Genomic DNA, 72,089 nt, shown 5'->3' on the forward strand with positions numbered 1-72,089 from the left:
TTTTTTATAATATTAAAATCAAATATATTAAATGAATTATTTATTAATATGAATATATCTTATATATTATATTTATTAATTTATTTTAAATACATATATTAAAGTATTAGAGAAATAAATTTATATTATTTATGTTATAAGACTTATATCTTTTATAATAAGGATAAAAAGAATTTTATGAAAAAAACTTTGATATAAATGATTTTTTTAAAATTAATTTTAGTTTAAAATAATATTAAAATATACAATTATTTTTTTCATTTTGAATTTTAATGACACTTTTAATTTTTTGTTTTCGGTCTCTCTTTATAAGATTTCTGGATCCGCTACTGAATGCATGTATGTGTATATTTTCATAACTAACTAATACGCTATATTTTCATAACTAACTAATACGCTGCTCTTTGTTTATAAGTTTAATTTTGATATATTAACAGTATAAAGTATTTTATATAATAGTGTAATTGTATTCATTTTTTTAGATAATCATTTACGCAGTCAAACGAAAAAGATAGTCGTTTTTACTAATATAGCGTTCTGTGATTAGTACAATGTAAAACTACTTTACACTGACAGTGTATTAAAATTAAATTATTCGTTATATTTATCTTTTTGAAAAGAAGCTATTTTTTGTTCAGATTTTTTTTATATTACTTCAAAAAGCTTAAAGTTATATTTTTAATACGTATATTTGTGAAATTTTATTTTTTTTAGAATAATATTTTTTAAAGAAGAGTGTTAGAGGGTCAGCAATTTTTGTGTTTTGTAACCATCAATTGACCATCAATAGTATTTTTAATGGTGTGAGATTATATTTAATAGTAAAAAATCACTCACTTTTCTCTTAATGGTTAAGTGTTGACTACAAAACACAAAAATTACTATCCCTAAACTTTTTCGAAATAAATAAACATAAACCAATACACACACCCTTTTATCTTATCGTAATAATATATATAGTGGAAATAAGCTTGATGATTTTAAAATTAATTAGGGAAGACAACAATATTAAGTATTAACACAGATTGTAAGCTAAGCATGGAGTATTAAGACATAAAAATAATGTGAAAAGAGAGTAATATTTCAAGACCTTGGTGATACTATCATATACAATTTCAACGTATCTATATATGAATGTTGGCTTAGTTGTCAAGGATATAGACTTTAGATCTCATAGCTGTTCCTTTTCCATGAGATTCTAGATACAATTGGTATCATAGTCATTTTATTTTACTATGTATACAAGCGCTAGTTGACAATAATCTCCTCCCTAAGTTTTCGTAACAAAAGGTAAACATAGCTGACATCCATTCAAATCTCTCTCTCTCTCTCTCTCATAAAATAGTTGTCAAAATTTAACTTATTTTATAACAAAAAATTAATTTATCTTAAAATTTAATATTATTTATAATAATTTATTTATTTATCACAAAATATAAATATTTTTTATAATTAAAAAAATTATTTTAAAATGTTAAAATATTTAAGAGTAAAAAAATTATTTATATAATTTTTTTAGAATAGTTTTATTTTGTTTCAAAAATTAAAATTTTTTAAACATTATTTGTATTCATTAATTTTTAAAAATTATAGATATTATTTTATATTCTTTTAAAAATTTAATATATAATTGACATATTATTAATTTAGTTTAATTGTATATGGATCTATTTATTATATTTTAGTTATGTCATGATTGAAAAATGACAAATATTCTGTTATTTGATTTGATAAATTTAGTTGTGTATTGGTTGAGAAATAAATAATGAATTAGTTATTTTTTTATGAAACTGTAGACGGTGAAAATATCCAAATTTTAGGAGAGGTTCTGCCAAAATATTTCTAAAAATTTGAATAAAAGTGAATGAAAAAAATTGTAATTTTTCTAATTTACAGAAGTACTAAAATGGTAACAACATACTATTTAAAGGACTAAAAAATATTTTCATTCATAAAGATATTAATTTATGTTAGACTTTAACTTTCGGTTGAACTTGTGGAAGAAATATAACTTGTGAAACTAATAAATGTAGATATTAATATTATTTTGTTTTAAACTAATCTTAGTTAAATGATGCATGTTTGAATTATCTATATTATTACATATTATATAAATGTTGACTTACTCAGTAAATTAGTTAATAGATCAGTTAATTAAAAAAATAATTTGATAAATTATATATGTAATTTATATTAAAAAAAATGTTACAAAATGAAGTTATATTTTGTAATAAAATTTTATAATAAAAAAATATTTATTACAAAAAATATTTTAAAGGTTAAAAATTATTATCACTTTTATAATAAATTTTGATTTTTATATTAAAAAAATTGTTATAAAATATTATTTTATATTGTACTATTTTATTTTTTATTAAAAATTTTTTTTATAATAGAATATACTGTAATTATCTTTTTTTTATTACAATTTTTTTTTAAATTTAAATTTTTGAAATAATATATATATATATATATATATATATATATATATATATATATATATATATATATATATATATTTGTAGTGTGTGTTGTGCTAGCTAGAACCTTAGCTAGCCTTTCTTTGTTAGTGTATTATAACCTCAGGAAAGAACAGGGTTTAAAGAAACAAAATATTGAATGTACTTCTTTCTGATTTTGATCTTAAAATTTCTTTAAAAATATATTCTAATATTAAAATTTTTAATATTAGTTTATTTTGTTAAATAATAATAGCGTAACTGTTAAATATTAATTTAGCTTGTTTTGCTAGTTATGTCAACATTTTATCTCATATTAAACTTATCATTTAAACATTTACTTAAACATATTATTATATTACTTTGATTTATTAATGTTTAACACAATAAATTAACAAAAAAATATAAATAAAAGATCTTTTTTATTTTTCTGTGAGATCTCTGAATAACACTTTGATTCTCTCCTCTCTATTTATGAAAAATATATACTTTTCTCTCCTACAAAATTAAAATAACATACATTATACTTTTTTTAATAACTAAAATATTATTCAATAATTATTATAATTATATAACTAAATTAGTAATTATTATTTAATTAATTTAAATAATAATATAAAATACTATAATTTGTTTAAAAATATTTAATTTAAATTTGTTTATATATTTCATAATTAATAATAAAATATTAAAAATAAATAATTTTATTAAATTAATAATAATATATTATTATTTAAGTCAACCAAGTAAATTATCATTAATTTATATATGATTATTATAATAATTATTAAAAAATATTTTAGTCGTCTAATATAAATTAAAATGTATATTATTTAAATCTTAAAAAAAGTATATTTTATTCATAAATGAAAGAAGAATGTCATTTTCTAAAAACTAAAAGAGTTAATTAAAGACAGAGTCAATTTTTTTAAGTCAACATTAATAAAAAAATTTTTAATTTTAACTTTTGAATCTTAAATTTTATATTTTAAATTCTAACCATAAATTCTAAATTCTCTAAAAATAAAAGTTTAAAATATAATTTTATAATAAAATATTAACTATTAAAATTTAATTTTTGAAAATAAAATTATATATAAAAACATGGTGGCTTCTAAAGGATAACAAGCTCCACCACTCCATAAGAGATATAGAAAAAGAAATCTCTCTCTCTCTCTCTCTCTCTCTCTCTCTCTCTCTCTCTCTCTCTCTCTCTCTCTCTCTCTCTCTCTATTATGGCAAGTAATATAAGAAAGGGCAATAGAAGATAGAATAGGTTGGGTGAATCTGATAAAAATAAAAAGAAGGGCAACAGGCAGCAATGATAATGTTGTTACCCTCATCATCATCATCATTACTCCCTCTTCATCACTCTTACTTTTATCATCATTCTCACCGCATCTCTTACCCCCCACCAACCGCACCACCATCTTCCGCCAATGAAAACGGTTAGACAACAGCAACTCTATGCCTCCACTTAAGAAGAACAAACCCTACCCCTCTTATTACATACCTTCCATTATTATTACAAATCAAAGCAGCTATAGCTCTAGCAAGCTAGCTAGGGTGTGCTTTCATATCTTCTTCTTTTCATGCTACTCTATCTCGATCTCTCTTCTCGGGGAATTGAAGCGTTTTGGTCCGATATGTATATTGTTTGCTTCATCAAGCAAGCCAATTATATTATATTATATATCTCTTTCTCATATTGATTTGTTAGCTTTGGTTTGATTTAAGTATGTAGGCGACTTATCTGATGATGAACTATATCTCTAATATTATGAAGCATGGGTTGTGTATGTAGTTATTAATTTTCAAGTTTGGTGTTTTTCTAGAGATATATATGTACTCGTCAAGAACATGGTGAAATTGGTGAGTTCACTCTCCCTCTTATTACTTTGTGCTTGTAAGTTTTTTTTTTTTTTTTTAATTTCTTGTAAATTTAATTTGATTTTGCGGACAGGAATTTATTGCTTCAATTTGTAGCTTTCTGATGATTACAGTTGGACCTGGATTTCTACATCTATGTAACATAATAAATGTTGCACATCAATGAATAACTCTTTGTTTGTTCCAAACCATGTTACTATTTTCTTTGTACTATTATAACTATTTAATGCCTCATGACCCCAACCCATACCATCATCATGTATGTGTCTTTAATTATTCCTGCAATTTTATTCCTTTTTTTCTTCAAATAAATAGGCTCTTATTAATTTGTACACTACTGCAATGCATATCATTAACAAATAATATAACATGCCTTCTTCTTTTCTTCTTTATATTGGAAAAAACACAGTAAAATTAATTAAACATTAGATTATTTCTTATTACATACAAGTAAATCATTTCAGTCGCTGAAGTCCATACAGCTTAAAAATAACTCCATGAAGCCACTTATTGTGATGCTTTCTTTTTTTTTCTTTTGCATTTAAGTTCCAACAACAGATCAAGAATAATTGCTTCCGCCATTTTAGTTTGTTTAGCATGCATCCTAGCAAATCTAAAGTATTAAACTATTCTTTCACCTTAGTCCATAATAACAATAAAAAAGTCTCGTAACTCACAAATTCAACCCAACAGAATACATACATTTAATTACAATCTTAGGTTTTATTATCTTATCTTATCTTATCTTATTTTATCTTTTCTTTATCTTATCTGTAATTATTTTTATCTTATCTTTATTTGCTTTTATATTTCTTAGGCTAATGTTCTATATATATTTAGTTTTACCTTCATAATTTACGATTCAATTCAATTCAATCAATCAACAATCAATAAAATTTCTTCATCTATTCTTTTCCTATTCTTTCACAATTTTATCACAAAAAAATATTATGTTCCTCATTGTATTATTATAGTAATTACAACTAATAATAAATTCTAAATTTCTCATGACATAGATTTAATTAGAGTTTTGAATATAGCTAGGGTGTTTTTCTCCTATTATTGCACATTATTGCTTCATATTATTATTGTCTTCATTTTCATATTTTACAATCCTTTTGACATTTTTAAGATATTGATAAGGGAAGTAGGGAACAAAATTAATACATATAAAAACGAGGCAATATGGAGGGAGTTTAGTGCAAATTAATTTTTTGTTATTGTTCCAATCAGAAATCAAGGGAGGTTGAAACCATATTGGAGTAATAATTACTTTTTTTTTTTTTCAGACGCTAAACTCTGTTGGGTTAATTCAAAATTATTGTTTGCCAGCATATCATTATATGTCCAAGCATGCATGTGTTTCTCACCTTAGACCCTTAGTCTGCTATATATGTTCTTGTCCTATCTTTAATTGATGGCTAGCTTTCAAATGTGTCTTTTGTTCTTTGTAATTCAGCTAGCTAAGATTGGATGCTTGATTATGTCTCTCTAGTTAGTTAGAGTTAATCAGAGATTGATAAGCTATTAGATTGTGTTTGGATAAGATATTTAGACGACAGAATACATTTTTTAATTTAAATTTTTTTATTTAAAATATTTTATTTGAATACTAATAATTTTTTTTATAAATTCCAAGCATTTTTATGAAATATTTTATTTATTTTAAATAAAAAATTTAAAATATTTTCACAAAATTAAACTTTTAAAATTTTAAAATACTTCTGTTCAAACAGGATTTTAATATTTTTTTTAATTATTTTTTAGTCTGTACACCAATAACAGAATTATATAATAAAAAAGAGGATAATGATCTCTTCTAATTTTATTTTTTTATATATAAATTATATATAAATTTTAATTTAATTATTTATAAAATTTTATTTTAAATTTATTTTATTATATAAATATTTTTAATTTCTTCTAATATTTCATCTAATTTCGCTCTTAGGGTACACGTTATCCGCGCGTCCTTTGATTCAACTTCAATAATTAACATTTGAAAAAGTACATTGTGCGAGCAATCTGGATTATGATTTATGAGTGCGCAAACAATAATCTGGTCTGAGACATATAAAATCTCTCTAAAGCTTATGTTAAAAGTCACCTTAATTTGAGACCACCGAAACCCTTTCATCGCACGAGTCTGATTGCGGTTATATATTTCTTTGAACTATAACATAGTTGAATTGTTGATGATAGAATCTAAATAAATACCGATGAGATATAATATCAAATTATACTCTCAATGCAATTAATATTAAATTACCCTATAATATTCCTATTATATTATAACAAACCACCAGCTAACATGTTGGCTACTGTAACGAAATAATTTAACTCAAAAATTTAAATAAATAGTATATAATTATATTTTTAATATATCTTTTTGTATAAAAGTTTTTTTTTATAAGGTTGTGTAAATATTGCCTAAGATTTTTTATCATCTAATCAATTTTATACTGAATTTTTTTTAATTTTTTTAAACTAACAAAAATCAAATTCTAAACTCACAACTAGAAAAATTATTTTTAGCAGTCTTGTTTTATTTTTATCAACAATAAAAATAACTGCTAATATATTTAGCGACAATTAGACAATAATTATCTTGTACTTTATTGTTAAAAAGTTTTTACAGTAATTATACAATTATCAATAAAAAATTTTTTAATAGCAACAAAAAAATATATATTGTCATCATAACATTTAGTAATAACGATAAATATATAATTACTGTAAAAATATAAGTTAAATAAAACACATAAGAGAAAATTTCATTCTCCTTTTTTAAGAGATGCTAAAATGACACTCATCTCTCCTTTATTTGTAAAATATACATTCTCCTCCCTCATAACTCTAAAAAAACTTCTATTTAATCTATTTTAAATTTTTTGTGTTAACTAATGTTAACTTTATCTATTTTTCAAAAAAAAATTTTTTTTACAAAAATATCCTTTAGCAAAAAGTTTATTTTTTTGTCATTAAATTTTACTTACCAAAATACTTTTTAATAAATTATTTTTTTATTGATAAAATATTTTGATAAAAATACAATTTAATCAATAAAAAAATAATTTATTAAAGGATATTTTGGTAAGCAAAATTTAATGACAAAAAATAAAATTTTTACTAAAGGATATTTTTGTAAAAAATATTTTAATTTTTTTGAAATAAGAATAAAGTTAATAATAGCTAACACAAAAAAATTTTAAATGGATTAAAGAAAAAAAATTTAAAAATTATAAGAGAGGAGAATGTATATTTTATAACTAGAGAGGAGAAGAAAATAATATCATTTTAGTTTCCTTTAAGAGAGAATAATAAAATTTTCTCAATATATAATGATCATTCTGTAGTTATTACTAAAAATGTGTCAATACGAGTAATTTTGTATGATGACCCAGAGACAACTGAACGATTATACTCTGGAACACAGTATTATACTCTGGAACACAGTAGCTACTGATGCAATGACAAAGGATGTAGGACCATGTTTGCTGAAATATTATTGCTCTATGAAGGTGGTGACTAAGACTAAACAAATAAGTACTTGTGTGTCCGTAATAAGCATGGATCTTATCATATCATGTACGTATGTATATCACAAAACACACATATTTTCAGTGGGGATATGAATCACCCAACAAATGAACTATCGATTTTGAAATGACGTATATGTTTCTTGAGAGCAATAATGATATATATAATCCATAAATATCATATAGACTGGAAATTACGTCATACATTTATTTTGGCAGCTTTGTGGTAAATTAGGCGAGGGAAAAGCTATTTTGTTTTCTTCTAAGTTCACAATAATCACATTCATGCAGTATGCTTCATTTGGTCTCTGCTCGAGAACAAACCAACACAATATACAACTATCAAACTACCAAGTACTTCCAGAAAAACAGAACTAATAAGGCACAAGCTAAATTACATAATAATACAATCAAAATAAAAAGAGAAAAAAAACATTACTCCTTCACTTGCATCCTTCTCTGCTCTCTTTCCTTGCACAAAGAATTATCTCTTGCTTCATCATCTGGTCAAACTCGAGAATAAAATCCCAAACTGATCATGTTTTCATACATGCAGAAAACAAATAGTAGTGCACCGTCTCAATCTCAGAAGTCAGAACAACACAATACACAATGAGTTTCACCGTTCGGAATAATTATTTCAAACCTCCTAATCCTATTTTTAGTATTTAGTCTTTCCAACAATACGTACCCAACCAAAAGCTCAACTCTAAGGCGGAACCAAGCTTTTCCACAGTAATTTTGTAAAAGAAAAAGCTTAGGTAACAAACTCTTATTCAATTAATTTTTTTTGAGTAATTATCCAAATTAGTCTCCAAAAATTTTAAAAGCAGATATTTTAATTTAAAAAAAAAATAATACACAGATGAATTTCCGGCAGATAAATCAGTTCTCATTTTATTTTTTGACAGAGTAATTACTTAGATCAGTTCCTAAAAATTTTAAAAATGGACATTTTAGTCTCCAAAAAAATTAATGTACAAATCAATCCTCAACGTTTCTCTCCATTAGACATAACAGTCCTCCGTCCAAAAATAAAATAATAATAATAATAATAATAATAATAATAATAATAATAATAATTATTAATTGCATAATAATGTTGTACTATAAATTTTTGTATTTTTTAGACAAAAATAATAATAAATTTATTCATTAGATTCTTATGCGTGTATTTATATATATATTCACTCAATAATAATAATAATAATAATAATAATAATAATAATAATAATAAAATTATTAGAGATTATTTTACAAGAAATTTAAGGTAAAACTATTTGATATTTTTATATTTAATATAATCAAAAGATGTACTATTTTAAAAAACATGTTTGTATTAAAAAAAATATGTATTTAATATAAATTCAAATTAAAATATTTTCTTTTAATACATATTTTTTTTAATACAAACATATTTTTTTAAATAAGACATTTTTTTATTATATTAAATACAAAAATATCAAATAATTTTAATCTTAAATTTTTTTGTAGAATAATCTCTAATAATTTTATTGATTATTATTATTATTATTATTATTATTATTATTATTATTATTATTATTATTATTATTATTATTATTATTATTGAGTGACTATATATATATAAAAGAATCTAATAAATAAATTTATTATTTTTTGTCTAAAAAATACAAAAAATTATAGTATAATATTATTGTGCAATTAATAATAATAATTATTTTATTTTTTTTCTTTTGGACGGAGGACTATTATGTCTAATAGAGAGAAACGTTGGGAATTGATTTGTACATTAATTTTTTTTGAGACTAAAATGTCTGTTTTTAAAATTCTTGGAGATTGATTTGGGTAATTATTCTGCCAAAAAATGAATTGGGGATTGATTTGTTTGCCGGAGTAAAACATTGGAGATTAATTTGTGTATTAATTTTCTTAGAGACTAAAATGTTCACTTTTAAAATTTTTAGAGATTGATTTGAGTAATTACTCATTTTAAAAAAAAACGAGCCAACTTTTTGATATACTAGAAGAAATATCTAAAAATATAGAAAAGAGAATATTTGAAATTATACGATAAAAAACATCCAAAAATACATAGAGAAAAATATTTAGAATCAAAAAATAAGAACATCCAAAAGTAAAGAAAAAGTAAATGTATTGAAGTTTATTTTTGGGTTAAATACGATTTTTAGTTCTTTAGATATAAGTCAAATTTTTTTTTATCCTCAACTTTTCTTTGTATATAAAATTGTCCCTAAGATTTAACTTAGTTTTAAACTTATCTTTCGGACTAAAATATTCTTTTGAGTAAAGTATTGTTTTTGTCTCCAACGTTTGGGGTAAATCTCAAAATTGTCTCTAACGTTTCAATCGTCCTATTTACGTCCCTAACGTTTTAAAATTGACTCAATGTTGTCCTGCCGTTAGGGATCCGTTAATAAAATTAACGGCGGGACAAAATTGAGACGATTTTGAAACGTTAGGGACGTAAATAGGACTAAAACGTTGGGGACAAAAACGATACATAGAAATAAATTTTAATTTTATTCTTCAATAATATCAATTTGTTACTGTACGTAGTATTCAATTATTTTTAATCATATTTACACTTAATCACCTTATTTTCATTCTAAATAAATTTATTTTTTTAATTTTACACTTAAAGTAATGTATTTTTTATAAATAAATAAATTTTACACTTTTATTCTAAATAAATAATGTAATGTGATTAGAATGAAAGTGTAAAACTATAAAAAAATATAAGTAATGTGATTAAGTAATGAAAGTAAAATTACATTATTTATTTAGAATGAAAGTATAAAATTTATTTATTTATAAAAAAATTATATTACTTTAAGCGTAAAATTATTAAAAAAATTAATTTATTTAGAATGAAAATAAGGTGATTAAGTATAAATATGATTAAAAATAATTGAATACTATGTATAATAAAAAATTGATATTATTGAAGAATAAAATTAAAATTTATTTCTATGTATCGTTTTTGTTCCTAATGTTTTAGTCATATTTACGTCCCTAACGTTTCAAAATCGTCTCAATTTTGTTCCACTGTTAATTTTATTAACGGATCCCCAACGGCAGGACAACATTGAGTCAATTTTAAAACGTTAGGGACCTAAATAGGAAGATTGAAATGTTAGGGACAATTTTGAGATTTACCCCAAACGTTGGGGACAAAAACAATACTTTACTCTATTCTTTTCCTTCCTCTTCTTCTTCTTCTTCTTCAGCAACAACAACAATGAAGCAAAAATAATGTAGTAAACATAAAAAATAGAAATAGAAATAGAAGCATAAGCAAAATTAAAAACAAAAATAGAAGTATAATTGAAAACAAAAATAAAAATAAAAACATAAGCAGAATCAGAAGCATAAAAAAAATAGAATAAAAAGTAGAAAAAACAGAAGCAGAAGAACAATAGATTAACAAAATAAGAAACAGAATCAGAATTGAAAATAATATAATTAACAATGGATTAACAAAATTAGAATCAGAATTGGTGGGTTTACAAAATTAGAATAGGTGGATTTAACAATCTTATAAACAATATTAGAAACAGGAGCAGAACTGGAACCCTAGGAGGATAGGTTTTCCAATCTGATTAACCAAGTTCCATTACAGCTTTAGCACGGTCTTTTAGCAATTGGAGTAAGAGAGAGGTCGGTACCTTTGGAATCGTAGATGTTGATGAGGCAGAGCAAGTCTCCATTAGAAGACTCTAGAAGGTTCCAGACCTTGCAGAAATTGTCGGCGACGATGCGACGCTCGATGAGGGGTTGGCCAGTGGCGACGCGGATGACGGAGCAGAAATTGTTGCAGAAGAGCTGAGATCGGCGTAGTCGCAGTGGCTCTCTCTCCCTCTGATTCTGATTCCCGATAGCAACGGCGACTCCAAGCCTCACGCGGTGTTGTCTCTCCTTTCCCCCTCTTCCTTTTTTTCCTTCTCCTTTTCTTCCCCCTTTTTCTTCTTTCCTCCCCCCTCGCGTGATTCCCTTTCTCCTTCACGCGTTCTCTTTCTCTTCTTTTTTTTCTTTTTTTTTTATTTTATAATTTTTTAAATAGAGATAATTTGGTAATATAATTTAAAATTTAAGTGAAAAGGACAATTTTAAAACTAAGTTAAATCTTAGAGACGATTTTATATGCCAAAAAAGTTAGAGACGAAAAAAATTTTTGGCCTATATCTTAGGGACTAAAATCGTACTTAACCCTTATTTTTATTGACTCATCTTTGTAAAAAAAAAAAAAAGCTACCAAAAACAACAAAATACTAAAGTAACAAAGAAAGCATCTACTGTGTTCTTTTGCGTTGTTCTTTAAGGCTGTGTTTGATTCTGAGAACAGAACAAAATAAAACATTAAAAACAAGATACAAAGGATAGAGATACAAAAATTAGTGTTCTTATATTTTGTTTGGTATGTAATAAAATAAACTAGAACAAATTAACAGAGTCTAATTTATTCTTTTTTTCATCCAAAAAAATTTAAAAATATATATAATAATAAAAATATAATTATGAAAAATATGAATTATGAAAGAAAAAATAAAAAAATAAGTTGTATCTTCTTTTTTTGGTTATCCACACGGTATCCCCCAACCTGACAAATTAAGGACTAATCTGTCACGGATCGGAGTTCAATTTAAGGGTCTGTCACTGGCCAATGGGTTGCTGCATGCACAAAGCGGGATTCGAACCCCCAACAATTATTTAAGCGAACGAGTGAGCTTACCACTCGATGACTCGACTTACTCAAGTTGATTAAGTTGTATCTTTTGTTAGTATCTCTGTATTCTTTTGTTAGTTTTAGTTTCTACAACCTATATAGAAACTATTTCTAATAATAAATAATATCTTGAAATTTATGATTATTACATCATAAGAGCATAATTCAAAATATACCCATATCCATGTTAGATTGTTCTTGAGTTATGGTTGTTTTTTGATATCAATGTCTGGTTCTAATTCAGGAATTTATAGGTTATGAACACACTACGATTCTATTGCTCCTAGTGACCTTTGTGTTGTGAGCAGTTGGACATACAACACTCTAATCAACTGAACTATTGGATAACCTCCCAATATTTATAGATGTTTTCCCTTCTCTACCTTCTTTCCTTTTACTTTCTTGTTGATGACACAGAGAAAAATAAAAGAATTTTATTTTTTAGAAAGATTTTTTTTTCTTGTCACATCTCTTTTTTAAAAAATTATAACTTCTATATTTCTATTTTGTAGAAGGAGGGAAGAGATATCCTTTATTTTTATTATTTTAAAATTCTCACTAATTCTATTTCTTTTTTTAGGTAACAACCATCATATTTAACTCACTATAATTAAAATTAGTTTCATTAATTATATGGACCATATTATTATTTTAATAAAATAACTTATAATCTCTTACTTGATCTATGTGATGTCTTGAAAAGCTACATCTTATCGGAAACAATATAAGCAGAGCACTGGTACATTTTGTTTTTGGTTCATTATTCTTGTTAAATATTTTAACGGCTGTACACTCAGATATCCTCTCATGAGTATCCATTTCGAAACTATGAAGAGGAGTTTAATAAACCTTAGAAATTGAACCATTTCGATCACACTGCAAGATTTCTCTAAATCATAGAATCAGAATGGAAGTCCATTAGATGAGGCAATAACATTGTTAATATATTCTTCTTTCTTTAGCATTTTGTTAACCTTTATTAGGGGTGTTCAAAATCGATCCAAACCGAACTAAATCAACTAACAGAACTGAAAAAACCGAAAATTGAATAAACCAAAAACTGGAAAAAAATGTGTTTTGTAGTTTTTTTTGCGGTTCGATTCGGTTTTAGTTTTGACCAAAAAAACCCTAACTAAACCGGTGGAGTAAAAAACCCTAAAAAACCAACCCCACTCCCCCCACCCCCACCCCCAATTCCCTTGAGCACGAGTCCTGAGCAGTGAGCCCTAACCCCACGCCTCCCAACCCCAATCGAAAGCTCTCAGCCTCTCACAGTCGCGCACTCCTCTCACGGTCGTGCTCTCCTCTCACAACGGCAAACCTACATTCCTCCCAATTTCCCACCACCTTGCAGCAAAGCCTTCCTCCCAACGCCGCCGAACCTCTTCACAGACAGAGCACCACGAAGCCCTAGTCACAGCCTGAATGACTGTCGCACACAGCAGTAGCAGTCTAGCAGAGCACGACCCTCATCCCTCGCACCTAGCAGTAGCAGAGCACGACCCTCGTCCTTCGCACCCAGCAGTAGCAGAACATGACCCTCGCAGTCTCGCACCCAACAGTAGCAGAGCACCACCCTCGCCACCCACAACACAGCACCCACCAGTCACCGATTCAAGTCTCCCACCCAATCACCGATTCAACACAGCATCCACCAGTCACTGATTCAACACAGCACCCATGTTCCTCCCAGTCTCCCACCTAGCCATTGATTTAAGTCAGATATGGAGTCCGAGCCACCGAGTCAGGTATCTAATTTGGTTAAATCATTGATTCATTGTTGCTGTTTGTTGTCATTGATGTTGTTTACTAGTGTAAAACCTGATTTTGTTTAACCTTGCTATTGGTATTGTCTGCTATTGGTATTTTTGACCTTATTATTACTGTTAATTTGGTTAAATTATACTCAACATTAGTATTGTTGATAATGTTGTTTGTTGATTCATTGTAGCTGACTTGCTATTTGTTGATTCATTGTTTACTTTATTTGTTCATTGTTTGCTGTTTGTTAGGTAATGTTCTGTTTGTTGAATTATTTTAACCATTGCTGTTTATTAATTTATTGTTAATTTGGTATTATTGCTGGACTGTTGGTTATTGATTTATTGCTGGTTATTAATTCATTTATGCAGTTTGATGTCAATTCAAGTGAAAATATGGGTAACATGCAAGCATATTTTATTGCTCATCTCCTCAAAGGTTTGTCATTTTACATGTAGCGGGACAGTAAGTTTATTATTATTATTATTATTATTATTATTATTATTATAAATCTGATTATTAATCTGATTAAAGCAAGCTAATAATCATGTTCCCATTTGGTGAATAGTTAATTATGACAATCACAATAAAAATCCTGCAATAGCAATTATAGTCATATTTGAGAATGTGAATGTAGATTCTATTATCAAGCTTACTCCCTTGAATTTGCTATGCAATTTATTTAGTATAGAGTTGCACATAAACTCTTGCCTGTTTTAGTATGTTTTTTATGATATATAATTAAATGAGTATAGCGCCAAGATGAATTATTATTTAAAATTAAATATTAGATATGATGATTCAACTTTTAGTTATGAACACATAGTTTTAGAATCCAAAAAAAATAAGTTTTTAATAGTGTTTATTTAAACCTCATTTTAGATTCTATGCAATGTAAATTTGTTGAGTTCTTGGGTACATTATCACAACTCTTTTCTTTAGAGTTGTCGAGATGTGATCAATTAATACCATCATTCTCTCATATTGCCAGGATTTTGAAGAGAATGGGATAGCACAGTACGCTCCAACCCTTCTCATGGAAACTCTCAACAATAATCAAAATGAGACGCAAAGACTTGCACAAAGATCCAAATGAAATATGTCCCATGATTTATATTTGTCAATGATAACCCTCAATGGGGCTTCAATATTATATATATATATATATATATATATATATATATATATATATATATATATATATATATATATATAGACACACACACACTAGTATGTGCACAAGTAGTGTTCGAATATCATGTTTTTTAATTTTACAAAGAAGTGTTTTTTTAGTTAACATTTTGGATTTATCTGAGTTTAATATTGTTTATTTAGTGTTTTTTATATTAATATCTCAAGTTTAATAAACATAATGTAAAGAAAATAGGTTATAGTAAAGAAAAATGGTATAAATTATTGTAATTAATCAATTCTTTTTAAGTTCGTTTATGAAATTGCGGTGGTTCAAAACCGTCGCAATTTTTTTTTAAAAAAATACACATAATTCTATGGCAGTTTTGTAACCGATGTAATTTATTTTTAAAATCCAATCACTGAAATAGCGGCGGTTTTAAACCAACGCTAAATCAAACAACGCTAATCCTTGGTTTTGTAGTGGTTGTACCAACGGTTTCTTAGAACCACCGCAAAATTAAATCTTCACTTCGTAACCCTAGGCATGGCGAAAATTTTCGGTGGAGCGGGTACCCTCGAGGATTTACCCGTCGGGGGACAGGTACGGGGACTGATTTTTACCCGCGGGGATAGGGGGCGGGGCCCCTATAATAAACGGGGCGGGGTGGGGATAGAGGTCCCCTCCTATCTCCTTTCTGAACACCGTCGACCGCCACTTCCCATCCCGTCAGTCCCTCAGCGCCGCCTCCCACCACCTTGGTGGCTCGGTCGCTCACCACACCTCTCGAGCTCACCGTCACGGCCATGTTGTCTTCTTCTCCTTGTCATGTCGTCGCCAGTCGTCGTCTTCTCCTCGTCACGTCGTGCCGGTCATCGTCTTCTCCTTGTCACTGCAGAGCAGCGTCTTCTCCTCGTCACCGGTCGTCGCATCTTTGTCATTCGTCCGCCAAATCACTGGTCTTCGCCTCTTTTTCGTTGGGTAAGTCAACCCTAATGTGATTCTGATTTCTGAATTTCTGAGTTAGGTTGAGCTGATTTTGATTTTTTATTTCTGATTCTGATTTATATTTCTATATTAATTTTGGGTTAATCTGGAGTTAGGTTAATGAGATTCTAATTTCTGAATTTCTGATCCTGATTTCTAGTTTATATTTCTGAGTTAGGTTCATGTGATTCTGATTTTTTATTCTGATTTTTGTTTCTGAGTCAATTTTGGGTTAATCTGGAGTTAGGTTAATGAGATTCTAATTTCTAAATTTCTGATTCTGATTTCTAATTTATATTTCTGAATTAGGTTAGTGTAATTCTGATTTCTGATTCTGATTTATGTTTCTGAGTCAATTTTGGGTTAATATGGAATTAGGTTAATGAGATTCTGATTCTAAATTTTTTATTTTTAATTTATATTTCTGAATTTTGGGTTATATACAATACTATTTTTTTTCATATTATTGACTTATTCTTGATTTATTTTACGATTTTAACTTTTAATTGTATACTTCTTTTTGATGTAGAATTCAAACAAATCGGAATCTACCATCACTACCATTACATCATGAAAAAAGTTTTGAGAATTCTACAATGTGATGAATTATGCTTTGTAGTTTTTGGATATGTTTGATACTTTGGTTGTGTTATGGATATGTTTGATATTGTTTGTTGTTGTTAATGTCTTTGGAGACTATGAACATGTTAATGTCTTTGTTGTTGTCAATGTTATTAATGTCTTTGGAGACAAAGAACATGATTATTCATATGATTTTTTCATTTTTTTTTCAATTTTTCCTAAATTTTTTCATTTTTTTAAATTTTTTAAAAATTTGCGAATATCTGTAGAGTCTCTGATCCCCGACGGATACAGGATCTCCGTTATCCGTGACGAAGACGGGGAGGGATATGATTTGGATATGGTGGCGGGGGACGGGGGCATGTCCCCGCCCCCGTGGGTAGGTGTTGCCATACCTACTTAACCCGCAATGCTTTTGGAACCGCCGATATCTCGTTTTGCGGTAGTTTAAAACTGCCGTAGATCCATAAAAAAATCGCCGCTATTCGGCGTGTGTCTTGTAATGAATTCTCACATTAATTTTTAATTTTAGAATAAAAGAATTGATGGTTTCAATGGCTAAGAAAAAAGGGGGTTGAATCTTAGCCCCCTTTTTGCTTGCTAACACTTGCTGGACTTAGAGGAAACTTTTCTGTTTTTAGCTCGTCCCTAGCCACGAGACATTTTCATTTTGTCTCGTCACTTGACACGAGACATTTTTTATTTTTCATCTGAACAGTAAAAAACAGAATTGAAGTAGGAAGAGAGAGAGAGAAGATTACACCCAGATATATCTTGGTTCAGCGGCTAAGTGCAGTGCAGCCTACATCCAGTCTCCATCCCAACAATAATATAATTTCACTATAATCATCCAGATTACAAATTCTAAAGTGCTAACCCAACTTACAAGGGGATTCCCACAGAATCATGAAACACAACACAGATGTACAAAGGAACTCTAAGGACATCTATGGCTTTTTCTTTTAATTTTGCACTCTCTGCCTTTTTCCGCTCTATGGCTTTTTCATACAAACCTCACTGTTTGCCTTTTTTCTATGAGACTCAAGACATGACAAAATTAAATAGAAAAATTACAAAACAGAAAACATTGAAGGAGAAGAGAAATATGTTAGCTCAGGTAGCTTTGAGAACACTGTGCCTCGCACTCTCACACTTTCTCCTTGCTTCAAACAGTGGTTGTTCACTCTTTTTATAGAAGAGGGAAGCCTCCACACTTGAAGCCAAAACCCAAGCTTAACTTTTTTTCCTTCAAACATAACCGGTTCGGCCATAGAGAGAGAAGAGGTAACTAATGCAAAAATCAACATGCAAATACCTCTAGTCCTTCCTTGGTCATCACTCTTTATCAATTCGAGTGCTCCATCCTTGGCTTCCTCTCCAAGATGGATTTCTGGCCCTTGATGCTTCATGATGATGATGGCTTCATATGCTCCAATCTCTGCCTCTTCCATCACTTCGCCACTCTAGCTACTTCCTGTGGTGGTTGAGCAGAATCAGAGACAAGCCATCCTCCAAAGATCTTCCTTGCTGGCTGAATCTTCATCTTTCTTTTTGAGTATGAAGGATCCGAGATTATCTCACCAAATCTTACCACTTTTTGGTGATAATCTCAGCCACAGCATACTTTTCTTTTTCTTTTTCGTGCCATCAACTCGATGGTCTTTAGGCTTGCTTTCCCTTCCTTTCGGTAGCTCCAAGTAGCTTCCATGGCTTCCTGGTTAATGACCGAAGAAAGAAGAAGAAAGAGATGAGAGAGAATGAGAGAGGATGAAGAAAAGCAATAAAGTGTGTTTGAATAAATTAATTAAAATGGGTTGCTTTTACTTCCCTTTGATTGAGTAGCGTGTAGCATTGATGATCACCATCATGTCAATCACACTTTCTCTCTCATAGTTCCCATGCATTTATTAACTCCACTTCAAAGAGATTTGAATTCCATCACATGGTATGAGTGGAGTCTGTTGGGAGTGTGCAGCATAATTAAAGAAATGGATTTTATTTGTTAAAAGGATAAAGCAATATTGTGTGCCCTATCTCCTTTTGATTTCGGTCCAAGCAAGTTGGTCATTTACCAACAATAAATTTGGGCTTGCACATTTAAATTTGGCCCAATATTATAATGATCAATTCAGCCATACATGATTGAATATTTTTGAATCAATGCTGAATTGATTTAACCAATTGGGCTTAAGTAACAATTTCTAGCCCAAATATGATTTCAGCCAACATTATCACAATGTCTTAATACCAAGGCTGAATATTTTTGATACAATTGAGCTTGATATATTTTTCTTTTCTTTTCGGCCCAGTAACAATCCTGCATCACAAAATTATTAATTAATGTATGTTAAATAAAAATCAAATTAATAATTTTGTAATTAATTATTTCAATAATGTTTGTTCATCATCAAAAATTAAATTAGAGTTTTCCAAACTCATCAATCTCCCCCTTGATGACAAACATTATTAAAATTGAAATGAAAAGAAATTTAAAGATTGAGTAAAGAATACTCCCTTTGAATTTTGAATTTCTCCCCCTTTCTAATTGTCACATGGCTCCCCCTTAATATATGCTATTTTTACCAAGGGAAGCACTAACCTGTAACAATTTTTAATCAAGCTTAAAGTAACAATGTTATTCAACATATTAATTTTGAAATGTTGAATGCTTGATTTATGAGCAGAGTTGGATGATAATCAAAACTCATTTGTTATCAGTAATCTGATTTTCTGCTCAATGCACACACAACATAATCATACTGAAATAGTTTTTGCTGTTCAAAAATATTTTCCAATTAGATCAGAGCAATCACAGTTATGGTAGGAAAAATATTTTTCAAGATATAATCTTTCCAAACACAGCAACTATTTCCATTTAAAACCTAAAAGAACTGCCAAAAATAAATCCAACATTAAGCAATTTATCTAGGTAATTCAACTATATCATAAACACAGTAAGCACATTTTACAAAGATAAATATTAAGTATCGGCAGCAATATAACCAATCAGATGCATCAAAAAACAGATAAAATATGATCAAACAGACCAACAAACAGTTAACATTGGTGATCATGAATTCTCACGGGAGAATTTCACCCCTGTTTTTCAATTTCAATTTTTAGCGTTTTCTCCCCCTTTTGTCATCAAAGGAGCACTGCAAAATAAATGAAAACATCATACCAAACAGCAGAATATTTATTTTTCACCAAAATACAATGGTCCAGAATATCCAAGTACAATACCAAAACAAGACAGCAAAAACTGTGTACAAGCTCCAAAGGATTTCTAAAAGATGAAAATTTTAAGGATTTGGATCCTTTAAGACTGAATCATATTTTCACAAGAAAATATTTTTCAACCACCTTAATAAAATTCCATATCACACATGCATTTGAGCAAATAAATTTATCAATGACAATCAAAGCTCAAGTCAAAATTAATCCATAAAGTGCTCAAGATAGAGCCAGATCAAGGAAAAACAAAACAGGACAACAAATCAATAAAATATAACAAAGCAAAATAACAGAGTATTCAGCAGCAGTAGAAGCAACAGGGAGCATTAAATATGGAGTGGAGAGAGAATTAGAGGGGATTAAATGACCATTAAGGGCGCAGTTATTAACCAAGGAGGTTTCAAAAACTGAAAAAGGAGTTTCCTTGAATTAAGGGACTAGTTGGAAGTAAAGATTTGATTTGACAACATGCTTCTTCCAACAAGATTTGATAAGACAACCAAGAGATTTTGTGATTTTATTTTTCAAAAAAATGAGGAACTAACAAAACTGTCATGATGGGGTCAGGATTTATTAGGTGGAGCCCATAAAAATTTGAATTCTGCATTGCCTCCCCCTTGACCATAGCTCCTTCATCATCCCTGCATTTTTATCTCGTCCAAACCTACGAGACAAAACTGAACAGAATCAAATATTCACAAATTATCAATGAAACACAAATCAAACATTCCCAAACTTTTTCTCAAGGTACAGAATCTATCTTCACAGAGGGGTTTTGTAAAAATATCAGCAATTTGGTCTTCAGATTTTACAAATTGAATATCAATAGTTTCCTTTACACATGTTCTCTAATGAAATAATATTTTATCTCAATGTGCTTAGTTCTTGAGTGCAGAACAGGATTTTTTGAAATGCTTATAGCACTCATATTATCACAAAATAAGGGTATGCTATTGATATTTAATTTGTAATCTTCCAATTGTGTTTTTAACCAAATTAATTGAGAGCAACATGCAGATGCGGATATATATTCAGCTTCAGCAGTGGATAAAACAACTGTGGCTTGTTTCTTGCTTGACCACATGTTGAGTGTGCTTCCAAGGAAGCAACACATGCCGGAGGTGCTTCTTCTATCCACTCTATCTTCCGCATAATCTGCATCACAAAACCCTACTGCACAAAGGTCATCAGATTTAGGATACCATAGTCCATAATTACAAGTTCCCTTAATGTATCTAATGATGCGTTTAACAGCCGTAAGATGGGATTCTTTTGGGTGAGATTGAAACCTTGAACATACACCCATACTTTGGACAATGTCCGGTCTAGAGGAGGTAAGATACATGAGTGAACCTATCATTCCTCTATACCTTGTTTCATCCACATCTTGGCCATCATCATCCTTTTCAAGTTTTGTGTTAGGATGCATTGGTGTACCCATTGATTTGGAATTTTCTAGGCCAAACTTTTTGATAAGTTCTTTTGCATACTTTCCTTGGTGAATAAAAGTACCACTAGGAGTTTGTTTAATTTAGAGGCCAAGAAAGAAAGTAAGCTCTCCCATTAAACTCATCTCAAACTCACTAGTCATGAGTTTTCCAAACTCTTCACACAAGGACTCATTGGCCGAACCAAACACAATGTCATCCACATAAACTTGAACTAGAAGAATATCATCATTAGATGCTTTAATAAATAAAGTTGTGTCTGTGGTACCCCTTTGAAATTGATTTTCTAATAGGAAGGCACTAAGCCTTTCATACCAAGCTCTTGGAGCTTGCCTAAGGCCATAAAGAGCCTTTGAGAGTTTAAAAACATGATTTGAAAAATCTTTATGTTTAAAACCGGGGAGTTGAGCCACATACACTTCTCTATCAATAAAGCCATTAAGGAAAGCACATTTAACATCCATTTGAAACATTTTGAAACCCTTATGGGCAGCATAGGCAAGAAGCAACCTAATTACTTCCATTCTAGCTACCGGAGCAAAAGACTCATCAAAATCTATTCCCTCTTCTTGATCGTAACCTTGGGCCACTAATCTAGCCTTGTTATGAACAACTTGTCCATCCTCACCAAGTTTATTTTTAAATACCCACTTAGTACCCGTTACCTTCTTACCATCCGGATGAGGTACTAATGTCCAAACCTCATTCTTGTCAAATTGAGCAAGCTCCTCTTGCATGGCCTTGACCCATGATGGATCTTCAAGAGCTTGTTTGACATTGTTGGGCTCCATTTGTGACAAGAGAGCAAAGTTGCTAGGTTCGGTTTGCCTTTTGGTGGAGGATCTTGTTGTTATTCCTTGAGAGGGATCACCAATGATGAAGTCATGAGGATAACCCTTCATAGACTTCCATTCTCTAGGCTTTCGGATAGGTGTAGAGCTTTGATGAACTTTTGTGGTCTCACTGTTTCAGTTGCTCGTGCCTGCTCAGGAGGCAAAATGGAAATGTCTCCTCCAATCTGACGAGACAAAACTGGAATGGCAGATTCTTCATTTTGTACAGATTTGAGATTTTCTTTGCTTGTTCCAGCTTCTTCACCATCTGAATCATTATCTATCACAGTACTGGGAATTAAGTTAGAATCACAAAAAGCAACATGTATGGATTCCTCTATGGTTCTATGCTCTTTGAGATAAACTCTATATGCCTTTCTTGTGGTGGAATATCCAACAAACATTCCTTCATAGGATTTTGGATCAAATTTTCCAAGGTTTTCCTTATTGTTAAGTACTAAGCATTTGCATCCAAAAACATGAAAGTACTTAAGATTTGGAGAGGTTCCTTTCCATAGCTTATAAGGGGTTTTCTTTAACCCTTTTCTAATTATTGTTCTATTCAAAATATAACATACTGTATTTACAGCTTCAGCCCATAGAAATTTAGGAACCTCATTCTCACATAACATAGCCCTAGTCATCTCTTGAAGGCTTCTATTCCTTCTTTCAACAACCCCATTTTGTTGAGGTGTTCTAGGGCATGAAAAATTATGAGAAATTCCAAAGTCATCACAAAATTTTTCAAAGTCTTGGTTTTCAAATTCTCTTCCGTGATCACTTCTCAAATGAGCTACTTTTAAATCTTTTTCATTTTGAATTTTCTTGCAAAGGATTGCAAAAGCATGGAAAGCATCATTTTTATGAGCAAGAAAAAGTACCCAACCAAATCTAGAGTAATCGTCTACCACCACAAGACCATAGTGTTTGCCTCCTAAACTTTGAGTTCTAGTAGGACCAAAAAAGATCAATATGTAACATCTCCAATGGCCTTTTGGTTGAGATTCCATCTTTTGATTTAAAAGAGGATTTTACTTGTTTGCCCAATTGGCAAGCATCACAAGTAAGATCTTTATCAAACTTTGATGTTTGGAATTCCTCTAACCAAATTCCTTTTGACTAGCTTAGAAATTTGGTACATGATAGCATGACCCAACTTTCTATGCCAAAGCCATTTTTCAGATTTAAAAGAGGTAAAGCATGTTACATTTTGTTCCTTTAAATCCTCAAGAGTTAATCCATACACATTGTTGCATCTTTTAGCTTCAAATAGAACATTCCAGTTTTCTCACAAACAACTAGACAAACAAACTTCTTAAAAATAACTTCAAAATCCAAATCACATAATTGACTAACACTAAGTAAATTATGTTTCAAGCCATGTACAAGGAGAACATCATTTATACAAGAAGAGAAACTTTTACCAACTTTACCAACAGCCACTATCTTTTCTTTCCCATCATCACCAAAAGTGACAAGTCCTCCATCATACTCATCAAGCTTTATGAAGAAGGTTGTCTTTCCGGTCATGTGCCTAGAGCATCCGCTGTCCATGTACCACATGTTTTCCTTCCTCTTGGATGCTAGGCATACCTACAAAATGAACTCAAGTAACCTTTGGTATCCAAATCTTTTTGGATCCTTTCACATTAAACCATCTCCTATGTCCCAAACCATTGTAATCAAAAACAACTTTGTAAACTTTATCACCAATCATTCTTTCACCAAAAAAACATGGAATGGGAAAATGACCCTTTCGGTTGCATAGCCTACAAAACCTTGGAGTTGCTGTTTTGTTAAAATAGGTGGGATCTTGAAACCTTGTGTCATTAGAAGATGAAGCTTTATTTTCAAAAGAAGGTTTCTCATCTGATTTATAAAACCCCAAACCAGCTTTATCAAAAAGTGGTTTTTAACTAGCCAAAATTTGATTTAGATTTTCAGAACTGAGAGTAAATTTGGCTAAGTCATTTTCAAGATTTTTAATCTTTTCCAGCAACTCTTCATTTTCCTTAAAACAGTTTACATATGCAACTACCGAGTGATCACTTTCACAGCTTCTAAGTTGGGCTTTCAACTGCTTATTTTCTTCCACAAGATCACAAGCAGTTTCGGCCTCTCTTAGCTTTTCTTTGAGAAAACTATTTTCAGCTTTAAGAATGGTAACTTGTTGTTCAAGATCTTGGTTATCAAGCAGAAAATATTTTATTTTTTTCAGAAAGATGATCTATCATAATATGAAGGTCTTCAGTGTCAGGGTTATGAAAGATTACCTGATCTATGTGATCTGCCATGAGACATGGTTGTGACTTGGTTTCGGTCTCTTCATCATCATCATCATCATCTGAGTCATTTTCTAAATCTTCCCATGGTGCCATCAGACCCTTCTTCTTTCCTCTTTTTGGCTTTTCCTCATTCTTTAACTTGGGACAATTAGATTTGAAATGTCTTATTTCCTTGCAATTGTAACAGGTTACTTTACTAAGGTCTTTCTTCATTTTTCTTGAGCTACCGCCTTTGCCTTTGAACTTCACCATTTTCCTGAATTTTTTGGCAAACAAAACAAACTCATTTTCAGAGGAGTTATCACTGGATTCTTTATCCAGAGGGTTAGTCACAGATGAAAAAGCAATTCCTTTTTTTTTTGAATCTTTTTTCAAATAAGTGTTTTCAAAAGTAAGAAGGTTTTCTCTCAAATTATCAAGTGTCATGGAATCAAGATTATTGCTTTCAGAAATAATTAAGGCTTTTGTTTCCCACTCTTTAGTGAGATATCTCAGCACTCTTCTCACAAGCACAGAATCAGAATGTGTAATTCCCAGAGCATCTAAGCCAACAATGATAGTGTTGAACCGCTCGAACAGTTCATCAATGGACTCTCCTTCCTTCATTGCAAACATTTCATATTCTCTGTTCAACATGTCTGTCCGAGTCTTCTTTACAATGGTGGTTCCTTCATGAGTGATTTGTAGCTTGTCCCAGATTTCCTTTGCCGTTGTGCATCGTGATACCCGTCGGTACTCCTCAAAGCTGATAGCACAGTTGAGCAGGTTTACTGCCTTGGCATTTAACTCTACCTTCTTCCCATCTTCCTCGGTCCATCTTGCTTTTGGTTTGAGGGTGACCACTCCTTCAGCATTTGTGGTAGTTGGAAATTGAGGCCCTTCCAGGATAATCTTCCAAAGTCTGTAATCCACTGCTTGTACAAATATCTTCATCCTCTCCTTCCAATAGGTATAACTTTTCCCATTGAAAAGAGGAGGTCTGTTGCTTGATTGTCCTTCGGTCAGATTATAGGACACCACATTTATGCCACTGTTTTTCGCCATGAGGATCTTTACTCCAAGCTGCAAAGCTTGATCTCTTTGAGACCAAGCTCTGATACCAATTGATGGTTTCAGTGGCTAAGAGAAGGGGGTTGAATCTTAGCCCCTTTTTGCTTGCTAACACTTGCTGGACTTAGAGGAAACTTTTCTGTTTTTAACTCGTCCCTAGCCACGAGACATTTTCATTTTGTCTCGTCACTTGGCACGAGACATTTTTTATTTTTCATCTGAACAGTAAAAAACAGAATTGAAGTAGGAAGAGAGAGAGAAGATTACACCCAGATATATCCTGGTTCAACTGCTAAGTGCAGTGCAGCCTACATCCAGTCTCCATCACAACAATGATGGAATTTCACTATAATCATTTAGATTACAAATTGTAAAGTGCTAACCCAACTTATAAGGGGATTCTCATAGAATCATGAAACACAACACAGATGTACAAAGGAACTCTAAAGACATCTATGGCTTTTTCTTTTAATTTTGCACTCTCTGCCTTTTTCCGCTCTATGGCTTTTTCATACAAACCTCACTGTTTGCCTTTTTTCCATGAGACTCAAGACATGACAAAATTAAATAGAAAAATTACAAAACAGAAAACATTGAAGGAGAAGAGAAATATGTTAGCTCAGGTAGCTCTGAGAACACTGTGCCTCGCACTCTCACACTTTCTCCTTGCTTCAAACAGTGGTTGTTCACTCTTTTTATAGAAGAGGGAAGCCTCCACACTTGAAGCCAAAACCCAAGCTTAACTTTTTTTCCTTCAAACATAACCGGTTCAGCCACAGAGAGAGAAGAGGTAACTAATGCAAAAACCAACATGCAAATACCTCTAGTCCTTTCTTGGTCATCACTCTTTATCAATCCGAGCGCTCCATCCTTGGCTTCCTCTCCAAGATGGATTTCTGGCCCTTGATGCTTCATGATGATGATGGCTTCATCTGCTCCAATCTCTGCCTCTTCCATCACTTCGCCACTCTAGCTACTTCCTGTGGTGGTTTAGCAGAATCAGAGACAAGCCATCCTCCAAAGATCTTTCTTGCTGGCCGAATCTTCATCTTTCTTTTTGAGTATGAAGGATCCGAGATTACCTCACCAAATCTTACCACTTTTTGGTGATAATCTCAGCCACAGCATACTTTTCTTTTTCTTTTTCGTGCCATCAACTCGATGGTCTTTAGGCTTGCTTTCCCTTCCTTTCGGTAGCTCCAAGTAGCTTCCATGGCTTCCTGGTTAATGACCGAAGAAAGAAGAAGAAAGAGATGAGAGAGAATGAGAGAGGATGAAGAAAAGCAATAAAGTGTGTTTGAATAAATTAATTAAAATGAGTTGCTTTTACTTCCCTTTGATTGAGTAGCGTGTAGCATTGATGATCACCATCATGTCAATCACATTTTCTCTCTCATAGTTCCCATGCATTTATTAACTCCACTTCAAAGAGATTTGAATTCCATCACATGGTATGAGTGGAGTCTGTTGGGAGTGTGCAGTATAATTAAAAAAATGGATTTTATTTGTTAGAAGGATAAAGCAATATTGTGTGTCCCATCTCCTTTTGATTTCGGTCCAAGCAAGTTGGTCATTTACCAACAATAAATTTGGGCTTGCACATTTAAATTTGGCCCAACATTATAATGATCAATTCAGCCATACATCATTGAATATTTTTGAATCAATGCTGAATTGATTTAACAATTGGGCTTAAGTAACAATTTCTAGCCCAAATATGATTTCAGCCAACATTATCACAATGTCTTAATACCAAGGCTGAATATTTTTGATACAATTGAGCTTGATATATTTTTCTTTTCTTTTCGGCCCAGTAACAATCCTGCATCACAAAATTATTAATTAACGTATGTTAAATAAAAATCTAATCAATAATTTTGTAATTAATTATTTCAATAATGTTTGTTCATCATCAAAAATTAAATTAGAGTTTTCTAAACTCATCAAGAATTAAAAAAAATAGTTAAAATATATGTAATATTACTTTGTTACTCTCAATAAAAAAAGGAAAAAAAAAAAGAAATGAATATATTTAAAAAACTAAATTATATTAGAGTTAATTTTAGATATTTTAACTTCAAATACAAATTTTACTAGGTTGAATTTGTAAATCAGATATATTTTAATCTGATTTACTTTTTGTTTGAAGATGAAAATTAAAATTCTTGCAAAAATTTAAATTCAAGTATTTTTTATATTTCAAAAAAAATTCAATTCTCAAAAGAATTATAATTCTAAGCTTTCCAAACACAGTATAGGTATAACATTTAAAAACATTAAAAACATCAAGATTCCCACCGAAGCTTCAGCGGGTTCTCTTTATTTTTTTTTCTCGCTTTGGAGTTTGTATTTGGTGGTGGCTTGTTTTCTTTTGTACTTAAGTATGGGCTGGACCCCACACCTCTTTCTTTTTTTTTTTTGGTCTGGGCTCTTTCTGGGTTAAAAATATTTTGTGGTCTCCTTAGTGGGCTACTGGGTTCTTAAGGTAATCTGATCTAAACCAAAAAAAAGGTAATCTGATCCAACGGCCCCAGTTCGATCAGGAATGAAGCATAATCCCCTGTGCGCCCCCACTGTCTAGCACCGCAGCACTACCACCACCTCGGAGCTCCACGGTTTCTCCTCCTACGCAAAAGCACCGCGCAATAACCCTCGCAACCCTGTCTTTTCTAATTCTGATTCTAGACTTTCCAAATTTGAGCTAAATTATCTCTGAACTTCTATCTCGAAACGCGTTTCGCTTCTGAACCAACGAAGGTGTTGTTATTGGTTGTTTTTCTGTCTCTGCTTCGGGTCGCGCCAATGGAACTAGGGTTAGGATTAGGGCAACCCTTTGTGCTTCTCCTACTCGCTCAGTTCTTCTGATGCCTGGCTTGCGAGTTGCTGGCGTCTTCATGTTGTGAATTCCGAAATTTTTGCTCCATTGATAGGTTAAAGTTTGGGGTTTCGTCATGTCCGATAGTGGTCGAGTTACCATTACTCTTGGCCGTAGTGGTCAGGTAATTTGATACGTCTTCTAATTCAAAATCACGTTGTTCATTTTATTATTTATAATTTTAATATTTTCTGTTCAAAGGAACTTGTTTGTGTGATTTCTGCTACTTTGATTTATGTTTTTGTTTTGGGATTTCCTTGTTTTTACTTGCTTGTTTCTGTTGTGCTTTCCAATAAATTTTACATGCTGAAAATTTTCGGATTGATTTTCTGCAAGTGCTATTTTGTTAAATTTCTTCTTTGGGGAATGCAGGAATGCGATTTTTGTTGTTTCGCCTCCATTTACTTAAGTTTGACTTTTGAGCACTGAATAGGGTCCTATTCCAATATATGATGAATGATTGTGTTCATTTTTGTATTGTGCCATTTGAGTTTTAGGTTGTCAAGAGGGATTTATCTTCAGCTGACGTATCGTATGCTTCTTCTCTTTCCTTGGCTGGAACTAAGCGGCCTGTAAGAGACAGAATTGGAAATAATGTAGATGGTTATGGACACAGCAACAACAAACGGTGTGTTTGCTGCTGCTTCTGTGGTATATAACTTTTTATTTCAGTAACAGAGGCATATTAGGATGTCTCGTCTGTATAATTCAATTTCAATTGAAATTTGATTTTGTTTGTTACTTTTGTGTTTTTAATATTCCCTGCAGACACAGAGGAGATAATAGCATACAAAATGGGTTTGACGGTATTTAGGCCCTCTCAGCAGTGAACTTACTCTTGCATCTTTACATAGCTTCATTGTTTCTGCATTTCTGATATCTTTTGGCTAAATTTACTTAGATGGGCGTATTGACAAAGATGATCTTCGGTTGAAGCTTATGCGCAAAAGTGCATCTAAGCGAGCTGAGAGCAATGGTGATAGGAGCCAGATAGATCTCCGTGAAAAACTGACCAAGGCAGTTCGTTCTCCAATGACCAGTTTTAATTCAAAGCAGCGTGAACTTGAACCAAGGGAAACAAGCATGATTAGGCGAATTCCCTCAGCTAGAAGTTCTGATGATTTAATGCGTATGGAATCCATGAGAAGCTCATACTCTCCTTGGACATTGGACCATATTAGGCGAAGATCACCAGATGGGTTTCCAAGTAGTTCCAGGAGGATTTCCCCTCAAAGAAATGTGGAAGACCTACAGAGGAGGCCACTAAATAGGACATATGAAAGTGTTACACCGGTACCTTATGTAACTAGGGATGTTGAATCTTCAAGGCCTCCTGGCACTACACCTGCATCTTTTGCAGCTCGCTCAACAATGTCCACTTTGCCTCCTGTAACTGCTAAGCCTGTAACATCTCATCTTGGCCAACTTCCTCCATCAAGCAGTGTTGCACAAAGAGCTTCATATGTGGTGAGTAATACCTACCTTCTGCCCCTTGATATCATTTCCTATAACACTGCTTTTGGTCTTGGAGATTTTTTCCCCATGACCATCTGATAGATGCTATGGTTGATTCCTTTATGCCCTTGCTGGCTACTCCATATGCGAAGGATTGTTTATGAAAACAGGACTTAATGGCACAAGATTTTTAGTGTTATTATAGTCAGAAATGCTTTATGCAGGTGAAATTGGTTGTTGTATATCAAAAGATTCTTTAAACATTCCAATTAATAGTAATCATAACAGAAAAATAATTTTTTAGGATGGCTCAATATAATTGCTTATTCATGATCTTCTGCTTGGGGAACTGATTTAGAGGTATGAGATCTTTTAGTTCAGTACATGTGATTTCTCTGCAATCTGCATATTATATTGTGATAGGGCATCAGTCCTCTTGTTGCAATCCGAATCTGCAGTAGCATTGTGAGGATTTGAATGAACGAATCTATGTTTGTAAAATTGTGTAGTTTTGGTTAACACCTTGAGTTCATAGTTGTAAAATTGGCCCGTATATGATGACCACAAGTTATGGATATGCTGGTTGTTAGCTGTTTCTGATCATAGTTGTCAAATTGTGAATCATGACATGAATTGTTTGACCAATTTTAGAGTTGTATGACACAACCATATTCATAAAAACCATAAATAACAAAGATATATATCCAAAGCATAAAAAAGCACTTAAATATTGCAAAAATCAATACAAATCAAGACACTAGTACCATATTACCGTACCAGCATCCTCTTTACCTGTCTTCTTGGGCTGAGCAGTAGCCACCATAGGAGCCATTAATAGTGGGAAAAACACAGAAGCAACAGAACCGAGCAGCAGAAAACAGCACGAAGAGAACATGGACAGAACATGAAGCAAAGTAGAGGGAATGTGAAGATGAGAGGTTAGGTAGCGTTTGTTTTGAGGTACTGGGACAGAGACTGGGAGACTGAGACACAGTATCATGTTTGTTGGCTTAAAGACTGGTACTAAAATTTCTGTCTCTGTCCCTAAAATTTCAATATTTCAGTACCTCTAAAAAGTAGGGACACAGGGGACTGAAATTTTTAGAGACGGAAATTGAAATTTTAATAACATTTTATACCTAAAATACCCTCATTTTAATTAATTAATTCTAATTTTATCCTTTGTGCAAATTAAATTAGAGTTTTATTCTTGTTTCAATTTTTGTCTCTCACTTTGCACCAAACAGAATACTGAAATTTATTTCGGTCTCTGTCTCTTAGTCTCTGTCTCTCAGTCTCAGTCTTTCAGTCTCTGTCTCTCTACCAAACGCTACCTTAGAGAACAATGATTGCAGAGTAGAGGGAACGTGAAGAGAAGTGGTAGAATGATGAGAAAGTGGGAAGCAGAGAAGCAGTTTTGAGAAGCGGAGGGTGCTTTTTGATCTATTTAAATTAATTTCCTAATTTTTTTTAATGTTGATATCTAATTTGTCCCCAAAAAAATACCAGAAAATACACAACAAAGAACAAACACATCTTGCTTGTGAATTGTTGGAACCGTGCGATTTGAATCATATATCTAATCGGACCTGTTTCAATGATTAATTAACGATTCAAACACTTAGCTGATTCACTGCTATTATTGGTCCATTTTATATCTAATCGGCCCTGTTTCTGGTCAGTAGGTTTCGTATGCTCCTCTAAAAGCTTACATGATGCTTAGATATGATAAGCTGATAACATGGAACCAAAAGAAAAAGAAAAATACGAAATGACAATCAAACAGTTCGTTGTGTGGGCTGCATGATTGTCTTGCCTGACTGTTGGTATATTTATAGATGCCTCTGTAATGTAAGTGAGGGGCTGGATTTGGAGGATAAATGGATTGTGTGTGTATCTTGAGAATGATCTCTCCTGAGATGGTAAATTTACTACTATTTTCTGGCCTTGACATTTGTAATTTAGGAAGAGTTGGAATTTATTGCCCCTACACTCTAACATGACTCTAAAATTAAGTGTTAAACATCTCTATTTCTGTCTGTTGTAAAGCTCATGATCTTTTCAAAGGACTTCCCCTCTCAAACATGTTGAGATATTTAAAAGCTACGCGTCATAAATAGCTTTTTCTTTTGTTTGGTTTTTAGAACTTGTAAGGAGGATCTCTTATCTTCCCATTTTTTGATCTTATCCTTCTTTCAATCATAATGATAGTGTTTTATTTAAAAAAAAAAAAGAAAGAGGGGGGGGGGGGGGGGGCGGTTAAACAAAGGTGTTACAGTTTTGAATGGGAAATTTATTTAATATGCATTACAGTTATTACGATCTCTTTGATCTGATCCCGAAAGCTTTTGGTGTGAAAGTCGCAGAAAAATGTTCACCTTTCCCGTTGAATTATCTGAATAGATTCTCTGTAAATCTGTCCTGATACGTTCTTTGTTGGTTATCATATAGGGTGACGAACAGCAATCTCTCCAAACTGTTGATGGCCTGTTACATGCTCTAGGACTGGGAAAATATGCCATTCTCTTCAAGGCTGAAGAAGTACGTAACTCATTTGTTTATGTATCCTTTTTCAAATGTAATTGTGTGGTTTTTTGTTGTTGTATGTTATTTGTTCAACTTGAATGTTAATAGCATTTGGTAATTGGCTGCTAGAAGAATTCTACTCTAGAAAATTGTTGGTGAATGCTAAATACAAATCTCGAGATCTTTTGAAGTGATCATTTTAAGCAGTATTTTGCAACTTGGCTTAATTCTTTTATTTCTATTCTGCTTCTTCAGTTTATTCTTTATTCTCACTGCATTATTGAATTATAGTGAGCTATCTCTGATTTGTTTTCATTGTAACAACCAGCTTTTTTTCTACTAGGGTTGGGAGACAAGTTTCAAAATATTACTGACATGTATAATGCTTCATGTTTTATTAAATGGTGGATCACCTGAGAATTTGGGTTCTGCAAATTGCTATCTTATTTAGTGTATATGTATTCTGATTTATAGAAAGGTATGTAAATTTGGGGTGCAGCCCCTCCCTGGATCCTAGGTAACCAGGGATGTCCTGCACCCCTTTATGTAAATTGGGAGTGTTAACATAAGGTTTTCTTCTTTCTTTGTTTTCCTTTTTGGTCTGTGTGTGTGTGTATAAAAGAAACATACAGGAAAATTTTAGCCCTTAAAAAGTAATTGATCATGCCCAAATTATATCCACTTTTTAGCCCATATATTACCTTCTCTCTTAGATTGACCTTCAAAGGTTCAAAACCCCAAAAGAATTTGAGAAACTTTTATTCTCGTAAAACGATTCAATAAGATTTTAGCTCCACTCATATCTGACAATTAAGAGAGTTCCATTCACTTATATTAAAATTGATGTAGTCAGACTCCTCATTAATGCAGTTTGGGTTGTGTGCTCAAATGGTTGTATCTTAACATTATAAGTACAGATATTCGAATTAATCATTATTGAAGATCGTCATGATTTTGATGCATTGTCTGTGAATTAGGGCGTTTCTAATTGGCATTACACTGATGTGTCCATGCAGGTAGATATGACTGCATTGAAGCAGATGGGAGAACATGACCTCAAGGAGCTTGGAATTCCTATGGTAATTGTCCTTTTTTAAGTTCCATTTATAGAATATGTTCCGATCACACATTGCTATATTGTGTGTATCTCAGACAACATTGTATGGGCTTTGTTAGGGGAATGGTGCTGCTGGATTTCCCAATGTTTTGGTATTGTTAATTTTTTATTTTAATTATTTATTTATTTGAATGCTTAGTATCATTTTTGGAGGATTCATCTTCTCAGTGCAATCTGCCTTATCCAATATCATCGATTTCCATTTGTTCTCTTGTTCTTTCTCTACCATCTGCAGATCGGATGTCCAAGTATTTCGTTGTTGACCATGTAAAACATAAACAATCTCATATCCAATGTAACCTTCACGAAGATGCTTTTTCCCGTACCCACTATTTCCCGCTTGCACCATATTATCTATAGTTTACAGTTGTGTTCAATGTAAATCTCAGACTTTCACTGACTTGTAACCCAAAAAATCTCTATGCCTTGCTATTTCACAGGAAGCTGTGAACTTCCCTCGTTCACACTTCAGGGAAATATGCTGTTTAGATCTTACACATCTGACAAAAATCTTCCCAAAAAAGCATATGAAAGTTCATTTCAGTCCAGGCTAAATTCATTCCTTACCATTTTGCAATCTGAACCTGATGCAGATATACTAGTTTAAGATTCTGCGTCTTTATTTGTTCTAGTGTAGATGTTCCTATATGTGTGTGCATGCACTCATTCACTAATGCATATTGGTATGTATGCTTGCTGCATCTTGTGAGTAATCGACGGAAATATGGTGGTGTCATGTGTGTCTGATGGAACTTGCTTCTGTTACAGGGTCCAAGAAAGAAAATTCTTCTCGCTCTCTTGCCTCGTGCAAAACGTCAACAGTGATATACTGATATTACTGCATGAAGTAAAATTTAACACATGGTTGGATCACCAGGTTATTGGTTTTTGTTTCGACTTTTTTATCTTTTTTCTCTCTTTTTTTCTTGGGTTGATGGTAAAGTACATATCTCAGTTTGTACAACATGCTCTCTCTCATATGGGGTTTGAGTGCCCCATTTTTGCATTTAAAAACAACTATTTGTTAACATTGTAGTCTGTTGGGGAATATTGATCTGTGACATACTCTGTCCTTTCTCTCCTCTTCGTTTGAAGAAATAGGAAATGGAATCAATTTATACTGAGCTAAGGTTGATCGATATCTAACTGTCTTAAATGTTTTGCATGGAGCATGGGTTTGGAGTGTATTAAAATGTTTCCAATATTTCTTTTATTTATCAAGAAAAATGACACTTCTCATTCTTGTTGGACACTTGAGTGAAACTCCCTACTCTTCTCTACCATTGGATTGTGACACTCCACACACCAAACTAATATGTTGATTGTGTTCTACATGATAAGGATAGTAACTTAGTTTGGTGTCTAAAACTTCAAAAAGTGAGTGAGTATTGCCGGTCTGTATCACACTCCTGCTAGAGTAGCAAGATTTGGAGTGAGGAGTGTCATTACCAAAAAGTGCATGGCATTGATGCTTTGAAGTTTACCACCCTTTTAAACACGGCATTTGGCTCTACAATTTATGGTGCAAAAATATCTGCATGCCTTCTTTTTCCTGATTGGACCGAAAATGAACAGTGATTATTATACTTCGCAAGAATGACGGCAGAACAGTGGATCTCAATATTCCCGGCAACTATGCAATTGCTTGCTTTTCTTAAAATCAAAAGTCAATCATATAGCGTGGAATAATTGGCGCTGCATAGCTAATGAATATTTTGAATGTGTGGTTAGAAAATTTAGGTAGCGGTTGTTTCTAGAGACTGAAATTGGGATTTAGTATTGTGTTTAGTGGTTAGAATTTAATTTTGGGACATAATTTCAGTTTCATTAGTATTTCTAGAAAGTGAAAATATGTGATTGAAATTTTGGAGATAAAAATTGAAATTTTATTAACATTTTTTTAAAATTATTTTTGTTTAATTTTTTAATTTTTATATTTATCTTAAATTAATAATATTGAAACATAATTTAGTCCAGTATATTTTACATAAAATATAATACAAATTTAATTTTTCTTTCTCTGTTTATATTTTTTAATCTCAGTTTCTCAATTTCAGTCTCTCTTTCAAATGCAATTTTAGTGACACGTTATCAAATTGTTAATTGTGCTGCTTTTTTTTTCCATCATTTACATGTTTTGCCACTATATAAAATATATTCAAAGTGATTTTCTTTTAAATCAGGCTAATTGCGGATTTGCGGTAGGAATTCTAGACAGTCTAGTACTTTAATTTGCGTTGATAATTCCAACTGGGGCTTTCGTAAAAAGAAATTTCAAAGGCTGTTGCTGTGGTGTATAATTTGCCCCTCTTGTCCTACAATGACTTATAATTTTTTGGTCTTCATGTGCCTTCTCTCTTTCTTTCTTTTTTTAATTTTTTTTATTAAATTCCTTGTATCAAATTAAACACGACTACACCAAATGGGTTTTGAGGTAGGTGTATGCCTTGAGCAATTGCATTATTATACCCAGAAAAGGAGGTGTTATATGTTAGCATAAACTGAGGACCTATGAGAAATAGCGTAGAGGTATTCATAATTCATCCGTATTTGAAATTAATTTTATATGCACGGAGTGTCTAGTCGTTCAATAAGATTCAATAGTTAAAAGTGAGATTTCATATAGCATTGTGGGTTAGAATTCTAACCTTGTCAAATATAGTCGCATATATAGCATTTTAAAAAACAAAAAAAGCAGCGTAGTAGGTTGATCGTGTGTTAGCTCTATTACCATGTCCTTTAATATAGTATGTAGATACTGCTTCGTATATCTTTTCCATACCTACCAACAATGATGTCTCATTTCAACATCAACTAGGTTCAACAGTTTCTGACAATGGTTCACATTGCTTTGGTACTACTTTTCAGCCTTAACTAGGTTTTTTTTGGCGACTAGTAACTTGTAAGGGTTGACAGGAAATGATAATTAATTATCAACTCTCATGCCCCGCTTTTAAAAACCTTAGTTATTTTATTGACATGGGGCTAAATGATTAGTTAGAGCTATAAGAGTTGTCCAACTTTGGAAATAAAAAAATATTGTTAAAATAATCTAAACCTTATTAATGATTTTTGCAAGTTGAAAAAAAAAAGACAAAGAACGTGTTATAAAACGATTACACTACGTGTACGCTAAAATCAGCCATCAAAGTCAACCATCAAGTATAAAATATATATTGAAATACAAATATATATTAAAAATAAATTAAACAAACATATATTTATACACAAATACATTGGTAGTTGATTTTGTTGTACGAATAACATTTTTTTATAAAAATACACACATCACCCACTAATTGAGATATTTATAAACTAACAAGAAAATTAGTAATGATATTTATTAATAGAAATCTGACTGAAAAAATAAAAAATAAAAAATCTCCAAAGCCTTAAGAACTAATAAGACCCTCATATTCCGTACTGTATCTGATGTCATGCTATGAACAATTCGGCTATAATAAGTAGGTCCAAACACTATGAACCCTGAAGTCCCTGTTCCTAATTTCATATACAGCAGCCACAGTCTTGAGTCTTGACGAGGTAGTTACAATTTACAACTCTACTAGCCAACAAAATAGTGACGGTTGAATTTTCGTATGATTTAATTGATAACATTAATTAACATAACTTGTATTGTCTAAGTGCGTTTGATGCAGCATCACTAATCACTGTTCAGCTTAATAAGTAGTAGAAATCATTCCAAACTAACAATGTGTTGTTTCTCCGAAGTAACATGATTGAATTATCATATATTCCAGTACATTTAATTTCTCCCTAAGTCAGTTTTGGTATCCTATGAGGCCCCCCAGATAAATAAAATATTAGAATTATAAACCACTTTGGATTTGTCCAAAAGTGAAACCAATATATACCCAGTGGTGGGAGAGCAAAGCTTATTTTTATTTTGGGTTTAGCTTGATAGAGTAGGGACCATGGTTTGATTCTCAAACTAACGTGTAATGAAAATGGAATTAGATTGAAAATTGTTAAATCAATCAGCTAACCCACCCACTTAGACTCCACAACCCATATGTTCTCTTTTTATTCCACATGTTAGGATAGTGAAATGCTACATGACAGCATGCCTACTTGGAATTCTCCTCCTAAAGCAATGCAAGAAAAGGAAACCATTAAGAAAATATTTTCTTTCTTTGTTTATTTAACATTAAAATTATTATCATCGCTAATATTCATTTTTATCATTTTTATATTTAGACAAATTCTCATTTTAACGTTCAAATTATTAATTTGTTATATTTGACTGGAGTGCATCGTTGGCTCTCATCTATTTTTTTTTTTGATAATTTCAGGCACTCTTTATTAAATAGCGCTTTAAAACGTTCCACATACAGAACTTATCCTTCCTGAAAATGTTGCTACGACATAACAAATAGTGGCGAGAGCATTCATCACTTATAACTTGAATTCTAATTTAGAGGTATTTTTTTTTATTTGAAAGAAAATAAACAACAACAAAAAAAGAAATAAAAAAAAAGAAACTGCTTAATAAAGACAGTGTCGTTGAATACTATTCGCAAACCCGTTCCTTCTAAGGTAACGGAAGCTCCACTTGAGGAGAAAGGATTCTCATTGCAATCTTTGTCATGAAGTTGCTCCTGTATTTATATCTCTCAAAATTAATTGGAGATCAGCACGTTATTTTTAAGACATGATATCTTGAATTTTTAACACCAAAAGATCAATAAACCAGAGCAATCTTGTAAATTATTGACAATAATAAAGGCTTTTACACAGTCTGTCTCATATATAATGTCTCTTTGCTTTGAGTTCCATACTAAAGGAAAGTCTCTCCAAATAGTAAACAACTTTTCTTGTAAAATACTACAACTCTTAATCGTTTCCAGACAGTTTCGTTGTTACCTTTCCTTTCAATTTCTGCTAACACAAATAAAATCAACTCGAACACATTGTCAGAATATCTAACATCACAAATTCATATTTAATTTTAGAGGTATTCACTGAAAAAAATTCAAGAGCCACTAATAATATAAAACTATAATTAAATAGAATATTTTTATTCTAAAATTTTATCAATATTTCTTTTTAAATGTTTAAATCATGTTAATGAATTGAATAACATGAAGGATAAGAGGGAGAAAGGAGTGGGAATTGATTGGCATGAGAGATTTATTGGTGGAAGAAGTCAACCAATGGAAGATCTAGTTATAGACAATGGAATAAAAACACAATCTAATCTTTTTTCTAAATTGTCCCAAAAGCAACATAGTGTAGGGTCCATGCTAGAACAACTGTCTAACGCAAATGCTAAGTTTATTATTTGAATAACATTATAGTTGATGACTTGCATTCACCTGAAAACATAAGTTGTATAAAATATAGGCTTTGCCTGCTCTAAGAAGATATGCCCAGATCTTATGGAAGACTCTTAATTAGTAGTATATAATATATGCTTACATCATCAACCACTTCTTTTATTCCTTCATTTAGGAGGAAAAAGAAATAATATTCCTTTTTTTATATATACACATTCATAAAACATGGTCAAGAAAAACAGACTAATAATCTTCTTTTTAATGTGGTTGTGGGTGGTGGTGGGGATGGATAATTACAAAAGAAGCTTCATTTAGTGCTGATTAATCACATCTCTACAGTTAATTAGCTTTTTATTAATTACTTAAATTGGATTAACTGTATTTAATGGGACTAGATAGAGTAGCCTAGACATATATAGCTAGGAATCCATATTAACAATAATAATATTTATTTGTGCCATTCTCTAAAATAATATATTAATTTATTATAAGCTTGGTTAGCGGACAATACATGAAGCCATTAAGTCATTGGCTGGTTACTAAAATAATCTTATTAGATATGCATTTTAGTACAGTAGTAGATATGTTATAAAGTTAGTGCACCCTTCCTTTCTTTGACTTTTGCAGCTACAGTTAGTTTAATAACTTTAATCATGTCTTAGGCATGGAATATATCTCTTTTTTATATTAAGGATTTCTCCCCAAGTGGAACTATAATTATTATTAAGTGCTTATGAACCATCTAATTCTATACTAATTTAATCACACTGAATCCTCTCTGATTGAGAAGTTTGAGGTGTATCTAATACAATACGAAAGTATTTTTAATATTGACTGCGATACGTATACATTAAAATTAACTATTAAAATTAATTATTAGTATAAAATATATATTAAAATATAAATATATATTAAAATAAATTAAATTTTATATATTTTTATATACAAATACATTAATAATTAATTTTAGTGATTAATTTTAGTATACAAATAATATTTTTGTTTTAATATATAACAAAACATTGCATGAGAGACGGCTTTTAATTTTTCTTATCTGACTTTTTCTTTTTTTCATTTTTCTAAGTCCTATTTTATTCTATTGATCCGTTGGGTAGTCCCCTTATGCTGCCCATGTATTAAAAAACTAATTATTTTAATGGATATATCAACTTATCTAGATTATTGATCGTAGCATAGATATTTTAATCTATTAATCAGAAGTTTTGAGTTTTAATTTATTTAAAAATAAAAATAAAAAATGAAAAATATTATTCTTTAATAAGACTTATAAATTAAAATTAAATTAATTAAATTATTAATAATAAAAATAGACAAATATTTTGTTTAAAAAATAACTATGTCAAGTGTATATAAAAAATTTATTATTAATAATATATAATATATTTTAAAAATAAATTAAATAATATTTATATTTATACACAAATACATGATAACTCATTTAATAATTGGTTTTTTGTATACGTAGAACATTTTTATTAAAAAAATACTAAATTAAAGTTATTTTAATAGATGCAATGCATGATATAACCTAAGAGGTTTCTAACTTTCTATAAAAGGAACACATGCCAAACAACTAATCATAGTACATTTCTACTTCAAAATATCACCCCAAACCTAATAATTAAGAGAGAGGGAAAAAAATGGAAAGGGATGTGTGTGATCTTTCTCCCACATGGGATTGTGAAAATGGCAATAATTCTGTGGAGAAGAGGCTAAGGCTATTTGGATTTGAGCTGAATCCACCTTCAAACAGTGTGAAAGATCCTAACACTACAGAAGGATCAGATGAAAGTGTGAATTCATCATCTAACTCAGTTTCTTTAGGAGGGGACAAAACCACAGCACAAGATCAAAGAACCACAACCACTAATAATAATAATGAGAAGAAGTTTGAGTGCCAATACTGTTTGAAGGAATTTGCAAATTCACAAGCACTTGGTGGGCACCAAAATGCTCACAAGAAAGAGAGGATGAAGAAGAAAAGGTTGCAGCTTCAAGCAAGGAAAGCCACCATAAACTACTATCTTCAACAGCCTAATTTCCCAAACAACAATCATTATCATGGTTTTTTTTACCATAATCAGAATCATAATAACAGTAACACACCTTGGTTCTATGATCCTTCTTCCTACAACTACTATTCTGACTTCACAGCTTGTGAAGAATCCCAAATTAGCTTTAACCCCAATGATCAAGATTCAAACTTTTTGATCGAAAAAGCATCCAATAGTAATTGGTATTCATCTCTACCATCATCATATCAAACTGCTTCTTCTTCACAGCAAGATTCTTGCATGTTCAATTTCTCTAATACTAGTACAGAAGATAATAATAATAATAGGGCTTACAACATCTTCAAGCCTTGCAACTTTCTTGATTCTTCAAATCATCAAATACAAAGCCATAATAGTAATAACAAAGCTTTAGATCTTCAATTAGGCCTCAATTTGCAGTCAAATACAAGAAGGGCCTAATTTATTAGTATTATTATTATTGTTGATTAGGACATATAGAATATATATAATTTATTTATAGTTTCTATGTTTTTAGTTTCTTGATGAATTGTTCAAATGTATGAATCTCAAACATATATCTGGAAAAACAACAAATTTCACAGTTCATTATAGTGATGATTTTTAGGAAAATATTATAATACAGCTCTTGTGGCAATTTTTTCTTTTTAAGAATATAATTTAACCATTGGAAATTGTATATGATGATTTTCTGTATATAAAAGCTTTATTTTATTTTATTTTTTTCTCCTTTACTATCTCGTTTAATTATTCATATTATTATAAGATATATATATGAAGGAGCATGCACTTAATATCAGAACCCTTAGTTGCATGTAAAGGGTGTTAATTAAAATATTAAATGCAAATAATTAACCTTTTGGAAAGGCCTAGTTAGTTAGTTGCATGCTAATATATAATATGAATGAAAATAAATTAAATTCCAAGCTATAACATGGTATATAATTACAAGGAAAAAATATGGATTACCCATGTAATTTCATGAGTGCTTCGATATATCGTGTGAGAAGATAATAAATTAAAGATAAGGGTTTATACATAAAATTATTTTATATTTCCTATTTATATTTATTATATATTACTAATTCAACAAAAAATCTATTACGTTTTATTTTTTATTATAATTAAAATAAAATTTTTTCTCTAAAATTAAAATTTCACTCTTCTCTATCTCTTTCTTTATATTTTTTTTCTTTAATTCACTCATTCTATCTCTCTTATATATTATTATTAATGACTAATTATAAATTTGACAATCAAAATACGTAACATGATATTTTCTAATTAAAATTAAAATTAAATTAAATTAAATTAAAATTTTAATATTAAAATTAAAATTAAAATATAACTGTATTATAAATTACTAATTTAACAACCAAAATATATCACATAACACTCTTTTATTAAAATTGAGATAAATATTTTTTTTTAAAATTAATAAACTCCCTTCCTCCATCTTCTTATCTATCTTTCTCCCCTTTTCTATTTCTTTCTACCCTTTCCACTCTATATATAACTTATATTTTATATTTTATATTTTATATTACTAATTTGACAAATTAAAATATGTCACGAAATATTCTTTTATTACAATTAAAATTAAATCTTTTCCTTCAAAAATAATAAACTCCCTATTTCTTCTTTCTCTATTTACCTTTTTATTCTACAAAAAATAAAATTAATAAAATAATATAATTTAAATAAATTCATAAAATTATAAAAATTACATTAAATTTATAATTAAATATAATTAAAAAATAATTCTATAATATTATTCACATAAAAAAATATATTATTATATGCATACTTTTTTGTTTTTTTTATTCAGTTTTAAATTTTTGTTACTTATCTTTTTAATCTATATTTTTACTTTTCTTTCTTCAAATATTCATTACTTTTTATTTGGAGAGAATCCTAATATTATGATTAATAATTAGAATCAAGATTTAATTATTTAAAAAAAATAATTTTAAATTAATTTTATAACTATCAATATAAATTCTTTTATACTCATTTCTAATTATTTGTTTATAATGTAAAAAAATATTATATTTAAATAACAAATATTTTTAAAATACTATGATGGTTCTATTGCTTTATTATTTTGTCTGTTATTTAGCAATCTTAAAGTGTCTTTTTTTTTTCAAATAGTTAGAATATATATATTCTTGCATAACATAAATATTGTTTAAATCTTTCTAGTGTAAAAATAAAAAACTAAACAGTTTGTGACACTGAAATAGACTTTCGATAGATCATATGAAATGGTAATTACGAATTTTTTCATACTACTCTTTCAATACAGAATCGAATGATTTTTAAGAAAAAATTAATATCGAACTCAAAGTGCCATATTATTATTATTTAATATTTATTTGGCGAAGGCATAGTCTTCTTCTTTTTCTTTTAAAGGACTCATTGGCACCAAGCGTGAGAAAATGCTAGACGTTTGGTAATTTCTCCTCTTGCCAAAAGAAAAGATTCCATTAAAACAGCTAATCCAATGCATACTGTCCGTATAATGGGTTGTACAAATTGCATAGTATCATAAATTGTTACAATTAATTATTTTTATTTCTCAACAGATTTAATACATAATCAAATATAAAAATATATACATTAAATTTTTTTAAATTTTAGATAATAAATATTAAAAATAATTATTAATAAAAAATTAAACTCTTTCGTATCAAAATAATAACTAAAATATTTATTATTTAATTTTTTATCTACAAATAAAAGTTTAATTTTTTTTGTCAATGAAAATTTTTATCCTTTATAATTTTTTGTAAAAATAATTTAATTTTATAATTTTTTTGTACTTAAAATCTATTAGAATAAATATATATTTTCGTAATGTAATTAGGAACAAAAACACTAATTGTTTAGTAATAATTATATGAGTTGATATTTGAGGTTAGACTCTTGATCAGTCATAATTCTCGAGTTAGACGAGAATGATAGTGAATTTTTGACAAATTAAGTTATCAGTCGTTTGACAGGTATAAAAATTAGAAAATAACATACTCCTTTTTGGACATTCACCTTATATATTTGGATACGAGAGGAATTTGTACCAATAATAAAGTTACGCGATCAAGTATTTTTAAATTAAGTCTAATTAAGTTATCTTACTATACATATGCACTTTTTTAATGTATTTTTATTTAATTTTTTTTCTCCTCACGCTTTTTTTGTTATTATCATCATTGTGGTCGTCATGATCTTCTTCAAGTTTTTCTTTTCATATATATGTTTAGAAAATTAGAATACAAAAATTTTGATGTATATCATTAAAATTTTGATATATAGTACAATAAATTTGATGTCTAATAAAATATTTTTTATAAAATTACATATTTAAATATTAACACCAAATTAACAAAATATACACAATATATAAATTTTGATATATAATACATAAATTTAAATGAATATTATAAGAATGTTGGTGTGCAACACATAAATTTTTAGAAAATCGTATATCTAAAATATAGATTCACTCAACTAATAAAATACATTTAAAACAAAATTTTATGTATTATGTGTAAATATTTATGAGTTATGTTCACAAATTTTTATACTATATTAATAAAATTATGTTATATACAAATTTTTGTATTATATATAAAAACTTTTATATTATATTAATAAATTTTTGTATTCTTTAACAAAAATTAATGTATTATAAAAGTATAAAAAAAGAAAAACAATGGCGTCTACATATATATATATATATATATTTATTAAACTTATAAATTTAATTAGATTTTATTACAAAAATACTTATATTTATAACATTACCGTTTGTACCAAATTCTTGCCAAATTTAAAGGAATACAATTTGGATTGAATATCCTATATATAGCCTCATTATACTTCTAAAAGGAGTGTATTTGGGTCGAGAGGATACTTTACATCCAACCGAAATTTTTGAACCATAATAATATATACTATTTTATAGGTAAAAGTAATTGTATTTTATTATTTAAAAGAATAAATATGATTAATTCCAGCAAAATTTCACACACCCCATTAATTTAAGAGAGACATGTGATTAATAAATATGATCATCACGTAGCTAGCTATGTGCTTTACAATGATGTTATAGGTTTGGAATCTTATTGAAGATATACCTTGTTATGAGGTTCACGTCCTTATATGCTCAACTGATGATCATTGAACCAATACTTTTGCAACATCTATTAACTTGAATTTATGAAATTAAAATACTTATCCTGGTTCGTTTTACTGTTAATTTGACTTCATTATCTGATTGGCGCTTAGATAATCATTTCTTTTTTTTTCATAGTGCTTATCCTCATCTATATAGTGCATTCTCTTTTTAGCCTACGACTACGATATCTTCCCTTTTTTGTGATAATATTTTAATTTAGGATAATACTTGATAATTAATGATTTTTTTAAACAATATGAACAACTACTAATAAAATAAAATTATATTATACTTTTAAATTATTTATCTAAATTTTAATATTAGAATAATTATTCCCATATTTAATAAAATGAACATCTAATATATCTATTATTCACATTATCTACCAATATTATTAATTACCTATACTTTTCCTTTAATTTAATGCTTTATCCTTTTCTCCATTCATTATCACCACCCATCATCAAATAGCTAACCCTCATTATACGTTGTACATTATCAATTTTTAATTTATCCTTTTTTTGCATTATTAAATTGTAGTCTAATTTTGATATTCTAGCTAGGAGAAATAATGCTTTAATTTATTTTGAGACTTTACGGAAAAAAACAAAGTTTGGTCAATCACTAAAAATTTGATGCACTAATAACTACTATTCAAGTAATAAATAATAAAAGCAATAATCAATTAAAATGTCATAATATATATAATTAAATGTATGTATACAATACTTTTAAGATAAACAAATTAAATTCATATAATTATATTTTTTTCTTATCTCTTGTCTTATATTTAAATTTACTCTTTTTTAATATATAATTGTTTATATTCTTTTATTTAATAACTTCAATTTCTAGAATAGTAAAATTGTTTTAAAAGTCTGATTGGTTGCATGCTGGATCAAATCAACATGATGCCATGTTTTGAGGTTCCATGTGCCACTCTAACAAGAAACCACTACATTTCTATATACTTGTATCTAAGCTAAGCTTTTACCATAGAATTTTATTATTTGATTATTTGCCTCAATGAAATTTTGGCAGCATTCATGTTTGTAACAGAACAAACCTAACATTAATTAGAGTATAACATTAATTTAATAAGCCTGCATTACGCTCTCCTAAACTCCTACCTATAATATAAATTGATTTTATTTATTAAATTTACATATCATATCACACTCATCGGTTTGTTTGATTATTTATTGTCAAATATTAAGTAGAAGACAAAATAGAGCTCTACTTTCTTAATTAACCAGCCGCCGGGCACATGCTTTAAATGGGTTTATTATTTATTAATTTTTATTAGTTTTATGAGTGCTGAAACAGTAGAATAATTTTAAAATTAAGATCTTGGAGATTGGGGGGAGAAAACTATATAAAGTCAATAGCTTTTGTTCTTTCTAACAATATTAGAATATAGTGGGTAGTTGAAGATACATCAAAAACAAAAAGGTTACAGGGTGAAAAAACAATTTGTTGGCTGCCCTTGATTTTTTGTTCTCTCTATTTTTTCTTTTTTTTTTCGAATAAATAAAAAACAAAGAAAATAAATAAATAATTCAGCTAGATGGATTAAATGGAATACTCTTCATATATTTCAAAAAATTTAATATAAATATCAGACAATCAAATTCAATCAAGTTAAATTTATGTATGTACATACACTTTTTACGTTCTTCTTTCTCTTTGTCCGATCTTCCTTCTTCTTTTCTTCTTCCACTTTCATTATTATTACCATTTCCTTCTTTTCCTTTTTTTTGTTTGATTTTTTTTAATATTTTTTTCTTCTCCTCTTCCACCACCACCAGCACTACCATCACCTTCTTCTTTTTATTGTTGTTGTTCTTCTTCTTCTTTCACCCTCTTAACAAGAATCTATGTCACAGTTAAAAAAATTTTCAATCAAAATTAAGAAAAAAATTTTCTTTGTCTTTTCCTTCTTGGTTCACCTTCTCATAATTCTTCTTGTTTTACCATCTTAATTAACAAGAGTATAAACAAGAAAAAGAGAAGAAAAAATTAAACAAAAAAAGAAATAAAAAATACTACAATAATCTCCAAAAAGAAGAGGAGGAGAAGAAAAAAAATCTTGTAATAGCAGTAACAATAAAAGAGCGATGATAAGGAGAAAAACGTGTGAAGAAGAAGAAAGAACATAAAGAATAAAAAGTATATGATTCACGTGTACGTTATATGAGTGATTTTTGTTAGATTTAGACCAACTTGGTTGGATGTGGTTGACAAAAATACTTAAATGTACAATAGGACTAAAAATTTAAACTAATAGATAAAACCATATAAATAATTATATCTAACACATACGACTTATTCATACCCTGGCCCAACAGATAAAGGTCAGGTCCAAATATCTTAAAGGGGCCCACCAATAAAAAGGGGCACTTCACGATAAGCCCGACCTCTTTAAAGAAGTCGGACAATGACGTCGAGGTCTATCTCTACTTGACTTAACAAGTAACTGCCTCTTTAAGTCTCTCAAAATAACTCTACCTCATCTAGAAGGTAGATCCTAACAAACTTCCAAGATAAAGAGAACACTTATTTATCATAAAAGATAGAACTACTCCAACAAAGGCGGTTATCTACTCTACTATACATACACTGGAGTCCCCAGGTATAACTCACGTTCTAATCTACTAAAAATCTGCTTAAAACCCTTGCTAACTTAAGTATCAGAGTCTTTTGCAGGTACCACCCCCACCTCCTCACGAGGAACTCGGACAAGTGGCACCTCGGCTTCAAAGAGGTCGGATGCTGCTATACTAAGGGATCTGGACCTCATGTCCAGGCCAAAATCAACGTTTCAAGTAATCCTCGGAACACTGGCACCGTTGCCGGGGACCTAGAATTCACCCTCTGACAGATGACGGAACCTGAACTCAGAGATGGCTATACGGCATTTGAGTCTGAACCGGACGACCAGCCAGAAGACCAAACCCTCTTGCTTCTGCCTCGTCCACCTCGCCATGACCCTCACGGAGAAGGCACCTCAGAAAACCTTCAAACAAAGGAGGATCCAGTCCGAGGTCCACCATCCCGAGGCAGAGGATCAACCTTATGTGACTGAGATTCTGGATCTCGTCCATGGCCAAGGGGATCAGCTGCAACAGCTCGAACATGGGGATGAACAACAACGGAAAGCAGAACGGGAGTTGTTGAAGGAAGTAAGGCAACGAAATGAGTTAGAAGACAAGTTATGGAAATTGGAAACTATTGTACAAAGGAGGAATAATCAGGCGGAGCGTAAGAAAAGTCCCTTGGGAGGGCAAGATCCGTTTACAGAAGAGATCATGAAGGCAAAAGTTCCTAGGAACTTCAAATCTCCCGACATGGATTTCTATGGCGGAACGTCTAACCTGAGCCACCATCTTAGTAATCTCAGAAGCAGAATGTACTTGGCCGACTCTTCTAACGCCACTCGTTGCAAAGCCTTCTTGACCACTTTAAGCAAGGCTGCGATGAAATGGTTTGACAGTCTGCCTCCCAGGTCGGTCACTTGCTTTGACAACCTGACGACAAATTTTTTTACCAGATTCTCTATTCAGAAAGACAAAACGCAGCACGCTCTGTGCTTGCTAGGAGTAAAGTAAGAGGTCGGAAAAATCCTTCGTGACTATATGGAGAGGTTTAACAAAGCTTTCTTGAAAATTCAAAGTCTATCAACTGAAGCTATAATCATGGGTCTAGTCAATGGCCTTAGAGAAGAGCCATTTTCTCAGTCAATATCCAAGAGATATCTGATTTTTCTAAATAAAATTCAATAAAGGGCAGAAAAATATATCAACATGGAGGAAAACTCTCAACTCAGAGAACCTCATTTGCGATCTAACTTGCCCTACTATCAAGCTCGGGACAAAAAAAAGGAAACCCAAGAAGAAAGAGGAGTGAAATGTAGAAAAACATCGAAATTATCACAACTATACCCCCTCTAAGGGTTTTCCTGGTCGATGTTTACAGAAAGATATGTCACACGGAGAAGCTTCAACCACCTCGTCTGATTAAGCACAAGAAAGGTGGAAGTCAGATAGAATATTGTGAGTACCACAAGTTGTACGGGTATTCCACTAATAAATGCTACGATATGAAAAATGTCATCGAAAAGTTGGCCAGAGAAGGCCAACTTGATAGATATCTGATGGATAGGTCGGACGACCCGAGGAAGAGAAGAAGGGATGAAGAAAGAGGACGACAAGAACGCCCTCCTCACACCCCCGAGCGGCATATTCACATGATTAACGGAGGATTTGCAGGAGGAGGAATATCAAAATCCTCATGGAAAAGGCACCTCAAGGAAGTATATCAAGTCGGGAAGGACAGTCGATCATCTGACTTACCTACTATCTCCTTCACCAAAGAAAATGCTCAAGGAATAGTACCAGGGCACGACGAACCAGTGGTGATAACTATAATCCTGGCAAACGCTAACCTCCATCGAACCTTGGTGGATCAAGGTAGCTCGGCGGATATCCTATTTAAAACCGCTATTGACAAACTCGGGTTAGAGAGAAAGGATCTAAGGTTATACCCAGATAGCCTTTTTGGACTGGGAGACACCCCAATCTGATGTATGGGATACATCTTGTTGTACACCACTTTCAGAAAAGGTTCCAGGTCAAGGACATTAAGTGTTGACTTCATAGTAGTCGATGTAAGTTCATCCTACAATGCCCTAATAGGCCGGACAACTTTGAATCGACTTGCTGGTGTTGTCTCCACCCTACATCTTTGCATGAAATTTTCCATAGCTGAAGGGATTGCCACCATTAAAGGAGATCAAAAGTTAACAAGAAAATGCTATAACGGGAGCCTTAGTTTGAAAGGTAGATCGGAAGGCAAAAAAGTCAATACCATTGAGTTAGGTGGAGTTCGAGTTCGAGAAGAGCTACGACCCCAACCTGAGGGCAAAACGGAAGACATACAAATCGGAGACCACTCCGACAAGACAACGAGCATAGGGGTGAACCTGGAGGAAAGCTTGAAGAAATAACTCATTAAATTATTGAGGAAAACTCTGATCTCTTTGCCTGGAAAGCCTCTGACATGCTTGGTATAGATCCCGACTTGATGTGCCATAGGCTTGCTGTATACCCAGGTTCCCGACTTGTTCAGCAAAAGCGCAGAAAGCTAGGACCAGAGGGAACACAAGTTGTAGAAGAGAAAGTGCAGGCTCTGCTAGAAGCAGAATTTATAAGGGAGGTCAAATATCTGCTTTGGCTGGGCAATGTTATGTCGGTAAAAAAGTAAAATGGAAAATAAAGAATGTGCATTGATTACACCGACCTCAATAAAGCCTGTCCTAAGGACCCTTATCCACTCTCTAGCATTGGTGCTTTGGTCGACTCTGCCTCAGGCTATAGGTACTTGTCCTTTATGGACGCCTACTCGGGATACAATCAAATCCCGATGTATAAGCCAGATCAAGAAAAGACCTCATTCATAACTCCAAAGGAAAACTATTGCTACATCGTAATGCCTTTTGGATTAAAGAATGTAGGAGCTACCTACCAGGGACTGATGAATAATGTATTTTTCTCTCACATAGAAAAACTCGTGGAAGTATATGTGGATGACATGCTCGTTAAGACCAAAGAGGACGGAACACTATTGTCCGACCTCTCGGAGGTCTTCTCCACTATAAGGAAGCATGAAATGAGATTAAATCCCTCAGAATGCACCTTTGTGGTAGAAGTAAGGAAGTTTTTAGGGTTCATGTTGACTCAAAGAGGCATAGAAACTAACCCTAACAAATGTGAGGCTATCCTTTATATGAAGAGCCCGACTTGTGTTAAAGAGGTCCAACAACTAAATGAAAGGTTGACCGCTCTATCCAGATTTTTAGCAGGGTCAGCTCTAAAATCACTTCCCCCTATTAAATTCTAAGGAAAGGGAAACAATTCGAATGGACACCAGAATGCGAACAAGCCTTCCAAGACTTCAAGACTTTATTGGGGCAACCACCGCTATACCTATTAGTTGGAAGTCAGGCCATAGCATCGGCCCTAGTCCGAGAAGACGAAAATGGGCATCAACCTATTTACTTCATCAGCAAAGCCTTACAAGGGGCAGAACTAAATTACCAAAAGATGGAAAAGTTTGCTTATGCACTTGTTCTCACATCCAGACGGCTTCGTCCTTATTTCCAGACTCATATTATTAAAGTCTGTACTAATCAACCAATAAAAATATCCTACAAAAGATGAACTTAGTTGGGAGGATCTTACAATGGGCGGTGGAACTGTTCGAGTTCGATTTAAAATATGAAATTGGAACAGCCATCAAATCACAATACCTCACCGACTTTATCGCTGAATACATTGAAAGTCCCGGGAACCCCGGTACATGGAGTCTGTACGTAGATGGGTCATCAAATAAATATGGAAGTGGGGTTGGTGTCATTCTAAAAAGCAATAAAGGAACTCGAATAGAACTATCCTTAAGGTTCGAGTTCCCTACTTCTAATAATCAAGCAGAATATGAAGCTTTCCTTGCTGGCTTGAAGTTGGCTAAAGAAGTAGAGGCAGAAAAGGTGGTCGTGTTTAGTGATTCGCAAGTAATAACTTCACAAATTAATAGCACTTACCAAGCCAAATACCCCACTATGAAGAAATACTTGGATGAGACAAGAGAACAACTGACACACTTTTTAGAAAGTGAAGTCTGACATATTACTCGGGAGTCCAATGCCCGAGCTGATGCTCTATCAAAATTAGCCAGTACCAAGCTAGGGGAAACAATAGAAGTGTCATTCAATAGACTCTACAAACGCCGTCCATATCAAATGAAGAGGAAGTATTGACTATACACAATCAACATTTAGGGTGGATGACTCCCATAGTTAACTACCTCAAATTTGACATGCTTTCCAAGGATGAAAAGGAGGCCAAAATGTTTGTAAAAAGAGGCACAAAACTATACACTGGTCCACAATATCCTATACAAAAGAGGAATTCAACACCACTCTTAAATTACATCCCGACCTCCAGTACAAAGGAGAGGACGTACACAGTGGCATATGTGAAAACCACCTAGGATCTCAGTCACTAGCCAAAAAAGTGATCCGAGCTGGCTTTTTGTGGCCGGCCTTGCAAAAAGTGGCAACTGAGTTCGTCAAAACATGCCCGCCTTGCCAAAAACATGCCAATTCTCATGTGGTGCCTCTCGAAGAGCTTCTCAATGTTACCTCCCCATGGTCGTTCGCGAAATGGGGTCTTGATCTACTTGGACCATTTTTCCAAGCACCAGACCAACTCAAATACCTCATAGTAGGGATTGACAACTTTACTAAATGGATTGAGGCAGACTATTAGCAACCATCACTGCTCAAAGAAGTCGAAAATTCCTATATAAGAACATTGTCACAAGGTTTGGGGTTCCCCACTCCATCACCACGGAGAATGGAACTCAATTTACCAACTCGACCTTCAAAAACCTGGTGTCTGACTTGAAAATAAAACACCAGTTCACATCTGTGGAACACCCCAGACTAATGGACAAGCTGAAGCTGCCAACAAAGTCATATTGGCCGGGTTAAAGCGCCAACTGCAAGATGCGAAAGGATCTTGGGCTGACGAGCTTTCTCAAGTCTTGTGAGCTTATCAGACTACTCCACATTCCACAACTGGAGAATCACCCTTCCGACTAGAATATGGGATGGAAGCAGTGATCCCCATAGAAGTAGCTGAAGAATCAGCTAGAGTTTTTTTCTACAATGAAAGAGCCAACACCCAGGCTCAAAGAGAAGAGCTCGACCTCCTATACGAAGTCTGAGAAAGAGCTCGGATTAAGGAAGAAACTCTGAAGTAAAGGATGACTCTAAGGTACAATAAAAAGGTGATCAAGAGAAACTTCACTACCAACGACCTCATCCTGATTTCGAATGACATCGAAACACAAAATTCGGGTGAAGGGAAGCTAGCTGCAAACTAGAAAGGACCTTACAAGATAATAGAGGTCCTAAACAAAGGTTCTTATAAGGTGTCTGACCTCCAGGGACGGGAGCTCCCGAGGTCTTGGCACGCTTGTAACCTAAAAAGGTACTATAGCTAAAAAGTCTTGTACTTAGGTGCACTCTTTTTCCCAAGAAAGAAAGGATTTTTTTTAATGAGGTACTAGTACAAGAGCTAAGGGCACCCAAGCCTTTAGCAAAAAAGCTTTGTAAAGGAATTTCTTAGACATTAATAAGAGATTCATGGTTTATTTCTTTTTTAAAAGTTTCCTATTTTTCAAATGCATTAACTTAAGCTCGATAAACCGCAAAAATCGTTGCTCGACCTAAAGTGGTCGGCAAGATAAAGCGAAGAGGTACAAGTTAATATAAGAAGTTATATAAACAATTCGTACAAAGCGACCTTAAATAGGTTGGATAAAAGACAAAGTTGTAAAAATAACTTAAGACAATACAGATTGCATAAAGTTGTGCATACGTAAGGATACTAATAAAGTCCTTCAAAGGACAAATTAAATTGTGACTTACCATAAGTACTCAACAAAAGCAAACTATGATAAAATTTTCTTACACTGCTTAACAAAAGTTGTGAACAAGAAACTAAGAAATAAAAGTAAAAGTGTTAAAAAAATACCAGCTATTGCAAAGCCAAATTGTCATACGTACCCACAGGTCGGGCCAACAAAATACACAAACTTAAAACATCCTAAGACCCCTCGCCCATGAGAGGGTTAAGGGCCTTGCCGGTCACAGCGTCTCGACCTTCGACCGGGGGAGTTGGAGGATGCATAGAGAATGGAACGGCAGATACGACCCCAGGAGCAGAAGTCTCTACAGGGACAGCTTCGTGATGAACATCCGACATGGAGGACTGACCAACCTGAGGCTCCGGCATCTTTTGATTGAGAGGAAGATGGACATCCTCATCTGGAGCTCGAACAATTTTGCCATCGACCACAATGTTGTCGGTACTAAAGAGAGAAAGGTCAAGGTCGGGAGTCAAGACCTTGACCTGAGTTTTGAGATTCTCGAACATCTCGTCCATTCCAAGAGCAGTCGTCCCCTCAAGTTCGACGTACTTTTCCTTTTGCTTCTCCAACTCCTCTTCAAGAGCCATCCTTTCCCCAAAGACACGGGTGTAGCTCTCTTGATATTTCTTTGCTTTCTCCTCAGCTAAAGCGGTAGCAGCCTCCGATTTAGTTGCCCTCTCCCGAGCTCTCTCTAGGTCGGCCTTTAAAGTACTTCTCTCCTGCTCCAACTCCACTTAAAATTTATTCAGTCTCTCCACATCGGCTCAGGCAGCTATAAAGGCCCCGACGTAGCTTGGATAGGAGAGCTCTCTAACTCCATGGAAAGTTGGGAACAAACTCCCACCAAGCGAAGCCCCCCGCGAGCAAGAGTTTGGAGATGGTTATGAATTGCCATATCGTCCATGGTGACACGGTGGTGAGGGAGAAGGTTTTCCTCACCCCAAGTCAGAGCATCAAAATTTTTGGTGTAAATTCTTTCTTCTTCATCAGTTTTATGTTTTTTTGGAGGGAGGCTCAATGGAAGAAGGAGATGAAGGAGTGGACTCTGAGGAGATGAGGCGGGGAAGGGGAGTCGGGATAATGACTTTCAGATCAGTAAGATCCAAACCCGACCTTTTCTTAAGAGAGATCGGACAGATGGCCCAGATTTGGCCTCTTTCTATTGTTCAAGGTTGCGCGCCATAACACTCTTCTTAGTGTTTCAAGGAACCCTCATAGCTGATTTTGGAGCCATATTTTCTGCAAAGCAAAATAACATATGCTTAGAAAAGACATATTACAAATATTAGAATACAAAAAGCAATGGAAAAAGGAGCTACCGAGCTCAGATTTCAGAAGGCTGGGGTCTCCTAGAATCTTTTTCGTATCCAAATGGGGAGATTGCCCTAGGCATTCAACAGAAAGTCGACCACCTCCCTCTCTAGGTCGTCTAACTCGGATATGTCTACCTTAAGAATTACAAGGGACTTTTTCTAGTACAAAGAGAATAGGGACTCTCGATTCTCAGGAAGAAAAAAAGGTCGGATGTCAGCAATAGCTCAGACCTTGAAAAATGATTTTTGAAGTCATGGAAGGAGTCATAAAAATTAGAAAATACTTTCCGACCTTGTACAGCTCGAAGAGATATCCATCCCGACTTATTAGAAGAACTATAAGGCTTCGTTGCAATGAAAAGATAAAAGAAAACTTTCAGAGAAGGATCAACATTCAACTCCCGGGATACAAGCTCGTACATTTTCATAAAAGCCCAAGAATTCGGGTGTAATTGACTAGGGGCAAGATTACAAGACCTAAGAACCTCCATTTCAAAGGCAGTAAACGAAAGTCGTACATTCAACCTAGTGAAAAAATAATCATAAGCATAAAAGAAAGGTCGTTCTGAATCCTCTAAAGGAGAGACACACACTCTCTCCTCAGGGTCAGGCATTTCTAACACATAGTTCCTCTCCTCCTCCCTATTCTCACAAATGTTATGGTGCCTACGAAATTTCTCGCAATACTCACTATCGGTAACAGGAATACAATAAAAGTCGACATATTCTTGATAATATGGTGAGACATAAAGGCTACACCTACAAATACAAATGCAAAGAAGCACAGTTAGCAGAACCGGACCGGACCGGCCGGTTCGACCGGAAAATCGGTAAACCAGACCTAGTACCGGTCCGGTTTAACATTTGCACCGTACAAGGTATGAAACCGGAACAAACCGGTCAAAACCAGAGTGAACCGGTGAGAACCGGTCAAACTCAGTAAAACCGGTCTGAGAAAGTCAAATTATCCAAAATGTGTGATAACCGGTCTGGTTTACCGATTTGCACCGTACAAGGTATGAAACCGGAACAAACCGGTCAAAACCAGAGTGAACCGGTGAGAACCGGTCAAACTCAGTAAAACCGGTCTGAGAAAGTCAAATTATCCAAAATGTGTGATATGAGGTTCGAACCCTTATCTTCTAGAAGAAGAAAACCTTTATTTGCCGCTGAACTGTGTTGATTTTCAATAACTTATTTGCAAATTATAATATATATAGATATCTTTCTTTAAATAGTTTACTTTTATTTAATTTATTTTAATTTTAGTTATAAACTCAATTATTTTTTCTTTTCATAATTATATAATATATTAATATTATTTTTAATAAATACATATAGCAATTTTTTATTTTACTTATATTCAATTAATTTTAATTTTAAAATCACTCATTTTTAAATCAATTATATTTTATTTAACTATAAATTTTATTAAAATATATATATTAAAAAGATAAAAAAATTATTAACCATAATTTATTTTTTTATAATTATATGATATCTATTAATATTATTTTTTCAATAAATACTTGTAGTATATAATAATAGATAAAGACTCACATGCAGTTATCTTCATATGAAGTTAATAATTGAAAATCGTTAGAAGATATTTAGTTAAACTTGTCAAATCATCTAACTGTTTTTAAATATCAACTTTACATGAAAATTAACTGTATGTAAGTTTTTACATATAATAATATAATAATACAATAAATATAAATTAATTAATAAAGTATTAAAATTTGAAAATGATAACTATTTTTATAAAAACAAAATAAAAGTACTTATAATAAAAAAATAATTAAATTTTACATAATTATTTAATTATACCGGGTTAACCGGTTCGACCAGTGACCCACCGATTGAACCAGTAACCCAGTGACCCAGTAATTTCACCGGTTCGATCACCGGTTCGGTTCTGACAACTATGCAAAGAAGACCGTTACTAAGCAAACCGGACATCATTTCAAAAGAGGTCAGGTAAAGCAACTAAATCAAGGGAAAGTCATTCTTTTCAAAAATCTTTCTACACAGCAACCAAATGGGGCCTCTTCGACACAACATTACGTCAAAACTGGCACCATTAGGGGCAGTACAATGCATAAAAGATAATAGCTACACTAACAAAGATTCTTTCAAAAAAAAAGGAGAGAGTCTTTCAAAACTTTTGGTTCAAACAATTCCTCTCCTCAAACACTTTACATCGAAATAAACTTTCTCGAAAACAACAAAAGAAAAGAAGACTACGACAACAAAGAGAGAAAACTCAAAATAAGAAAATCAAACCCAATCAAAACAGAAATGAAGAGCTTAAGAGAAAGGGATGACGAAACCAAACCTCGAAGAAGAGCGCAGGGAGAGATCACGTCTGAACAGCAAATGCACCGACGATCCCCTTCACAATGACGAGAACCCTCAAACATCAAGAAAAGTAACCTTGAAAGGGACAGAACTAGTCGAAACAAGCGCAGTAAAGTTATTCGCTAAATGAAGAGAGTAGATTCTTTTTCAGAAGCAGTAAAAAGAGAGAAGAAGAGTTAAAAAGCTTTTTATAAGAAGCAATGGGTCAAGAAACAGCTCTTTCACTCCTCTTTAAGCGTGCACAAATCCCCAAGAACAACTGCCGGCTGTCGCACATTATTCGACAGTCGTTAAAGCTCCACCAACGTTCAAAAATTCAAACAAGTCGAGTAGTACCGACAAGGCTAAACCTGGCGTCCACAGCAGAGGCCACGAAATGCTTGAGTCCGACCTATAAAAGGAACGGACTCACAGCTAAATGTTAGGCCCAAATATCTTAAAAGGGCCCACCAATGAAGGGGGGCACTTCACAATAAGCCCGACCTCTTTAAAGAGGTCGGATAATGACGTCGAGGTCCAGTTCTACTTGACCTAACAAGTAACTGCCTCCTTAAGTCTCTCTAACTAACTCTACCTCATCTAGAAGGTAGATCCCAACAAACTCTCAAAATAAAAGGAACGCTTATCTATCATAAAAGAAAGAACTACTTCAACAAAGGTGGTTATCTACTCTACTATAAATACACTGGAGCCCCCAGGTATAACTCACGTCCTAATCTACTAAAAACTTACTTAAAACTCTTGCTAACTTAAGTATCGGAGTTTCTTGCAGGTACCACCCCCACCTCCTCATGAGAAACTCGGATAAGCGGCATCTCAGCACTAAAGAGATCGGACGCTGCTCTACTAAGGGATCTGGATCTCATGTCTAAACCTAAATCAACCTTTAAGGTAACTCTCGAAAGACGACTAAAAAAAATATTATTTGACTGAATATTAAGATATATATATCTTTTAGGTATTGTAGATTTGGTGTCCTTTCAACCTCGAGCAACGTTCAGAATAGAGGTTGTAAAATAAAAATAAAAATTGCTAATAAATTAAGATAATCTTATTTAGTTATATACTTAGGTTTTAATTTTTTTCTTAAAAAGAAATTCATTGTGAAGCATTAAAAAGATAACAATATTAAGAACCATTCCACATAAAAAAAGCTTTGTTTCATAGTTGTAGTTTAATTAAGTAGAGAAAAACGTTGCTAATGATATGATAAATAAATGGTTTTTTTTTTGTTGACTTGATAAATAAATAGTTGCTAATGATTAAACAATTTCAAAATTATTTGTGATAAATATCTTTAAATTTGTTCCTGTATTGATTCAATAAGAAGATAAGCCGCCTCTATAGTCTATACTCTATACTATAAGCTTCACGTTTTTAAGGAAAAAGTCATCATTATTGTTACGAAGAAATAAACATTATAATAATAGCCATTCCACTTAATTAAAAAAAAAAAGCTCTGTTTCAAATTGCACTTCAAACGGAAACAGCATACATTGAACATTAGTATATGATAATAAAGAAGCTAAGGCTGGTTGCTCATCGGTGTTGTTAAGTAATATAATTATTGAAATGTACATGTAATTGTGTTGATAAAACTGGTTTTATATATCTTCAATTGAAGTTGTGGATTTTTTATTTTAATAAATAAAATAAATATAATATTTACCAAAATAAATATTTTTTTAGAGAATTTACTGATTTAAATATTCTTGTTATATTTGTTTATAGTGTAAACGAGATAATTTTTCACGTATCTCGTTACAGTACAAACGAGATATGGTAAGTCAGGCTGACACGTGTATATCTCATTTACACTGTAAACAAGATACGTGAAAACGTCATCTCATTTACACTGTAAACGATATATATATATATATATAAAAGACAAATATTCAACATTATAAAAGGATGTGTAACTCTTGGTATTCTTCACACACATTTTATATCCTTTCTCAGTCTCCTCTTTGTCTCAAAAAACAAAGCTGAATGACTAATAACAATCCATTCATAGTTGTGCTTCTTTATCCGAATTGTCGTATGATAAATGGTGACAACGGGGTGACATTTGAGTGTCAAGATCCGATATTGTTTCGCACTCAACGTGTGGAGACGTTGTCGGATTCGAAGTGTTTGATATTGAGTAAGATTGGTGAGACAGAAGCGAGAAAAATCGGAAGGGTGGCGTATAGGTTGCTGGCACCCATGGAAAATAGAATCTTCCAGTTTCAAATATTCCGACTTCACGGGGACTAGCATTTTCAACATTCATGGGAGGATCATGTGTGAACAAGTAATGGAGCTGTTCGCTGAGGTGGGTCACGGTGGTACTGGGGGTTTCGCACACGAAACTTATGTGCAGGATGACCGACCTCTCGCACCACCGTTCATTCATGTCGCGATTCCAAAGCATGAGGCAGAGGAGGGTGAGGAGGAGTCGGACGAGGATTACATGGCGGACAGTGGAGACAATGAGTCTTCCGATGGTGGCGATGAGGATGAGTTTGTGCTGGAGACACTTGCAGGGGCTGTGCCGCGCCATGTGCTACCTCCACCTCACCCGATTCCGACGCTATCTGCTGTACCAAGTCACTATCACAGTGTAGATCTGGACACCATGCATGAGAGGATACCGGTTTCGGACACCTGTGGAGTGGATTACAACCTAGACGGTGGTATGGAGTTTCGGGTCGGACACAGGTTCAAAAGCCGAGAGGCGGTGCTTCAAGGTGTGAAGAACTACAGTATTTGCAAGAGTGCTGAGTACCGGGTGATCAAGTCCAACCGGTTAAAGTACCTTGTGCAGTGGCGTCAAGTTGACAGTGGGTGTCAATGGAGCCTTCGTGTGGCCCTTCGTCAGAATCTCAGATACTGGTAGTTCAAGTTAATTGTGAATTTGAGTAGTTTTGTATGATATTTTATTTTGGTTATAGATGTTGGGTAAGAATAAATTCTTTTGTACTTTACTGCTTTTTGAGTTTCATTTTGAAAATATTACATTCCATGTTGTAGTTCTTATTGTCACCGTTATCCTTCAGTTCTTTACTGTTAAATAGTTTGTTCGTCATATCTCTGAATTATCCGTTACTATGAAAATAAAGATAACATGACATTAATCCAACTAAAATAAAGATAACATGCCGTTTCACCCGATCAACATGGTGAAATCAGACAATATTGAAGCACAATAGGGGGACGGCTGACAACCATGTCCCCTACTCATCCTCCTCATGAAACCAAGGCAGAAACAAAGCCTGTAGGGCGGGGTCATCGTAGACTCTCCATGCAAACTGAAGAAAGAAAGTTTTCAACATAACACAAACACAATTATTAGACGAAATCTCTCGACTTATCCATATAACAAGCATACTAAAGCATATGATACCTATCTAATTAACGGCTCAGGTAACACCAACACAGGTGCAATGGTCAACTTTTTCTTCAATGCCTGAAATCTCTCCTCACACTCGGGAGTCCAAACAAATGGTGTGTCCTTGCGGGTTAACTTTGTCAATGGCAAAGCTAATTGCGAAAAGCCTTTGATGAACCTTCGGTAATAGCCAGCTAAGCCCAGAAAACTCCTTATCTTAGTTACTGTGGTTGGTTGCTTCCATTCCATCACTGCCTCCACCTTAGATGGATCAACTGCTATCCCCTGCTTACTCACTATATGCCCCAAAAACTTTACCTCCTCCTTCCAAAATTCACATTTGGACAGTTTTGCATAGAGTTTCTTTTCCTTTAGTATCTGCAACAGGGTCCTCAAGTGTTTCGCATGCTCTTCTTCAGTCTTGGAGTAAATCAGTATGTCGTCAATAAAGACAACAACGAATTTATCCAGAAACGGACGGAACACTCTGTTCATATAATCTATGAATACTCAGGAGCGTTTGTCAACCCAAAGGACATTACAGTGTATTCGTAATTACCATAACGAGTCCTGAAAGCGGTCTTAGGGATATCCTCACCCCCTCACCCTTATCTGGTGATAACCAGATCGCAAATTGATCTTGGAGAAAATCCCAGCTCCTTGTAACTGATCCATGAGATCATCAATTCTCGGCAATGGGTACTTATTCTTTATTGTGACCTTGTTCAGCTGCCTGTAATCCACACAGAGCCGTATACTCCCATATTTTTTCTTTACCAGTAACACTAGAGCACCCCACGGGGAAACACTTGGTCGGATAAAGTTCTTACCCAACAAATCCTTTAACTGAGACTTTAGCTCGGCCATCTCTAACAGTGACATTCTATAAGGAGCACTTGAGATTGGTCCCGCCCCAGGCACCAATTCAATAGCAAACTCAACCTCTCGGTTAGGTGAAAATTTATCAATGTCATCGGGAAACACCTTCGGAAACTCACATACTACCGGAATCTGTTCCAACCTCTGATCATCACCCGAAACAAACTTTGTAGAACAATCAAGCAGAACATGGTTCTCAGATAACCAGTCCAATCCCAAGATAAGATCAAGACCGATCATCGGCAAGCAGATTAAATTATGGACAAAATCACGCTGCTTGAACCTAAACGAAACTTTTGGGCATCCTATTCTAGTTACCATGGCTTCATGGGTAGCATTATACAATTTTAGGTCATAACCTAAGGTTACGATCTTCAATCCTAACTCATGGGCTTTCTCAAATGCAATGAATGAATGCGATGCTCCCGAATCAAATAAAGCATTTAAAGTTTGACCAGCCATTTCACAGTTACCTCGAATGAGTGTCTCGGATCCCTCGGCATCTATAGCTGAGGTGGTGAACACCCGACCAGTCTGTTGTGCTTTCCCAGCACCTTGTTTCTGCTTCTCTGGATAGTTTACGGCCATATGTCCCGCCTTTCCACAATTGTAGCACAATCCCCATCCGGCCTTGCACGGGGCTCCCGGATGGTGACTCCCACACCTAGCACAAGCTTGCTCATTCTGTGGCTGCTTCCCAAACCTTTTCCTTGGGAGTTGTTGTTGTTGGGCCTCCTGAAAGAGCCTCTCCTCTTGAAAGACGGACCTCTAGGTGCAAAGCTCTTCCCTCAGTTCTGTGGGAATGATCCTTTGTGACTCCCTCTCTCAGCAGCTGCCTTCTTCACGCACTCTTCAGTAACTCTATACTTGTTCACTAACTCGGAGAAAGTTCTAATCTCCATTGGTCCCACTGAGATGAAGATATCACTCCGGAGTTCTCCTTCATACTTAACGCACTTTCACTCCTCATAGTCTCCCGGAGTCCCCTGGCACATACGGGAGAACCTGAACAACTCCTCAAACTTGTCAGTATACTCAGATACGGACATAGTACCCTGCTTCAGCTGTAGCAACTCAAGTTCCTTAGCCGTCTTAGCAGAAGTCAGAAAGTACTTCTTATAGAACTCCTCTCGGAAGACATTCCAGGCGATATAGTCATCACCCTGCTGCAGAAAATGTCGGATACCTTGCCATCAATGCGACACTTCACCAGTGAGAAAATAGGTAGCAAACTCAACACGCTGTCCTTCAGGAACCACCCGTGCTTGTAGTGCTCGCTCCAGAGCCTGAATCCATGTATCAGCTTCAGTCGGGCTAGTAGTCCCCTTGAACTTAGGTGGATTAACCTTCAACAAGTTTGCCAGTGTCATCGGGCCTTGAGCTCCACCTCCGTCATTGCCATGGTTGTTTATTTGTTGCCCAAGAGCCTCAGCAGTGGCTTGCATAGCAGCAGCCATGTTCTCCAACACCGTCATAAAATTTACCGGGTCATTTGGGTTAACCTCCGGTGCACTAGCATTAGTACGACCTCTACCACGGCCTCTACCGCGTCCACGAGGTGCCATCTGGTCCCTATACACACCAAACAATCGATATTAAGTTGATCAGTCTCAATATTGGAAGTCTAGTGCTTCAAAGTCCCAAATGCATGCTCATGAACGTTTATGCCAATTATATCAAATAGATATACTAATAGCACATAACACACATACAGAGAATGCACAGAAGCATAGTCAGTCCGTCTCTCAGGCTCTACAGGAACGAAGTGCTCTGATACCATAATGTAACACCCTACCATACAGAGTCTTATGCTTAAGTCATAATTCAAAGATGGCAAGGTATTATGACCTCTAGAAATAAAAATTTAGTACGAATAGTATTGTGAAAAATGATTATAACTAGGATCATTTTTAAGAAAAAGGGGTAAAACAAAATTCGTAACTCGAAAGCGCAACACTTCGATCGATAACGTAACGAATAAGGATAAACCAACGCGAGAATATATATATATACAAAAGAGTGTCAAAAATGGGAATATCAAAACTCAAATCCGGATGCGAAGATAACCGGTCCGAGCATAGCAATATATACATATAAATAGAATAAAATACCCCAAGGAAATCCAAAGGGACACAAATACAGAAAACCTATTCTCCAAAATCCCTCTAAGAGGAGTCATCATCGTTTGTATTATTTAATGGAGAAAGAAGTATCTAAGCGAGACATATAAACCAAAACAAAGTCCCGAGAACAAAGGATCTTCGCTAATCCAGAAGTCTCCAGCATGCCTCAGCGAGAAACCTCACGTCCTGCATTTGAAAATCACAAAATCCGCATGGGTGAGAACCAGAGGTTCCCAACATGGTAACAGTTCCCACATATAAAACATGTAATAACAGAGGAAAGTCGAAGGCAATCCTAGAACTTTCTCCAGATAAAATCAAAGCTTAAACCATAAATGGCAACGGACTAAAGATTCTTCAGTCTAACTAATACCTCCCTTTCCAATTCCTTCAGACCTCCCAACCACAAGCAGGAGTATAATATAACAAACACAGTTATATCAGACAAGAGATATACAAATAGGAACAAATAATGCATTTAGACAAATAGCAAGTAATATGAAGTCAAATAGGCAATCTCAATCAATTCACATGGTATGCATATTGATGAGCGGATAATTTATACGCTCTTTGGCATTATTTTTAGGTAGTTTTTAGTAGGATCTAGATACTTTTTGGGATGTTTTTATTAGTTTTATGCAAAATTCATATTTCTGGACTTTACTATGAGTTTGTGTGTTTTTCTGTGATTTCAGGTATTTTCTGGCTGAAATTGAGGGACCTGAGTAAAAATTTGATTCAGAGGCTGAAAAAGGACTGCAGATGCTGTTGGATTCTGAACTCCCTGCACTCGAAGTGGATTTTATGGAGCTACAGAACTTCAAGTGGCACGCTCTCAATTGCGTTGAAAAGTAGACATCCAGGGCTTTCCAGAAATATATAATAGTCCATACTTTACGTGAGTTTTGATGACGTAAAATGCGTCAAAACGCCAGCTCTCTGCCATTTCTGGCGTCAAAACGCCAGAACTGGCATAAAAGTTGGAGTTAAATGCCCAAACTGGCATAAAAGCTGGCGTTTAACTCCAAGAGAAGTCTCTACATGTGTAAAGCTCAATGCTCAGCCCAAGCACACACCAAATGGGCCCGGAAGTGGATTTCTGCATTATTTACCTATTTTTGTAAACCCTAGTAGCTAGTTTTCATTATAAATAGGACCTTTTACTATTGTATTTTCATCTTCGGATCATAGAGATATTTTGGATGATATATTTTCATATTTGGGGAGGCTAGCCATTCGGCCATGCCTGGACCTCCATATCACTTATGTATTTTCAACGGTGGAATTTCTACACACCATAGATTAAGGGTGTGGAGCTCTGCTGTTCCTCGAGTATTAATGCAATTACTACTATTTTCCATTCAATTCAAGTTTATTCTTGTTCTAAGATATTCACTTGCACTTCAACCTGATGAACGTGATTATCCGTGACACTCATCATCATTCTCACCTATGAACACGTGACTGACAACCACTTCCGTTCTACTTAAGATTGAGCGTGTATCTCTTGGACTTCTGACTCATGCGTGTTGATTGCCTCTCCTGACAATAGAGGCTTTAACTCCTTGAGATAAGAGTCTTCGTGGTATAAGCTAGAATCCATTGGCAGCATTCTTGAGATCCGGAAAGTCTAAACCTTCTCTGTGGTATAAACTAGTAGCTTAGGATTTACAAAAATGAGTAAATGACGTAAAATTCCACTTCTGGGCCCACTTGGTGTGTGCTTGGACTGAGCATTGAAGCTTCCATGTGTAGAGACTTTTCTTGGAGTTGAACGCCAGCTTTTGTGCCAGTTTGGGCGTTTAACTCCCACTTTTGTGCCAGTTCCGGCGTTTAACGCTGGGCAGTCTTGAGCTGATTTGGAACGCCAGTTTGGGCCATCAAATCTCAGGCAAAGTATGGACTATTATATATTGTTGGAAAGCCCAGGATGTCTATTTTCCAACACAATTGAGATAGCGCCAATTAGGCTTTTGTAGCTCCAGAAAATCCACTTCGAGTGCAGGAAGGTCAGAATCCAACAGTATCTGCAGTCCTTTTTCAGCCTCTGAATCAGATTTTTGCTCAGGTCCCTCAATTTCAGCCAGAAAATACCTGAAATCACAGAAAAATACACAAACTCATAGTAAAGTCTAGAAAAGTGAATTTTAAATAAAAACTAATAAAAATATAATAAAAACTAACTAAAATATACTAAAAACATACTACAAACAATGCCAAAAAGCGTATAAATTATCCGCTCATCACAACACCAAACTTAAATTGTTGCTTGTTCCCAAGCAACTGAAAATCAAATAGGATAAAAAGAAGAGAATATACTATAGACTCCAAATTATCAATGAAACTTAGCTCCAATCAGATGAGCGGGACTAGTAGCTTTTTGCCTCTGAACAGTTTTGGCATCTCACTTTATCCTTTGAAGTTCAGAATGATTGGCATCTATAGGAACTCAGAATTCAGATAGTGTTATTGATTCTCCTAGTTAAGTATGATGATTCTTGAACACAGCTACTTTATGAGTCTTGGCCGTGGCCCAAAGCACTCTGTTTTCCAGTATTACCACCGCATACATCCATGCCACAGACACATAACTGGGTGAACCTTTTCAGATTGTGACTCAGCTTTGCTAGAGTCTCTAATTAGACGTGTCCAGGGTTCTTAAGCACACTCTTTTTGCTTTGGATCACGACTTTAACCGCTCAGTCTCAAGTTTTCACTTGACACCTTCACGCCACAAGCACATGGTTAGGGACAACTTGGTTTAGCCGCTTAGGCCAGGATATTATTCCTGTAGGCCCTCCTATCCACTGATGCTCAAAGCCTTGGATCCTTTTTATTTTTACCCTTGCCTTTTGGGCAAAAGGGCTATTGGCTTTTTCTGCTTGCTCTTTTTTTTTTGAATTCACTGCTTTTTCTTGCTTCAAGAATCATTTTTATGGTTTTTCAGATCCTCAGTAACATTTCTCCTATTTCATCATTCTTTCAAGAGCCAACAATTTTAACATTCTTGAACAACAAATTCAAAAGACATATGCATTGTTCAAGCATACATTCAGAAAATAAAAAGTATTGTCACCACATAAAAATAATTAAGCTAGTTTTAAGGATGAATTAGAAATCATCTACTTCTTGTTCTTTTGTAATAAAAACATTTTTCATTTAAGAAAGGTGATGGAGTCATAGGACATTCATAACTTTAAGGCATAGACACTAAGACACTAATGATCATGTAATAAGACACAAGCATAGATAAACATAAACATAAAAATTCGAAAAACAGCAAAATAAAGAACAAGGAGATTAAAGAACGGGTCCACCTTAGTGATGGCGGCTTGTTCTTCCTCTTGAAGCTCTTATGGAGTGCTTGAGCTGCTCAATGTCTCTTTCTTGTCTTTGTTGCTCCTCTCTCATGATTCTTTGATCTTCTTTAATTTCATGGAGGAGGATGGAATGTTCTTGGTGCTCCACCCTTAGTTGTCCCATGTTGGAACTCAATTCTCCTAGGGAGGTGTTGATTTGCTCCCAATAGTTTTGTGGAGGAAAGTGCATCCCTTGAGGCATCTTAGGGATTTTATGATGAGGAATTTCCTCATGTCCATGAGTGGGATCTCTTGTTTGCTCCATCATCTTCTCAGTGATGGGCTTGTCCTCATCAATGAGGATGTCTCCCACTATGTTAATTCCAACTGAATTACAGAGGTGACAAATGAGATGAGGGAAGGCTAACCTTGCCAAGGTAGAGGACTTGTCCGCCACCTTATAAAGTTCTTGGGATATAACCTCATGGACTTCTACTTCCTCTCCAATCATGATGCTATGAATCATGATAGCCCGGTGTATAGTAACTTCGGACCGGTTGCTAGTGGGAATGATTGAGCGTTGGATAAACTCCAACCATCCCCTAGCCACAGGCTTGAGGTCATGCCTTCTCAGTTGAACCGGCTTCCCTCTTGAATATCTCTTCCATTGAGCACCCTCTTGACAAATGTCTATGAGGACTTGGTCCAACCTTTGATCAAAGTTGACCCTTCTAGTGTAGGGGTGTTCATCTCCTTGCATCATGGGCAAGTTGAATGCCAACCTTACATTTTCCGGACTAAAATCTAAGCATTTCCTCCGAACCATTGTAAGCCAATTCTTTGGGTCCGGGTTCACACTTTGATCATGGTTCTTGGTGATCCATGCATTGGCATAGAACTCTTGAACCATTAAGATTCCAACTTGTTGAATGGGGTTGGTAAGAACTTCCCAACCTCTTCTTTGGATCTCATGTCGGATCTCCGGATATTCACTCTTTTTGAGTTTAAAAGGGACCTCGGGGATCACCTTATTCATGGCCACAACTTCATAGAAGTGGTCTTGATGCACCCTTGAGATGAATCTCTCCATCTCCCATGACTCGGAGGTGGAAGCTTTTGCCTTCCCTTTCCTCTTTCTAGAGGTTTCTCCAGCCTTAGATGCCATAAATGGTTATGGAAAAATAAAAAGCAACGCTTTTACCACACCAAACTTAGAAGGTTTGCTCGTCCTTGAGCAAAAGAAGAAAGAAGAGAGTAGAAAAAGAAGAAAGATAGGAGATGGAGGGGGGCTTTGTGTTTCAGCCAAGGGGAGAAGTAATGTTTAGGTTGTGTGAAAATGAAGGAATGAAGATGGGTTTATATAGGGGTGGAGAGAGGGGTAGGTTTCGGCCATTATGGGTGGGTTTGGGAGGGAAAGTGGTTTGAATTTGAATGGTGAGGTAGGTGAGGTTTTATGAAGGATGGATGTGAGTGGTGAAGAGAATAGTGGGATTTGATAGGTGAGGGGTTTTTGGGGAAGAGGTATTGAGGTGATTGGTGAATGGGTGAAGAAGAGAGAGAGTGATGGGGTAGGTGGGGATTCTGTGGGGTCCACAGATCCAGAGGTGTCAAGGATAACTCATCCCTGCACCAAGTGGCGTGCAAAAATGCCATTTCTGCCAATCCTGGCGTTAAACGCCGGGCTGCTGCCTCTTTCTGGCATTTAACGCCAGCTTCTTGCCCATTCCTGGCGTTAAACGCCAGTCTGGTGCCCCTTTCTGGCGTTAAACGCCCAGAATGGTGCCAGACTGGGTGTTAAACGCCCATTTTGCTGTCTTCACTGGCGTTTAAATGCCAGCAAGTTTTCCTCCAGGGTGTGTTGTTTTTCTTTCTGTTTTTCATTCTATTTTTGCTTTTTCAATTGATTTTGTGACTTCACTTGATCATCAACCTACAGAAAACATAAAATAACAAAAGGAAAATAGATAAATATAACATTGGGTTGCCTCCCAACAAGTGCTTCTTTAATGTCATTAGCTTGACAGTGGGCCCTCATGGAGCCTCACAGATGTTCAGAGTAATGTTGGAACCTCCCAACACCAAACTTAGAGTTTGAATGTGGGGGTTCAACACTAAACGTAGAATTTGGTTGTGGCCTCCCATCACCAAACTTAGAGTTTGACTGTGGGGGCTCTGTTTGACTCTATTTTGAGAGAAGCTCTTCATGTTTTCTCTCCATGGTTACAGAGGGATATCCTTGAGCCTTAAACACAAAGGATTCTTCATTCACTTGAATAATCAATTCTCCTCTGTCAACATCAATCACAACCTTTGCTGTGGCTAGGAAGGGTCTTCCAAGAATGATGGATTCATCCATGCACTTCCCAGTCTCTAGGACTATGAAATCAGCAGGGATGTAATGGTCTTCAATCTTTACCAGAACATCCTCTTCAAGTCCATAAGCTTATTTTCTTGAATTGTCTGCCATCTCTAGTGAGATTTTTGCAGCTTGTACCTCAAAGATCCCTAGCTTCTCCATTACAGAGAGAGGCATGAGGTTTATACTTGACCCTACGTCACACAGAGCCTTCTTAAAGGTCATGGTGCCTATGGTACAAGGTATCGAGAACTTCCCAAGGTCCTGTTTCTTTTGAGGTAATCTCTGTCTAGTCAAGTCATCTAGTTCTTTGGTGAGCAAAGGGGGTTCATCCTCCCAAGTCTCATTACCAAATAACTTGTCATTTAGCTTCATGATTGCTCCAAGGTACTTAGCAACTTGCTCTTCAGTGACATCTTCATCCTCTTCAGAGGAAGAATACTCATCAGAGCTCATGAATGGCAGAAGTAAATCCAATGAAATCTCTATGGTCTCAGTGTGAGCCTCAGATTCCCATGGTTCCTCATTAGGGAACTCATTGGAGGCCAGTGGACGTCCATTGAGGTCTTCCTCAGTGGCGCTCACTGCCTCTTTCTCCTCTCCAAGTTTGGCCATGTTGATGGCCTTACACTCTCCTTTTGGATTCTCTTCTGTATTGCTTAGAAGAGTACTAGGAGGGAGTTCAGTAACTTTCTTACTCAGCTGACCCACTTGTGCCTCCAAGTTTCTAATGGAGGACCTTGTTTCAGTCATGAAACTTTGAGTGGTTTTAATTAGATCAGAGACCATGGTTGCTAAGTCAGAGTGGCTCTGCTTAAAATTCTTTATCTGTTGCTGAGAAGATGATGGAAAAGGCTTGCCATTGCTAAACCTATTTCTTCCACCATTATTGTTGTTGAAACCTTGTTGAGTTCTCTGTTGATCCTTCCATGAGAGATTTGGATGATTTCTCCATAAAGGATTATAGGTGTTTCCATAGGGTTCTCCCATGTTATTCACCTCTTCCATTGATGGGTTCTCAGGATCATAAGCTTCTTCTTCAGATGAAGCGTCCTTAGTACTGCTTGGTGCAGCTTGCATTCCAGACAGACTTTGAAAAATCATATTGACTTGCTGAGTCAATATTTTATTCTGAGCGAATATGGCATTCAAAGTATCGATCTCAAGAACTCCTTTCTTCTGATTCGTCCCATTGTTCACAGGATTCCTTTCAGAAGTATACATGAATTGGTTATTTGCAACCATTTCAATGAGTTCTTGAGCTTATGCCGGCGTCTTCTTTAGATGAAGAGATCCTCCAGCAGAGCTGTCCAATGACATCTTAGACAGTTCAGATAGACCATCATAGAAGATACCTATGATGCTCCATTCAGAAAGCATGTCAGAAGGACACTTTCTGATCAATTGTTTGTATCTTTCCCAAGCTTCATAGAGGGATTCACATTCCTTCTGTCTGAAGGTTTGGACTTCTACTCTAAGCTTACTTAATTTTTGAGGTGGAAAGAACTTTGCCAAGAAGGCGTTAACTAGCTTTTCCCAAGAGTTCAGGCTTTCTTTAGGTTGTGAGTCCAACCATATCCTAGCTCTGATTCTTATAGCAAAAGGGAAGAGCATAAGTCTGTAGACCTCAGGGTCAACCCCATTGGTCTTGACAGTGTCACATATTTGCAAGAATTCAGCTAAGAACTGATGAGGATCTTCCAATGGAAGTCCATGGAACTTGCAATTCTGTTGCATTAGAGAAACTAATTGAGGCTTAAGCTCAAAGTTGTTTGCTCCAATGGCAGGGATAGAGATGCTTCTCCTATAGAAGTCAGGAGTAGGTGCAGTAAAGTCACCCATCACCTTCCTTGCATTGTTGGCATTGTTGTTGTTTTCGGCTGCCATGTCTTCTTCTTGTTTGAAGATTTCTGTTAGGTCCTCTACAGAGAGTAGTGCTTTAGCTTCTCTTAACTTTCGCTTCAAGGTCCTTTCAGGTTCAGGGTCAGCCTCAACAAGAATGCTTTTGTCTTTGCTCCTGCTCATATGAAAGAGAAGAGAACAAGAAAGTATGGAATTCTCTATGTCACAGTATAGAGATTCCTTGAGGTGTCAGAGGAAAAGAAGAATAGAAGGAGGAGGTAGAAGAATTCAAACTTATCAAGAGGGATAGAGTTTGAATTGTGTATTGAGGAGGAGTGTTAGTCCTTAAATAGAAGGATGTGAGAAGAGGGGAAGAATTTTCGAAAATAAAGTAAAAGATTTTGAAACAATTAAAAGAAATTTTGAAAATTTGATTGATGATTTTCGAAAACTAAGATTGAGAAAGAAATAAAGTGATTTTTGAAAAAGATTTTGAGATTAGAAATAAAAAAGATATGATTTGAAAACTATTTTGAAAAAGATGTGATTAAGAAGATATGATTAAAAAATAATTTAAAAAGATTTGATTTTTAAAATTAATGACTTGGCTAACAAGAAATTTAAAA

General features: G+C 33.5%; 2 protein-coding genes across 3 annotated transcripts; both read left to right on the top strand.

Moving 5' to 3' along the window:
• The first annotated feature begins 28,222 nt into the window (after positions 1 to 28,222).
• On the top strand, positions 28,223 to 35,023 carry LOC112801044 (uncharacterized). Of its 2 annotated transcripts, none has more exons than XM_025843569.2 (7): positions 28,223 to 28,925; positions 29,299 to 29,429; positions 29,570 to 29,607; positions 29,703 to 30,268; positions 32,708 to 32,797; positions 33,799 to 33,861; positions 34,668 to 35,023. In XM_025843569.2, exons 1-7 carry the CDS (start codon positions 28,878 to 28,880, stop codon positions 34,722 to 34,724), a joined length of 993 nt encoding a protein of 330 aa, XP_025699354.1. In that variant the 5' UTR covers positions 28,223 to 28,877; the 3' UTR covers positions 34,725 to 35,023. The 2 variants fall into 2 exon arrangements, 1 of the variants encoding a protein (XP_025699354.1); XR_011881954.1 differs by having other exon boundaries at positions 28,435 to 28,925; positions 32,708 to 32,818; positions 33,700 to 33,861.
• Positions 35,024 to 40,784: 5,761 nt separating this feature from the next.
• Positions 40,785 to 41,969, top strand: LOC112801045 (uncharacterized). Its single transcript, XM_025843572.3, has one exon. The coding sequence runs from the start codon at positions 40,858 to 40,860 to the stop codon at positions 41,689 to 41,691; it is 834 nt and encodes a 277-aa protein (XP_025699357.1). The 5' UTR covers positions 40,785 to 40,857; the 3' UTR covers positions 41,692 to 41,969.
• Positions 41,970 to 72,089: the final 30,120 nt, after the last annotated feature.

Source organism: Arachis hypogaea, chromosome 5 (genome assembly GCF_003086295.3).
Source record: "Arachis hypogaea cultivar Tifrunner chromosome 5, arahy.Tifrunner.gnm2.J5K5, whole genome shotgun sequence".
NCBI lineage: Eukaryota > Viridiplantae > Streptophyta > Magnoliopsida > Fabales > Fabaceae > Arachis > Arachis hypogaea.

Coding starts and splice junctions, on each gene's coding strand:
- LOC112801044 (XM_025843569.2), top strand. CDS start 28,878: ATGTCCGATAGTGGTCGAGTTACCATTACTCTTGGCCGTAGTGGTCAG. Junction 29,430..29,569: donor GGACACAGCAACAACAAACG/GTGTGTTTGCTG, acceptor TATTCCCTGCAG/ACACAGAGGAGATAATAGCA. Junction 33,862..34,667: donor AGGAGCTTGGAATTCCTATG/GTAATTGTCCTT, acceptor CTTCTGTTACAG/GGTCCAAGAAAGAAAATTCT.
- LOC112801045 (XM_025843572.3), top strand. CDS start 40,858: ATGGAAAGGGATGTGTGTGATCTTTCTCCCACATGGGATTGTGAAAAT.